The sequence below is a fragment of the Podarcis liolepis genome, assembly GCF_965112155.1.
Source record: "Podarcis liolepis genome assembly, chromosome: 10".
Lineage (NCBI taxonomy): Eukaryota > Metazoa > Chordata > Lepidosauria > Squamata > Lacertidae > Podarcis > Podarcis liolepis.
In genome coordinates this window covers 45,219,499-45,291,062 of record NC_139562.1, presented here as the reverse complement: position 1 = coordinate 45,291,062, position 71,564 = coordinate 45,219,499, and the positions used below count along the sequence as shown (strand labels likewise).

The 71,564-nt window shown below is 43.4% G+C and overlaps 2 protein-coding genes and 1 long non-coding RNA gene across 5 annotated transcripts in view; 1 reads left to right on the top strand and 2 right to left on the bottom strand.

Moving 5' to 3' along the window:
* Window positions 1-34,948: 34,948 nt before the first annotated feature.
* Window positions 34,949-39,155, bottom strand: IL22 (interleukin 22). Its single transcript, XM_083462462.1, has 5 exons — window positions 38,930-39,155; window positions 38,276-38,341; window positions 38,030-38,173; window positions 37,657-37,722; window positions 34,949-36,097 (listed from the first exon to the last, which is right to left on the bottom strand). The coding sequence occupies exons 1-5, from the start codon at window positions 39,122-39,124 to the stop codon at window positions 35,969-35,971; spliced, it is 600 nt and encodes a 199-aa protein (XP_083318588.1). The 5' UTR covers window positions 39,125-39,155; the 3' UTR covers window positions 34,949-35,968.
* A 13,011-nt stretch (window positions 39,156-52,166) lies between these two features.
* MDM1 (Mdm1 nuclear protein) overlaps window positions 52,167-71,564 on the bottom strand; it is a 20,455-nt gene continuing 1,057 nt past the window's right edge. The window contains exons 2-15 of one of the 3 annotated variants that reach the window (XM_083463458.1): window positions 71,480-71,564; window positions 70,476-70,837; window positions 69,954-70,088; window positions 68,970-69,149; window positions 67,824-67,945; window positions 66,787-66,886; window positions 64,988-65,026; window positions 64,455-64,630; window positions 62,966-63,229; window positions 61,527-61,669; window positions 61,241-61,374; window positions 59,443-59,692; window positions 57,080-57,148; window positions 52,167-53,954 (exon numbers count right to left, since the gene is read on the bottom strand). The exon at window positions 71,480-71,564 is cut by the window's right edge and continues 30 nt beyond it. In XM_083463458.1, the coding sequence (XP_083319584.1) occupies window positions 53,839-53,954; window positions 57,080-57,148; window positions 59,443-59,692; window positions 61,241-61,374; window positions 61,527-61,669; window positions 62,966-63,229; window positions 64,455-64,630; window positions 64,988-65,026; window positions 66,787-66,886; window positions 67,824-67,945; window positions 68,970-69,149; window positions 69,954-70,088; window positions 70,476-70,837; window positions 71,480-71,564 (2,175 nt within the window). In that variant the 3' untranslated portion in view covers window positions 52,167-53,838. The remainder of the gene's footprint in view (window positions 53,955-57,079; window positions 57,149-59,442; window positions 59,693-61,240; window positions 61,375-61,526; window positions 61,670-62,965; window positions 63,230-64,454; window positions 64,631-64,987; window positions 65,027-66,786; window positions 66,887-67,823; window positions 67,946-68,969; window positions 69,150-69,953; window positions 70,089-70,475; window positions 70,838-71,479) is intronic. The other 2 variants (XM_083463460.1, XM_083463459.1) reach the window with 2 other exon arrangements.
* On the top strand, window positions 57,155-59,399 carry LOC310687979. Its single transcript, XR_014516705.1, has 2 exons — window positions 57,155-57,787; window positions 58,595-59,399. It is a non-coding gene; the product is annotated as an uncharacterized lncRNA (long non-coding RNA).

The window sequence follows — 71,564 nt, the reverse complement described above, 5'->3', positions numbered from 1 at the left end:
TCCAATAATATATTAATATTTATGCACACTATCCCTTAATCCATGCATTTTTTTGTAAACTTGGGTTGGAGAACTGCATTGCAAAATTCGGATAAGTGTGAATTTCAAAGGCTGTCTCTGTTTTGGTTCATGTCTTAATGTGGAAAGAGGGAAGAGGGGATAACCTTTAAATGCAAACAGCCATATTTCTCTTCCATACCTACTATGAACGCATTACTTCTCACATGAATGAGCTGCGGGCTTGGGAACTGTTCTTGAAAGCACCAGTGGGATGATGGCAAAACATACTCTGTGATGGGAAGAACATGCTACACACATGGGGACCTTGGTGCCCCTTCTGAACTTTCTTCTCCTCTTTCCACTTAAACAAGCATGGGAGAAATAGCATCTTTTTTTAAAAAAAAGCATCTATTGCAGATGCATAGAATAGAAATGCCACATCCTGCTGAGTAGGTGTGTGTGTGTGTGTGTCTATGATTTCTTCATTATGACATTTGTGAAGTTATTAGGTCAACGCCACCGAGTGATTCCTCGTGTACGTTTTCCAACCAAGTTTATTTGTTTGAACATGGGATGGGATTGCTCCATAACACTCACACAACACAACTCCCCTTTGCTCTTCTTTCCCTGCACCCCAACTCCTCAAATCTGTTTGGGGGGGAATCTCCCAACTCTCCAGAGCAGAGATTTGGGGTACACAGGGGGGTTGAGGCTAAAGGGTAATCCAATCCGTTCCCTTCTTGCCAGGGAACTCTGGGAATTGTAGCTCTAGTTAAGGCTTAAGGGCTAGCGTTAGGGTTAGAGTTAGCGTCGGGTAGGGGTGGGGGTAGGGGTAGGGGTAGGGGTAGAGGTAGGGTTCCCTTCTTGGCAGGGAACGGGGCCCCCTAACAACTCTTGGCACCCTTTTCCAACTATAGCTCCCAGAGTCTTTGGGGGTTGTTTAAGCCATGAGTGTTTAAAGCGGCTTCATAGCGCATTCAATGGTGTGGATGTGGCCTTGACCTCCCTCACCCCACTGCCTCTTATTAATGAAGAATCGAAAGGATTTCCCAATTCAAATCTCTCGGAAACAGGAAACAGAAAGAAGGCTTTGTATCTCAAGCCATTTTGGAAGGTCTTAACTTGAAATGTCAATAAATGTATTTTTGTTGTATTGTGTTGTATAGTGTTGTGATTAACATGGGAAGTAGGGTGGTAAAATCTGCATGCGTTTATGGTAGGCATTTTGCACTCACCTGAACCCTTGCAGGGAAAGGGACAGGGCACAATGGGAAAGGGTGGGGCAACCGGGCTGCTTAAACCACACCCCTTTTCCAATGGAAGCACCATGGGGAGTGGGCCGTCCGAGAGAGAACAACAGAACACAGAACAAAGAAGACGGAAGTGGCGCACAGTTCCTTCTGTTCCCTCTCTTCCAAAGAATGGAACGTCAACACACAGAGTATGTGATCCAGTAGTCACACACACTCTGCAGCACGGGAGAGAATGAAACTCCGGACATCCAGCACCCGCTTCTCTGCTTCTCAGAACTCTTTGACTGTAACCCTGTCCAATCTTTTTCCAAAGAGGGCCAGATTTGATGAAGTGAAGGGCTGTGGGGGCCGCCGAAACAGCCAACTCAAGTTGTTAACCTTTTTTAGGGTTGAATTTGTTGAGGGTTTGTTTTTTTAGGATTTTACCCCAGGAAATAAACTGCCACAGGGGCCGGATTAAACTGACCGGTGGGCTGGATTAGGCCCCCAAAATGGACCTTGGACATGCCTGATAAGCACACGAACAAGATGTAGCGTGTGCACCATTTCATGTTTTACTGGAAAACTTAAGGTCACTGTTAGCTGGTAGGCTTGGCCTTGGGGGGAAATCCCCCCTTGAATCTGACTTAGGACTTCAGCACTGCCACTACAGAGTAATAGTGTCATCATAATTTCACCATGGCAACCAGCTGCTTCATTTTTTTTTAGTAATATTTTATTAGGTTTTATCCATAAAAAAGTTTAGAAAAATACAAAAAACGAAAAAGATACAAAATTACAAAATACAGAAATACAGACATTAAACACAAAAAAGAAAAGAAAAAAGCACATTAAAAAAAACAAAAATTCCTTCTTGTGCCCATTTTATCATTGCAGATTTTACCGTTTCTTCCTCAGTGTTCCATTTCAACAGCAGATTATACATTCTTGAAAGTATCTTAGAAAGTATCTGCTGTGTTTTTTTCCTGTAATTTAAAAAAAATATCAATAAATATCATTTTTAAAAAAAGAGAGAGAACTTGGAATGTTTTTGTTCCTTCCTCAGAAAGGGAGAAATGGCTACCAAATAAAAAAAAATTGGAAAAACCATACTCAAAGAAACTGCAAGTACATAGTTCAGGTAAGAGATGCAGGGGGAAAGTAAAATGACACAGTGCTGAAATGCACTTTCAAAATTTCTGATTTTGGAGTGCATTCTTTGACTTTCTGAAACTTGCAGCATTTCTTGGAGTGCTACATTAAAAGTATTCTCTTGGAAGTCTTCCTTTGTAACCTAAGAAAGCTGCCTGGATCAGGCCAGTGGCCCAAGTTCAGCATCCCATTCTCACAGATGCCTGTGCAAAAACTGCAAGCAGAATCTGACCCCAACAGCCCTCGTGATTCTCAGGAACTGATATGCAGAAATATGCCGCCTCTGAACCTGGAGGTACTACATAGCCATCACTTGACACATCGCTCATTTCACATGGCATCCACCTGGCTCCCCGCCCCCCAAGAATCTGGGAGCCATAGTTTGGGTCATTGGGTTTGGTGCTTTTGTAACTGGATTTGTAATGGCTTTTAGTCAAATACAATAAATGATTGATTAACTGATTGATGAAAAAGTGCTTTTTTCCTGAGATGCTAACTTTCTCTCTGCATGCCATTCCTTGAACAGCTTCCTGTGCAAAGATAAGGCTTGCTTTCATTGCTCTGTTCATCTGTGCATTTGACTAGTGTTGTGGGGAGGGAAATGCAACCACTGGGCCTAAAAATGTCCCCCTCCGGCCCACTTGGGTTTCCGGTGTGGCCTTCACAGATATTGGCACAACTTGTGTGTGTGTGTGTGTGTGTTTGTGAGTGTGTTTTGGCTGCTGAGCTGTGCTCACCATTGTGAGGGCTGAGGGAGTGGTGGTGATGCCTCCCCAGCTGCTGCCATTGTCCGTGGGTTGATTGTGATGTGACAAAAGCATTTGGTTGCTGAGTGGGTATAAATGTGGGCCAAGGCGCAAGCCTCAGCAGTTGCCCTCCCCAGAGAGAAATGGGCAGCTCGGTGGCACTCAGCCCAGGTGGTCTCCTGTCCCGTGGCAGCAAGCTGGCAAGCGGAAGGAGGCAATTGCCCAGTGCTGGGATGCTGTGGCCCTGGTGGTCTCCTGCCCCGTGGTGGCAAGCTGGCAAGCGGAAGGAGGCAATCACCCGGTGCTGGGATGCTGTGGAGCAAGGAGAAGGCAAGTACAAAGATTACTTGCTGGTGGGATCGCTACTTGAAGGTGACTGACACTCAGCTCTGAAGCTGGTTGAATGTCTGGCAATGGACCTGATGAGGTTGCAGCTGGTGGATGGTTGTCGGAAGAATTTGCATTCAGGCTAGTGGATGTTGCGCGGCTACGCTGGCTGAGATGGGTGCAAACTGGTTTGGAAGCCTTGTTTGTTAACAGGCAGCCAAACAGAGGAGGAATCTGGGGGGACGCTGTCGGGTGTTGGCCATCCCACTCACCTGCTTGCCTTTGCCTTACAGGGATGTCTGGAGCCGGTGAGGTTTTCCCCAAGTCCAGCCTTAAAAGTCATCAAGAGAACCACAGGACATCCCTATTTACATCGGAGAAGTGAACGTGAAATACTGGCAGTGAGGAATGGACAAGGCTGTGGCCATACTTGAGAGAAGGAGAAGGGAGACTGCAGGCGGACATCTGCTGCATTGCAAGTGATGGGGCAGTGGGGGGAGAGAAGAAAATGAGGGAGGGAACATTAGGCCACATTAGGTGCACCACTGAACTGCTATGAAGTCACTTTAAACAGGCATGGCTTCCCCTCAGGGATTCTGGGAACTGTAGATGGTTAAGGGGACAGAGACTTGTTACGGTGGTTAAGTATTAGGATAAGGATTAGGGGTAGGGTAGGGGTGGGGGTAGGGGTAGGGTTCCCTTCATGCCAGGGAACTCTGGGAATTGTAGCTGTAGTTAGGGGGCAGGGTAGGGTTCCCTTTTTGCCAGGGAACTCTGGGAATTGTAGCTGTAGTTAGGGGGCAGGGTTAGGGTTAGGGTTCCCTTTTTGCCAGGGAACTCTGGGAATTGTAGCTCTAGTTAAGCCTTAAGGGTTAGCATTAGGGTTAGAGTTAGCGTCCGGGGTAGGGGTGGGGGTAGGGGTAGGGGTAGAGGTAGGGTTCCCGTCTTGGCAGGGAACGGGGCCCCCTAACAACTCTTGGCACCCTTTTCCAACTATAGCTCCCAGAGTCTTTGGGGGTTGTTTAAGCCATGAGTGTTTAAAGCGGCTTCATAGCGCATTCAATGGTGTGGATGTGGCCATGGCCTCCCTCACCCCACTGCCTCTTATTAATGAAGAATCGAAAGGATTTCCCAATTCAAATCTCTCGGAAACAGGAAACAAAAATGGAATGGACAAGGCTGTGGCCATACTTGAGAGAAACTTTGAAGGGAGACTGCAGGCGGACATCTGCTGCATTGCAAGTGATGGGGCAGTGGGGAGAGAGAAGAAAATGAGGGAGGCAACATTAGGCCACATTAGGTGCACCACTGAACTGCTATGAAGTCACTTTAAACAGGCATGGCTTCCCCTCAGGGATTCTGGGAACTGTAGATGGTTAAGGGGACGGAGACTTGTTACGGTGGTTAAGTATTAGGATTAGGATTAGGGGTAGGGTAGGGGTGGGGGTAGGGGGAGGGGTAGGGTTCCCTTCATGCCAGGGAACTCTGGGAATTGTAGCTCTAGTTAAGGGTTAGAGTTAGGGTTAGCATCAGGGGCAGGGGTAGGGTTGGGGTTCCCTTGGCAGGGAACTCTGGGAATTGTAGCTGTAGTTAGGGGTTAGGGTTCCCTTTTTGCCAGGGAACTCTGGGAATTGTAGCTCTAGTTAGGGGGCAGGGTTAGGGTTCCCTTCTTGCCAGGGAACTCTGGGAATTGTAGCTCTAGTTAAGGCTTAAGGGCTAGCGTTAGGGTTAGAGTTAGCGTCGGGTAGGGGTGGGGGTAGGGGTAGGGGTAGGGGTAGAGGTAGGGTTCCCTTCTTGGCAGGGAACGGGGCCCCCTAACAACTCTTGGCACCCTTTTCCAACTATAGCTCCCAGAGTCTTTGGGGGTTGTTTAAGCCATGAGTGTTTAAAGCGGCTTCATAGCGCATTCAATGGTGTGGATGTGGCCTTGACCTCCCTCACCCCACTGCCTCTTATTAATGAAGAATCGAAAGGATTTCCCAATTCAAATCTCTCGGAAACAGGAAACAGAAAGAAGGCTTTGTATCTCAAGCCATTTTGGAAGGTCTTAACTTGAAATGTCAATAAATGTATTTTTGTTGTATTGTGTTGTATAGTGTTGTGATTAACATGGGAAGTAGGGTGGTAAAATCTGCATGCGTTTATGGTAGGCATTTTGCACTCACCTGAACCCTTGCAGGGAAAGGGACAGGGCACAATGGGAAAGGGTGGGGCAACCGGGCTGCTTAAACCACACCCCTTTTCCAATGGAAGCACCATGGGGAGTGGGCCGTCCGAGAGAGAACAACAGAACACAGAACAAAGAAGACGGAAGTGGCACACAGTTCCTTCTGTTCCCTCTCTTCCAAAGAATGGAACGTCAACACACAGAGTATGTGATCCAGTAGTCACACACACTCTGCAGCACCGGAGAGAATGAAACTCCGGACATCCAGCACCCGCTTCTCTGCTTCTCAGAACTCTTTGACTGTAACCCTGTCCAATCTTTTTCCAAAGAGGGCCAGATTTGATGAAGTGAAGGGCTGTGGGGGCCGCCGAAACAGCCAACTCAAGTTGTTAACCTTTTTTAGGGTTGAATTTGTTGAGGGTTTGTTTTTTTAGGATTTTACCCCAGGAAATAAACTGCCACAGGGGCCGGATTAAACTGACCGGTGGGCTGGATTAGGCCCCCAAAATGGACCATTGGACATGCCTGATAAGCACACGAACAAGATGTAGCGTGTGCACCATTTCATGTTTTACTGGAAAACTTAAGGTCACTGTTAGCTGGTAGGCTTGGCCTTGGGGGGAAATCCCCCCTTGAATCTGACTTAGGACTTCAGCACTGCCACTACAGAGTAATAGTGTCATCATAATTTCACCATGGCAACCAGCTGCTTCATTTTTTTTTTAGTAATATTTTATTAGGTTTTATCCATAAAAAAGTTTAGAAAAATACAAAAAACGAAAAAGATACAAAATTACAAAATACAGAAATACAGACATTAAACACAAAAAAGAAAAGAAAAAAGCACATTAAAAAAACCAAAAATTCCTTCTTGTGCCCATTTTATCATTGCAGATTTTACCGTTTCTTCCTCAGTGTTCCATTTCAACAGCAGATTATACATTCTTGAAAGTATCTTAGAAAGTATCTGCTGTGTTTTTTTCCTGTAATTTAAAAAAAATATCAATAAATATCATTTAAAAAAAGAGAGAGAGAACTTGGAATGTTTTTGTTCCTTCCTCAGAAAGGGAGAAATGGCTACCAAATAAAAATAAATTGGAAAAACCATACTCAAAGAAACTGCAAGTACATAGTTCAGGTAAGAGATGCAGGGGGAAAGTAAAATGACACAGTGCTGAAATGCACTTTCAAAATTTCTGATTTTGGAGTGCATTCTTTGACTTTCTGAAACTTGCAGCATTTCTTGGAGTGCTACATTAAAAGTATTCTCTTGGAAGTCTTCCTTTGTAACCTAAGAAAGCTGCCTGGATCAGGCCAGTGGCCCAAGTTCAGCATCCCATTCTCACAGATGCCTGTGCAAAAACTGCAAGCAGAATCTGACCTCAACAGCCCTCGTGATTCTCAGGAACCGATATGCAGAAATATGCCGCCTCTGAACCTGGAGGTACTACATAGCCATCACTTGACACATCGCTCATTTCACATGGCATCCACCTGGCTCCCCGCCCCCCAAGAATCTGGGAGCCATAGTTTGGGTCATTGGGTTTGGTGCTTTTGTAACTGGATTTGTAATGGCTTTTAGTCAAATACAATAAATGATTGATTAACTGATTGATGAAAAAGTGCTTTTTTCCTGAGATGCTAACTTTCTCTCTGCATGCCATTCCTTGAACAGCTTCCTGTGCAAAGATAAGGCTTGCTTTCATTGCTCTGTTCATCTGTGCATTTGACTAGTGTTGTGGGGAGGGAAATGCAACCACTGGGCCTAAAAATGTCCCCCTCCGGCCCACTTGGGTTTCCGGTGTGGCCTTCACAGATATTGGCACAACTTGTGTGTGTGTGTGTGTGTTTGTGAGTGTGTTTTGGCTGCTGAGCTGTGCTCACCATAGTGAAGGCTGAGGGAGTGGTGGTGATGCCTCCCCAGCTGCTGCCATTGTCCGTGGGTTGATTGTGATGTGACAAAAGCATTTGGTTGCTGAGTGGGTATAAATGTGGGCCAAGGCGCAAGCCTCAGCAGTTGCCCTCCCCAGAGAGAAATGGGCAGCTCGGTGGCACTCAGCCCAGGTGGTCTCCTGTCCCGTGGCAGCAAGCTGGCAAGCGGAAGGAGGCAATTGCCCGGTGCTGGGATGCTGTGGCCCTGGTGGTCTCCTGCCCCGTGGTGGCAAGCTGGCAAGCGGAAGGAGGCAATCACCCGGTGCTGGGATGCTGTGGAGCAAGGAGAAGGCAAGTACAAAGATTACTTGCTGGTGGGATCGCTACTTGAAGGTGACTGACACTCAGCTCTGAAGCTGGTTGAATGTCTGGCAATGGACCTGATGAGGTTGCAGCTGGTGGATGGTTGTCGGAAGAATTTGCATTCAGGCTAGTGGATGTTGCGCGGCTACGCTGGCTGAGATGGGTGCAAACTGGTTTGGAAGCCTTGTTTGTTAACAGGCAGCCAAACAGAGGAGGAATCTGGGGGGACGCTGTCGGGTGTTGGCCATCCCACTCACCTGCTTGCCTTTGCCTTACAGGGATGTCTGGAGCCGGTGAGGTTTTCCCCAAGTCCAGCCTTAAAAGTCATCAAGAGAACCACAGGACATCCCTATTTACATCGGAGAAGTGAACGTGAAATACTGGCAGTGAGGAATAGACAAGGCTGTGGCCATACCTGAGAGGAGCTTTGAAGGGAGACTGCAGGCGGACATCTGCTGCATTGCAAGTGATGGGGCAGTGGGGAGAGAGAAGAAAATGAGGGAGGGAACATTAGGCCACATTAGGTGCACCACTGAACTGCTATGAAGTCACTTTAAACAGGCATGGCTTCCCCTCAGGGATTCTGGGAACTGTAGATGGTTAAGGGGACAGAGACTTGTTACGGTGGTTAAGTATTAGGATTAGGATTAGGGGTAGGGTAGGGGTGGGGGTAGGGTTCCCTTCATGCCAGGGAACTCTGGGAATTGTAGCTGTAGTTAGGGGGCAGGGTAGGGTTCCCTTTTTGCCAGGGAACTCTGGGAATTGTAGCTGTAGTTAGGGGGCAGGGTTAGGGTTAGGGTTCCCTTTTTGCCAGGGAACTCTGGGAATTGTAGCTCTAGTTAAGCCTTAAGGGTTAGCATTAGGGTTAGAGTTAGCGTCAGGGGTAGGGGTGGGGGTAGGGGTAGAGGTAGGGTTCCCTTCTTGGCAGGGAACGGGGCCCCCTAACAACTCTTGGCACCCTTTTCCAACTATAGCTCCCAGAGTCTTTGGGGGTTGTTTAAGCCATGAGTGTTTAAAGCGGCTTCATAGCGCATTCAATGGTGTGGATGTGGCCATGGCCTCCCTCACCCCACTGCCTCTTATTAATGAAGAATCGAAAGGATTTCCCAATTCAAATCTCTCGGAAACAGGAAACAAAAATGGAATGGACAAGGCTGTGGCCATACTTGAGAGAAACTTTGAAGGGAGACTGCAGGCGGACATCTGCTGCATTGCAAGTGATGGGGCAGTGGGGAGAGAGAAGAAAATGAGGGAGGCAACATTAGGCCACATTAGGTGCACCACTGAACTGCTATGAAGTCACTTTAAACAGGCATGGCTTCCCCTCAGGGATTCTGGGAACTGTAGATGGTTAAGGGGACAGAGACTTGTTACGGTGGTTAAGTATTAGGATTAGGATTAGGGGTAGGGTAGGGGTGGGGGTAGGGGTAGGGGTAGGGGTAGGGTTCCCTTCATGCCAGGGAACTCTGGGAATTGTAGCTCTAGTTAAGGGTTAGAGTTAGGGTTAGCGTCAAGGGCAGGGGTAGGGTTGGGGTTCCCTTGGCAGGGAACTCTGGGAATTGTAGCTGTAGTTAGGGGTTAGGGTTAGGGTTCCCTTTTTGCCAGGGAACTCTGGGAATTGTAGCTCTAGTTAGGGGGCAGGGTTAGGGTTCCCTTCTTGCCAGGGAACTCTGGGAATTGTAGCTCTAGTTAAGGCTTAAGGGCTAGCGTTAGGGTTAGAGTTAGCGTCGGGTAGGGGTGGGGGTAGGGGTAGGGGTAGGGGTAGAGGTAGGGTTCCCTTCTTGGCAGGGAACGGGGCCCCCTAACAACTCTTGGCACCCTTTTCCAACTATAGCTCCCAGAGTCTTTGGGGGTTGTTTAAGCCATGAGTGTTTAAAGCGGCTTCATAGCGCATTCAATGGTGTGGATGTGGCCTTGACCTCCCTCACCCCACTGCCTCTTATTAATGAAGAATCGAAAGGATTTCCCAATTCAAATCTCTCGGAAACAGGAAACAGAAAGAAGGCTTTGTATCTCAAGCCATTTTGGAAGGTCTTAACTTGAAATGTCAATAAATGTATTTTTGTTGTATTGTGTTGTATAGTGTTGTGATTAACATGGGAAGTAGGGTGGTAAAATCTGCATGCGTTTATGGTAGGCATTTTGCACTCACCTGAACCCTTGCAGGGAAAGGGACAGGGCACAATGGGAAAGGGTGGGGCAACCGGGCTGCTTAAACCACACCCCTTTTCCAATGGAAGCACCATGGGGAGTGGGCCGTCCGAGAGAGAACAACAGAACACAGAACAAAGAAGACGGAAGTGGCGCACAGTTCCTTCTGTTCCCTCTCTTCCAAAGAATGGAACGTCAACACACAGAGTATGTGATCCAGTAGTCACACACACTCTGCAGCACGGGAGAGAATGAAACTCCGGACATCCAGCACTCTGCTTCTCAGAACTCTTTGACTGTAACCCTGTCCAATCTTTTTCCAAAGAGGGCCAGATTTGATGAAGTGAAGGGCTGTGGGGGCCGCCGAAACAGCCAACTCAAGTTGTTAACCTTTTTTAGGGTTGAATTTGTTGAGGGTTTGTTTTTTTAGGATTTTACCCCAGGAAATAAACTGCCACAGGGGCCGGATTAAACTGACCGGTGGGCTGGATTAGGCCCCCAAAATGGACCTTGGACATGCCTGATAAGCACACGAACAAGATGTAGCGTGTGCACCATTTCATGTTTTACTGGAAAACTTAAGGTCACTGTTAGCTGGTAGGCTTGGCCTTGGGGGGAAATCCCCCCTTGAATCTGACTTAGGACTTCAGCACTGCCACTACAGAGTAATAGTGTCATCATAATTTCACCATGGCAACCAGCTGCTTCATTTTTTTTTAGTAATATTTTATTAGGTTTTATCCATAAAAAAGTTTAGAAAAATACAAAAAACGAAAAAGATACAAAATTACAAAATACAGAAATACAGACATTAAACACAAAAAAGAAAAGAAAAAAGCACATTAAAAAAAACAAAAATTCCTTCTTGTGCCCATTTTATCATTGCAGATTTTACCGTTTCTTCCTCAGTGTTCCATTTCAACAGCAGATTATACATTCTTGAAAGTATCTTAGAAAGTATCTGCTGTGTTTTTTTCCTGTAATTTAAAAAAAATATCAATAAATATCATTTTTAAAAAAAGAGAGAGAACTTGGAATGTTTTTGTTCCTTCCTCAGAAAGGGAGAAATGGCTACCAAATAAAAAAAAATTGGAAAAACCATACTCAAAGAAACTGCAAGTACATAGTTCAGGTAAGAGATGCAGGGGGAAAGTAAAATGACACAGTGCTGAAATGCACTTTCAAAATTTCTGATTTTGGAGTGCATTCTTTGACTTTCTGAAACTTGCAGCATTTCTTGGAGTGCTACATTAAAAGTATTCTCTTGGAAGTCTTCCTTTGTAACCTAAGAAAGCTGCCTGGATCAGGCCAGTGGCCCAAGTTCAGCATCCCATTCTCACAGATGCCTGTGCAAAAACTGCAAGCAGAATCTGACCCCAACAGCCCTCGTGATTCTCAGGAACTGATATGCAGAAATATGCCGCCTCTGAACCTGGAGGTACTACATAGCCATCACTTGACACATCGCTCATTTCACATGGCATCCACCTGGCTCCCCGCCCCCCAAGAATCTGGGAGCCATAGTTTGGGTCATTGGGTTTGGTGCTTTTGTAACTGGATTTGTAATGGCTTTTAGTCAAATACAATAAATGATTGATTAACTGATTGATGAAAAAGTGCTTTTTTCCTGAGATGCTAACTTTCTCTCTGCATGCCATTCCTTGAACAGCTTCCTGTGCAAAGATAAGGCTTGCTTTCATTGCTCTGTTCATCTGTGCATTTGACTAGTGTTGTGGGGAGGGAAATGCAACCACTGGGCCTAAAAATGTCCCCCTCCGGCCCACTTGGGTTTCCGGTGTGGCCTTCACAGATATTGGCACAACTTGTGTGTGTGTGTGTGTGTGTGTGTTTGTGAGTGTGTTTTGGCTGCTGAGCTGTGCTCACCATTGTGAGGGCTGAGGGAGTGGTGGTGATGCCTCCCCAGCTGCTGCCATTGTCCGTGGGTTGATTGTGATGTGACAAAAGCATTTGGTTGCTGAGTGGGTATAAATGTGGGCCAAGGCGCAAGCCTCAGCAGTTGCCCTCCCCAGAGAGAAATGGGCAGCTCGGTGGCACTCAGCCCAGGTGGTCTCCTGTCCCGTGGCAGCAAGCTGGCAAGCGGAAGGAGGCAATTGCCCAGTGCTGGGATGCTGTGGCCCTGGTGGTCTCCTGCCCCGTGGTGGCAAGCTGGCAAGCGGAAGGAGGCAATCACCCGGTGCTGGGATGCTGTGGAGCAAGGAGAAGGCAAGTACAAAGATTACTTGCTGGTGGGATCGCTACTTGAAGGTGACTGACACTCAGCTCTGAAGCTGGTTGAATGTCTGGCAATGGACCTGATGAGGTTGCAGCTGGTGGATGGTTGTCGGAAGAATTTGCATTCAGGCTAGTGGATGTTGCGCGGCTACGCTGGCTGAGATGGGTGCAAACTGGTTTGGAAGCCTTGTTTGTTAACAGGCAGCCAAACAGAGGAGGAATCTGGGGGGACGCTGTCGGGTGTTGGCCATCCCACTCACCTGCTTGCCTTTGCCTTACAGGGATGTCTGGAGCCGGTGAGGTTTTCCCCAAGTCCAGCCTTAAAAGTCATCAAGAGAACCACAGGACATCCCTATTTACATCGGAGAAGTGAACGTGAAATACTGGCAGTGAGGAATGGACAAGGCTGTGGCCATACTTGAGAGAAGGAGAAGGGAGACTGCAGGCGGACATCTGCTGCATTGCAAGTGATGGGGCAGTGGGGGGAGAGAAGAAAATGAGGGAGGGAACATTAGGCCACATTAGGTGCACCACTGAACTGCTATGAAGTCACTTTAAACAGGCATGGCTTCCCCTCAGGGATTCTGGGAACTGTAGATGGTTAAGGGGACAGAGACTTGTTACGGTGGTTAAGTATTAGGATAAGGATTAGGGGTAGGGTAGGGGTGGGGGTAGGGGTAGGGTTCCCTTCATGCCAGGGAACTCTGGGAATTGTAGCTGTAGTTAGGGGGCAGGGTAGGGTTCCCTTTTTGCCAGGGAACTCTGGGAATTGTAGCTGTAGTTAGGGGGCAGGGTTAGGGTTAGGGTTCCCTTTTTGCCAGGGAACTCTGGGAATTGTAGCTCTAGTTAAGCCTTAAGGGTTAGCATTAGGGTTAGAGTTAGCGTCCGGGGTAGGGGTGGGGGTAGGGGTAGGGGTAGAGGTAGGGTTCCCGTCTTGGCAGGGAACGGGGCCCCCTAACAACTCTTGGCACCCTTTTCCAACTATAGCTCCCAGAGTCTTTGGGGGTTGTTTAAGCCATGAGTGTTTAAAGCGGCTTCATAGCGCATTCAATGGTGTGGATGTGGCCATGGCCTCCCTCACCCCACTGCCTCTTATTAATGAAGAATCGAAAGGATTTCCCAATTCAAATCTCTCGGAAACAGGAAACAAAAATGGAATGGACAAGGCTGTGGCCATACTTGAGAGAAACTTTGAAGGGAGACTGCAGGCGGACATCTGCTGCATTGCAAGTGATGGGGCAGTGGGGAGAGAGAAGAAAATGAGGGAGGCAACATTAGGCCACATTAGGTGCACCACTGAACTGCTATGAAGTCACTTTAAACAGGCATGGCTTCCCCTCAGGGATTCTGGGAACTGTAGATGGTTAAGGGGACGGAGACTTGTTACGGTGGTTAAGTATTAGGATTAGGATTAGGGGTAGGGTAGGGGTGGGGGTAGGGGGAGGGGTAGGGTTCCCTTCATGCCAGGGAACTCTGGGAATTGTAGCTCTAGTTAAGGGTTAGAGTTAGGGTTAGCGTCAGGGGCAGGGGTAGGGTTGGGGTTCCCTTGGCAGGGAACTCTGGGAATTGTAGCTGTAGTTAGGGGTTAGGGTTCCCTTTTTGCCAGGGAACTCTGGGAATTGTAGCTCTAGTTAGGGGGCAGGGTTAGGGTTCCCTTCTTGCCAGGGAACTCTGGGAATTGTAGCTCTAGTTAAGGCTTAAGGGCTAGCGTTAGGGTTAGAGTTAGCGTCGGGTAGGGGTGGGGGTAGGGGTAGGGGTAGGGGTAGAGGTAGGGTTCCCTTCTTGGCAGGGAACGGGGCCCCCTAACAACTCTTGGCACCCTTTTCCAACTATAGCTCCCAGAGTCTTTGGGGGTTGTTTAAGCCATGAGTGTTTAAAGCGGCTTCATAGCGCATTCAATGGTGTGGATGTGGCCTTGACCTCCCTCACCCCACTGCCTCTTATTAATGAAGAATCGAAAGGATTTCCCAATTCAAATCTCTCGGAAACAGGAAACAGAAAGAAGGCTTTGTATCTCAAGCCATTTTGGAAGGTCTTAACTTGAAATGTCAATAAATGTATTTTTGTTGTATTGTGTTGTATAGTGTTGTGATTAACATGGGAAGTAGGGTGGTAAAATCTGCATGCGTTTATGGTAGGCATTTTGCACTCACCTGAACCCTTGCAGGGAAAGGGACAGGGCACAATGGGAAAGGGTGGGGCAACCGGGCTGCTTAAACCACACCCCTTTTCCAATGGAAGCACCATGGGGAGTGGGCCGTCCGAGAGAGAACAACAGAACACAGAACAAAGAAGACGGAAGTGGCACACAGTTCCTTCTGTTCCCTCTCTTCCAAAGAATGGAACGTCAACACACAGAGTATGTGATCCAGTAGTCACACACACTCTGCAGCACGGGAGAGAATGAAACTCCGGACATCCAGCACCCGCTTCTCTGCTTCTCAGAACTCTTTGACTGTAACCCTGTCCAATCTTTTTCCAAAGAGGGCCAGATTTGATGAAGTGAAGGGCTGTGGGGGCCGCCGAAACAGCCAACTCAAGTTGTTAACCTTTTTTAGGGTTGAATTTGTTGAGGGTTTGTTTTTTTAGGATTTTACCCCAGGAAATAAACTGCCACAGGGGCTGGATTAAACTGACCGGTGGGCTGGATTAGGCCCCCAAAATGGACCTTGGACATGCCTGATAAGCACACGAACAAGATGTAGCGTGTGCACCATTTCATGTTTTACTGGAAAACTTAAGGTCACTGTTAGCTGGTAGGCTTGGCCTTGGGGGGAAATCCCCCCTTGAATCTGACTTAGGACTTCAGCACTGCCACTACAGAGTAATAGTGTCATCATAATTTCACCATGGCAACCAGCTGCTTCATTTTTTTTTTAGTAATATTTTATTAGGTTTTATCCATAAAAAAGTTTAGAAAAATACAAAAAACGAAAAAGATACAAAATTACAAAATACAGAAATACAGACATTAAACACAAAAAAGAAAAGAAAAAAGCACATTAAAAAAACCAAAAATTCCTTCTTGTGCCCATTTTATCATTGCAGATTTTACCGTTTCTTCCTCAGTGTTCCATTTCAACAGCAGATTATACATTCTTGAAAGTATCTTAGAAAGTATCTGCTGTGTTTTTTTCCTGTAATTTAAAAAAAATATCAATAAATATAATTTTAAAAAAAAGAGAGAGAACTTGGAATGTTTTTGTTCCTTCCTCAGAAAGGGAGAAATGGCTACCAAATAAAAAAAAATTGGAAAAACCATACTCAAAGAAACTGCAAGTACATAGTTCAGGTAAGAGATGCAGGGGGAAAGTAAAATGACACAGTGCTGAAATGCACTTTCAAAATTTCTGATTTTGGAGTGCATTCTTTGACTTTCTGAAACTTGCAGCATTTCTTGGAGTGCTACATTAAAAGTATTCTCTTGGAAGTCTTCCTTTGTAACCTAAGAAAGCTGCCTGGATCAGGCCAGTGGCCCAAGTTCAGCATCCCATTCTCACAGATGCCTGTGCAAAAACTGCAAGCAGAATCTGACCCCAACAGCCCTCGTGATTCTCAGGAACTGATATGCAGAAATATGCCGCCTCTGAACCTGGAGGTACTACATAGCCATCACTTGACACATCGCTCATTTCACATGGCATCCACCTGGCTCCCCGCCCCCCAAGAATCTGGGAGCCATAGTTTGGGTCATTGGGTTTGGTGCTTTTGTAACTGGATTTGTAATGGCTTTTAGTCAAATACAATAAATGATTGATTAACTGATTGATGAAAAAGTGCTTTTTTCCTGAGATGCTAACTTTCTCTCTGCATGCCATTTCTTGAACAGCTTCCTGTGCAAAGATAAGGCTTGCTTTCATTGCTCTGTTCATCTGTGCATTTGACTAGTGTTGTGGGGAGGGAAATGCAACCACTGGGCCTAAAAATGTCCCCCTCCGGCCCACTTGGGTTTCCGGTGTGGCCTTCACAGATATTGGCACAACTTGTGTGTGTGTGTGTGTGTGTGTGTTTGTGAGTGTGTTTTGGCTGCTGAGCTGTGCTCACCATTGTGAGGGCTGAGGGAGTGGTGGTGATGCCTCCCCAGCTGCTGCCATTGTCCGTGGGTTGATTGTGATGTGACAAAAGCATTTGGTTGCTGAGCGGGTATAAATGTGGGCCAAGGCGCAAGCCTCAGCAGTTGCACTCCCCAGAGAGAAATGGGCAGCTCGGTGGCACTCAGCCCAGGTGGTCTCCTGTCCCGTGGCAGCAAGCTGGCAAGCGGAAGGAGGCAATTGCCCGGTGCTGGGATGCTGTGGCCCTGGTGGTCTCCTGCCCCGTGGTGGCAAGCTGGCAAGCGGAAGGAGGCAATCACCCGGTGCTGGGATGCTGTGGAGCAAGGAGAAGGCAAGTACAAAGATTACTTGCTGGTGGGATCGCTACTTGAAGGTGACTGACACTCAGCTCTGAAGCTGGTTGATGTCTGGCAATGGACCTGATGAGGTTGCAGCTGGTGGATGGTTGTCGGAAGAATTTGCATTCAGGCTAGTGGATGTTGCGCGGCTACGCTGGCTGAGATGGGTGCAAACTGGTTTGGAAGCCTTGTTTGTTAACAGGCAGCCAAACAGAGGAGGAATCTGGGGGGACGCTGTCGGGTGTTGGCCATCCCACTCACCTGTTTGCCTTTGCCTTACAGGGATGTCTGGAGCCGGTGAGGTTTTCCCCAAGTCCAGCCTTAAAAGTCATCAAGAGAACCACAGGACATCCCTATTTACATCGGAGAAGTGAACGTGAAATACTGGCAGTGAGGAATGGACAAGGCTGTGGCCATACTTGAGAGAAGGAGAAGGGAGACTGCAGGCGGACATCTGCTGCATTGCAAGTGATGGGGCAGTGGGGAGAGAGAAGAAAATGAGGGAGGCAACATTAGGCCACATTAGGTGCACCACTGAACTGCTATGAAGTCACTTTAAACAGGCATGGCTTCCCCTCAGGGATTCTGGGAACTGTAGATGGTTAAGGGGACAGAGACTTGTTACGGTGGTTAAGTATTAGGATTAGGATTAGGGGTAGGGTAGGGGTGGGGGTAGGGGTAGGGTTCCCTTCATGCCAGGGAACTCTGGGAATTGTAGCTGTAGTTAGGGGGCAGGGTAGGGTTCCCTTTTTGCCAGGGAACTCTGGGAATTGTAGCTGTAGTTAGGGGGCAGGGTTAGGGTTAGGGTTCCCTTTTTGCCAGGGAACTCTGGGAATTGTAGCTCTAGTTAAGCCTTAAGGGTTAGCATTAGGGTTAGAGTTAGCGTCCGGGGTAGGGGTGGGGGTAGGTGTAGGGGTAGTGGTAGGGTTCCCTTCTTGGCAGGGAATGGGGCCCCCTAACAACTCTTGGCACCCTTTTCCAACTATAGCTCCCAGAGTCTTTGGGGGTTGTTTAAGCCATGAGTGTTTAAAGCGGCTTCATAGCGCATTCAATGGTGTGGATGTGGCCATGGCCTCCCTCACCCCACTGCCTCTTATTAATGAAGAATCGAAAGGATTTCCCAATTCAAATCTCTCGGAAACAGGAAACAAAAATGGAATGGACAAGGCTGTGGCCATACTTGAGAGAAACTTTGAAGGGAGACTGCAGGCGGACATCTGCTGCATTGCAAGTGATGGGGCAGTGGGGAGAGAGAAGAAAATGAGGGAGGCAACATTAGGCCACATTAGGTGCACCACTGAACTGCTATGAAGTCACTTTAAACAGGCATGGCTTCCCCTCAGGGATTCTGGGAACTGTAGATGGTTAAGGGGACGGAGACTTGTTACGGTGGTTAAGTATTAGGATTAGGATTAGGGGTAGGGTAGGGGTGGGGGTAGGGGGAGGGGTAGGGTTCCCTTCATGCCAGGGAACTCTGGGAATTGTAGCTCTAGTTAAGGGTTAGAGTTAGGGTTAGCGTCAGGGGCAGGGGTAGGGTTGGGGTTCCCTTGGCAGGGAACTCTGGGAATTGTAGCTGTAGTTAGGGGTTAGGGTTCCCTTTTTGCCAGGGAACTCTGGGAATTGTAGCTCTAGTTAGGGGGCAGGGTTAGGGTTCCCTTCTTGCCAGGGAACTCTGGGAATTGTAGCTCTAGTTAAAGCTTAAGGGCTAGCGTTAGGGTTAGAGTTAGCGTCGGGTAGGGGTGGGGGTAGGGGTAGGGGTAGGGGTAGAGGTAGAGTTCCCTTCTTGGCAGGGAACGGGGCCCCCTAACAACTCTTGGCACCCTTTTCCAACTATAGCTCCCAGAGTCTTTGGGGGTTGTTTAAGCCATGAGTGTTTAAAGCGGCTTCATAGCGCATTCAATGGTGTGGATGTGGCCTTGACCTCCCTCACCCCACTGCCTCTTATTAATGAAGAATCGAAAGGATTTCCCAATTCAAATCTCTCGGAAACAGGAAACAGAAAGAAGGCTTTGTATCTCAAGCCATTTTGGAAGGTCTTAACTTGAAATGTCAATAAATGTATTTTTGTTGTATTGTGTTGTATAGTGTTGTGATTAACATGGGAAGTAGGGTGGTAAAATCTGCATGCGTTTATGGTAGGCATTTTGCACTCACCTGAACCCTTGCAGGGAAAGGGACAGGGCACAATGGGAAAGGGTGGGGCAACCGGGCTGCTTAAACCACACCCCTTTTCCAAGGGAAGCACCATGGGGGGGTGGGCCGTCCGAGAGAGAACAACAGAACACAGAACAAAGAAGACGGAAGTGGCACACAGTTCCTTCTGTTCCCTCTCTTCCAAAGAATGGAACGTCAACACACAGAGTATGTGATCCAGTAGTCACACACACTCTGCAGCACGGGAGAGAATGAAACTCCGGACATCCAGCACCCTCTTCTCTGCTTCTCTTGAACTCTTTGACTTTAACCCTTCAGTGGTGTCCAGATTTTTTTCAAAGAGGGCCAGATTTGATGAAGTGAAGGGCCGTGAGGGCCGGCCAAAGTTGTTAACCTTATTTTAGGATTGAAGTTGTTGAGATTTTTTAGGATTTTTACCCCAGGAAATAAACTGCCACATGGGCCAGATTAAACCGACTGGGCGGGCCAAATTAGGCCCTAGCTGCTTGTGGCAGTTCACATCTGATGGCTTTTACAAATCACTCTTGAATTCCTATACCAATAATTTCGGGATTTTCACCACTTTGTAACTAGTTCAGGTTTTACTGCCTGCACAACTATTTTTGATGAATCTTACCTTTGGAGAGTTTGTAAGTAACACAAACACATGCTCATTTTCTAAACAAGGTGTTGTTAAAATGAATCTCTTCTAGCCAAGCCAAGCATGATGGTGGTTAAAGATTCAGAAATCACTTTGCTTCAGTTGAAGATTTATGAGCATAGAAAGCCTTTTCTGCATTTCGTTATGATTTGACCCTGACCTCTTTCTTCTTGGATGCAAAACACAAAGTGAGTTATGCTGTGACATCAGCTCACTGGAAACCTATAAAAGCTACTCTTGTGTTTAAGTGATTCATATTCTTGCTGTGTAAACCTTGAGTTTCATGAAGATGGATAGGAAATATGTTGGTTGCAGGAAGTATACAGGAGCAGACTTAAAAATGGAAATAAGTAGCCAAGATACTCAACTTTCCACTTTGCATTTAGGCTGTTCAATGAGCTTTCTTGCAGTGGGCTCCTGGGTCTTGTCTCATTCCGCTCAGGTGAATTGCCATCTTGAAAAGATGCAGAATTTTTTTGGGGGAAGCCTAGCTATATTGAGTGATTCTTGGGAATAAGGAGGAAAAATTGATAAAAACATATTCTTACAAGTTAGGCAGTGATCCTTAGCCTTCCAGATGTGGGCATCTATTCTTTTCAGTGCTTCTCCACCCTCAACATAACTTTTCATTTTCATATATTTATTTTATTTTTTATTATTAAACTTATAACCTGCCCTTCCTTCCCAGGGAGTCCCAAGCGACATACAGCAAGTGATGAAACATATTAAAACAATCCCACTACAGAATACTAATAGCTAAAAATTAGAGCGGGGACATTGTTCCCTCAATATTGGAGTGGCAAATCTAGCTTAGTGAGTTTATAGAGTTGGCCAAACTGACAGCAGACTTCAATCAAATCAGAAATTGAGGAAAGAATGGGAATGTGTGGCAGAGTATATGACAAAACGTTCCAAAACAAATTTATTGACATGTATTGACGGAGTTTGTAAAGTTAAGGGTAAAGATAGAAAGAAATTAGTTAATAATACTTATAACACAATATAAAAGTTTTGAAAAACAAAAGAAGCCAAACTTTGGGGAAGGGAAGACACAATGCTAGAAATAAGGAAAATATATATTTACACATAGATCTATATACAGTGAGGATTATACTGTAAAGCATGATGAATTGTGTGATTGTATTCAGTTCAGTTGTATTGTAATTGTATAACATTGCAAAATAAAATAAAGTAAGATGGATTTTTTTAAAAAAATTAAAAAATAAAACAATCCACTGCAGATGTAGACTGGGAAGGATCTCAACTAAAAAGTCTGGTTGAAAGAGGAAGGCCTTCAGTAGGTACCAAAAAGAACAAAGACAGCACCCTTCTAATATTTATTTTAGGAGGAACTGATCTGCAAAAATGTGTATATTGGGCAAAATTGCATACAAAAAATAGAAATATTAGGAGAAATTTGACCTAAATGCTGATGAATTTTCTTAAGGACTTTTTTAAAAGCTGTGGGAAATGCAGAGACATGAAATTAAGATTGTAATACAGTAGACGCTCGGGTTGCAAATGTGATCCGTGCGGGAGGCATGTTCACAACCCACAGTGTTCGCAACCTGCAGCGGCACGTCTGCGCACAGGCGGGTTGCGATTCAGTGCTTCTGTGCATCCGCAAAGTGCCATTTAGCGTTTCTGTGCATGCGCAACAGCCGAAACCCAGAAGAAACCCATTCAGGTACTTTCAGGTTTCGGCAGTCCGTAACCCAAAAATACGCAGCCTGAAGCGTCTGTAACCCGAGCTATAACTGTAATGAAAAACTGACATGAACTGAAACAGACAGATTAGTCCAGAAATTAACAAACCAGAGTCAAGGGAGTTGGGAGGAAAAGCAAGGAGGGAAGGCAGCTAAAAATGGAGGAAAAGAGAAGTCTGCTTCTGCCACGTTTAACGAGGTTAGAGCATCTTAAACAGAGAAATAGCCTTCTGGATGTGTGTCCCCCAAAATTTGAACAACTTGGGGGTGCAAAAGGGAATTAGGTACAAGGAAGGGGTTTGTATCAATTGGTGTTATCCTAAATTTGCAGAGTAATCTTGTTAACTTCTGGGAGGAGAATGAGTGACACTAAATAACAAAGGACACAGGCAGTGAGCTGTCATGGGCCATCATGTAAAAGATAAAGGGACCCCTGACCATTAGGTCCAGGCGTGGCCGACTCTGGGGTGGTGGCGCCCATCTCACTTTATTGGCCGAGGGAGCCGGCATACAGCTTCCGGGTCATGTGGCCAGCATGACTAAGCCGCTTCTGGCGAACCAGAGCAGCGCACGGAAACGCTGTTTACCATCCCACCGGAGCGGTACCTATTTATCTACTTGCACTTTGACGTGCTTTCGAACTGCTAAGTTGGCAGGAGCAGGGGCCGAGCAACGGGAGCTTACCCTGCCACAGGGATTCAAACCGCCAACCTTCTGATTGGCAAATTCTAGGCACTGTGGTTTAACCCACAGCACCACCTGCGTCATCATGAGTTAAAAGCAATTCCTACCATGTTTTAAGAGGAATCCTTGTGCTCACAGCAGGGATTGAGCTTGAATTTCCCAGGAAATGCAAACAAGAATGCTTACAATTAGGCTGGAAAAAGCTTGCTGGAGAGAAGCCATTCCTAGTAAAGGATAATTAACGGCCAACCTTGATGCATTTCCTACGTTAAATGTGGTTCCAGGTGCTTATTTAGGCTTATAAAGACCTGTTCATGTCTGTGGCTTACCATCCTTCTGTTAGGAGCTATTGCTCAGAACAAATCTAAACAAGACACACCTCACACAGCATGTGCAGAGTTCCCATTAAACCACATTTTTCAAGAATGAAAGGTCAGACTCAGCCTAAAGCAGATACCTGTATATTCCTGGCCATCTTCCTGTGAACATGTGTGTATAGCCACAGGAGTGGATTGTGCCTCTGATACAAAGGTTGACAATCTTATGGGGCCAGTGTGCACATTTGCAGTTTTTAAGATAGTGCCATGAGTAACAGTCAGGAATGGACCTCATAAGATTGATGCATAACACAAAATGGCTGCCATGGGGATCTGTCAGGCTTAGGCAGTGCAAACAGGAACTGAGAAGGAAGAGTAAACAGTCTCTCATGCAATGTGGATTTTTGAGGGGATGTGTACCCTTTTTCAGGGGCCAGGGGCCATCTTCAGCTGTGTTTGTGGCCCCTGCTCTAATATTTAAACCAATGTATTTCAAAATAGCTAAAAAATATGTTTGCGTGCCATCCCAATCTCCAGGCAGTGCAAGATTCCAGGGGTACCAGGAGTTTATCAGGGGTTCATGCTTCCTTTTGGGAATGAGGAACAGTGAGACTGTGGTGTCTTTATGATATATGGTTTATTTGCCCATATTTACAACCTAAGCCCATGATGGAGGGGTTCACAGCATCAACACCCCAAGAAGGTCCTACTTCTCCCATAATTGCAACCTTGGATTCAAGCAGAAAGCCGGCGTGGCTCTTTTTCCTCTCTGCTTTTCCATCCTGTTGCTTTTTCCTCTAGGTCACAGCACACACCTTTCAACTCTAAACTCCAGCTTCGGTCATTCTCACTATCTAAGAGCTGGAGGAGGGCCCCCACCCATTTGCTACCTGGCACAGACCCCCTTTTCCATTGCTCCCGCCCATCACTTTTCTTTTGTTCACTTAATGGCCAATCACCCAGGTGATCACCTGAACCTGGGGTACTAGCCGGGCTTATTTAGCTTTTAACACTTGCTGGATCCAGAGATTAAAGGGGCCTGGCACCCACCAACTCATAACAATATTCTGCAGAACCCTGTTGGGATTTCCGCAAGAAACCTCCCCTCCTGGCTAATGCCATGGGAAGGCCAGGCCAGCCTTGGCCCGCAAATTAAAGCAAGACACATTCAGAATGCTAAGGAAGAGGAGACCGAGTGCCTTCCTGCAAAGGGTTGCCAAAGAGACTGCTGTTGCTTCTGCTATATCTAATCAAATTTTGCCTGCACAATATCTTTAAGAAAAGTGGGGCATCCTGTTTCCAGTTCCTATCCCGGAACTCTCTGTATCTTTCTCTGTTCGACTCTTTCGGGCCCCTTTCCTCTAGGCTGTGCTGTAGATGGAATCTCGGTGCGATTACATGATTTTTGAGAACAAACTTTCTGGGAGCTGAAAGGCGTATGCTTGTGCAAACCCACCCACAGATAAATGATAGTCTTGTAGATTGTTGGAAGTAGGACCCTGATCTAACTTTAACTATTTTTCGCCCTGTAAGACGCACATTTTCCCCTCCAAAAATTAAGGGGAAATGTGTGTGCATCTTATGGAGTGAATGCAGGCTCCTTGGCTTCAGCAATATCAACACGAAGCCTCCGAAGCGCAGTGAAAGTGCTCCCGCCACGCTCCGGAGGCTTCGGGTCGCCTTCACGGAAGCCTGGAGAGCGGGAGGGGTCGGTGCGCTCTCCAGGCTTCAAGGATAACTTCCTGAAGCCTCCGGAGCACAGCGGGAGCTCCTGCTGTGCTCCGGTGGCTTCGGGTTCCTTTTTCTGAAGGGTAGGTGCCCCTTCAACTAAGGCACAGCGCCCCTTCAGCCAAGTGGAAGGGGAAATGGAAGGGGCCCCGTTTCTCCTGCCGCTTCGCTGAAGGGGCACTGAGCAGAGAGGCGGGGTTTTCTTGTTCTCCCCCTCTAAAACAAGGTGCATCCTATGGTCGGGTGTGTCCTATAGAGCGAAAAATACAGTAAATAAGCAGAAGCCCAAATTGGAAGTTTTGAGCATGGCCGCCTATGGTAGCAAATGGAGCAGTTTAAGCTACCAACTCGAGCTGGGGATAAATTTGTTCAGTTCGCCATTTTATATGATCTTTCCAAATCCACAGATTCTGATGCACAAACTCAAGTACATCACTTATTTGAAATTTGCTCTTCTACCGCTTCCAGCAACTCCAATTTGTCAGGATCGATTTTCAGTTTACAGTGGTGCCTCGCAAGACGAAAAGAATCCATTCTGTGATTCTCTTCGTCTAGCGGTTTTTTCGTCTTGCGAAACAAGCCCATTGACGGATTAGCGGATTAGCGCTATTAGCGCTATTAGTGGCTTTTAGCGGCTTATCGGCTTATCGGATCAGCTGATAAGCGGCTTAGCGGCTTAGAAAAGGGGGGGAGGGGAAAAACCTGCAGGAACTCGCAAGACATTTTCGTCTTGCGAAGCAAGCCCATAGGAGATTCGTTTTGTGAAGCACCTCCAAAACGGAAAATTCTTTCATCTAGCGAGTTTTCCGTCTTGCGAGGCATTCGTCTTGCGGGGCACCACTGTATTGGCCCTCCATTACACTTTAGCACTTCCACTGCCTCCCCTGAATCAGATGAAAAGGAGAAAGAGATCCAGGTATCATTAGCATACTGATGAGGGCACCTCATCATGAACTCATTCAGCAGTTTCATCATGTAGGTGTTTAGAAGCATGGGAGAAAAGATTAATCCCTCTGGGACCCATGTCATAAATAGCTGGAGACTGAGAAGCAGTCCTCCAGCACCACCTGCTGGAAATGGCATTCAGGTAGGAAGAGAAGCACTGAAACACACCGCCCTCACTCCCTAGCTCACGGTCAAACAAGGCATGGCGCAGAATGTGCCAGTGTCAGCAGCTTTTCAATTTAATGCTAAGCACAGAAGGTCCTTACAGTAAGTACACTGTCCTTTATCCAGAGATCACAGGGCAGTTCACAATATTAAAATCAAAGTGTTGGTGCTGACCTTTAAAGCTCTAAATGGTCTCAGCCCAGTATACTTGGAGGAGCATCTCCACCCCCATCATTCAGCCCAGACACTAAGGTCCAGCTCTGAGGGCCTTCTGGTGGTTCCCTCACTACAAGAAGTGAGGTTACAGGGCCTTCTCAGTTGTGGCGCCCACCTTGTGGAACACCCTCCCTACAGATGTCAAGGAGATGAGTAACTGGAAAACCTTTGGAAGACATCTGAAGGCAGTCCTGTATAGGGAAGCTTTTTAATGTTGAATGTTTTACTATGTTTATATATGTTGGAAGCTACTCAGAGTGGCTGCAGCAACCCAGTCAGATGGGCAGGGTACTGTTGTTGTTGTGATGATGATGATGATGATGATGATGATGATGATGATGATGATTGACCAAAAAAGAGAGCACCAATATGTAATAAAACAAAAATAAACCAATAGGCCTATACGCTCAGAAGCAAATCCTGTTCGGTTCTGTGCAGCTTACATCAAGGTTGGGACAGATGAATCCAGCAGTTTCTCTCTTTAAGCTTCTGGCATTTCCAAGCTTCTTTTCAGTTCAGCACATTTCCACATCAATTTGTAATTTTATTATGTCAGCATTTTAGTTGACATTTCTTCCAGTATACACATTTTTGTATGCTGTTCTGCCTGATTTACAGATTTCGGCACACAATTTCTCCTAACGCAATGCATCTTGGTATATTATTTTCTTTCATTAATATTTGTGCCCATTTGTAAATATGGGCAATTTTGTACCCATATTTTGCTTGGACAACTGCACTGCAAAATTTGGAGAAGTGTGAATTTCAAAGGATAGGTGTGCTCTGGTTTGCATCTATGTTTTGGGAAGTGCAAATAAGGGAGGTCCACATTAAAATATGAAGTGAACCAATTTGCTTTCCCCTCCCAACTCCCAGGTATGGACTGCAGCCAAAGGGTGAAATTCAACATTGTGCTACAGTGATAATTCAACAAACTCAAGCACAGTGGCATAGCGTGGGTTGTCAGCACCCGGGGCAAGGCAAGTAATTTGCGCCCCCTAACCTGTGGATTTGCGCCCCCTAACCCGTGGATTTGTGCCCCCTAACCCGTGGATTTGCGCCCCCTAACCCTAACCCCCAGATGTTGCGCCCAGTGCAGCCGGCCCCCCCTGCACCCCCCACGCTACGCCACTGCTCAAGCATTTCTGCTTTCCAGACAGAACAATGTCTCAGAACAATGCCCCGAAATGTCTCAGAAGATCCTTTGTTGAGCTCTTTCTTTTTCACCCCATCCAATAGCTGGAAATTTTAAACCTGTGGAGTATATTAGAAGAAATTCCCCCCACATGTTCGCAACCTGCACGTAGAATGGATAATCTCATAAAACACTTTAAGGTAGGTCCAGTCGTAGCCGACTCTGGGGTTGCAGCACTCATCTCACTTTATTGGCCGAGGGAGCTGGCGTACAGCTTCCAGGTCATGTGGCCAGCATGACTAAGCTGCTTCTGGCGAACCAGAGCAGTGCACGGAAACGCCGTTTACCTTCCCGCTGGAGCGGTACCTATTTATCTACTCGCACTTTGACATGCCTTCGAACTGCTAGGTTGGCAGGAGCAGGGATCGAGCAACGGGAGCTCACCCCATCGCTGGGATTCGAACCGCTGACCTTCTGATCGGCAAGTCCTAGGCTCTGTGGTTTAACCCACAGCACCACCCGCGTCCCTTTAAAGCACTTTAAGCTAACCAAAAGAAGAGAGAGATCTTGATTGAGGATCTCCCTATCTCCTGTGGCCAGAAGATACCTTTTGCTGAAGTTTAAAAACAAACCCACAATGACTTTACAAGGTTGCCATCTAGTGGAAAGAAAGAAAAAATGGTTTTGTTGTTTCAATTCCCTTCCAGTTGAGGTCTGACAAGACCTCTCCTTGCTGAACTTCCAGGTGTTTGTTGAAGACTTTTATTATTATGATCATTCCAGCAGGGTTTTTAATTGAACTCTGACTTTACAGTTTTAACTCATTTTTTTTTTTTTAGTTTTATTGTATTGAGTCTCCTGTAATTACACAGCAAATGATTTGTAGAAATAAAAAAAAATAAAATGAACAGTATCCACAGGTTCCATTTCCTTGACATAAAGCTATCCAGACATTGTTTATCTTGAACGTACATGCAGAATTGAAATTGGTTTCCCTACTGTGTGTTTTCTATGTACATCCCATTATGTTCCATCCGTATTGTCCGTGTGGCAGAGCCATGTGGGCGGAAAAAGGAATGGAACAATTTACCAGAATGGTCATTTGCTTAAAAAAATATATATATATATTTTTATCAATCCTTTTTTATAAATAATAACCACAATTATTTATTTTGTGCCATTGTGCTTATTTTTTTATATATATAATATTTATTCAAAGTTTAAGGTTTCAAAAAGAAAAAAGAACAATACAGAATATTAAAAAAATACAACAGTAACAGAGAAAAAAGAAGAAAAAGGTATAAAAATACATTCGATTAAAAAAAATAAAAAAGAACAGATTAAACCTTTACATAACTTTCTTCCTTTACTTATTTCCTTGACCTCCTCACACCTCCCAATTTTGTATTCTAGTTCAGTTCGTTTTTTCAGCAAATCCTTCCAACCTTATTTTCATTTAAGTAATTTAGTTTAAAATAATATAATTTAACGTCCTCTCTTTCATCACCTTACTCAACTCATTTTTACTTAATCCTTTATCTCATATCTGCCAAAACGACCTAATTTTCTATTTTGTGCCATTGTGCTTAAACCCCATTTAACTCAGTAGAACCCCCCCTTTTTTTTAGAAGACGTGCACAGATGATCCGAGCAGCTTAGTAGACATATGCAGGATTATTGGTGTCAGATTGCAAACATATTTATCTCTGCTTCCCTCTATGTGAGCCTGTGCCAACTTTCCTCTGTTCTTAGCCGGCATTTTCATTTCATTCAACTGAGCCGTGCAAATCTACATCGCATCGAGCTGGGAAATTATCCTTATTGTTATAGCTAGGGAATAAAATCTATTTTCTCTCCTTTTGTCAAAACATTCTATTCAATCAATGTCATTTCTTCAAGAGCAGTAGCTCTTGCAATTAGAGTTTAAGTTACATAATCTTTCCCCTCCTGAGTAGGATAAAAGCCTCTGCTAATTGTATGCAGAGTCACCACGCGGAGGTGACAAGTTAATGTTGTGACAGTTTGCCATTTGTGGTGGGTCCTTCACCATTTAATCCACTATAAATAAACATGAACGGGTGGGTTTTCTTCTTTGTATAACAAACAGCACCATTTGTTTAGTGTTGATGTCTTGATCAACCCTTGCATTGAAAATAAGATGCTGAGGTGAATGCAATTTATATAGCCCTCTTGGAAATAAGACGCTGCCTTGCAACATGTTAGGCTTTGGGTCTATCCAGTGCTGTGTTGTCTATGTTGAGCGGCATCGCTTGCCTTTCAGCTCTCTGGGCTTTCAGATGAGTGTCTTCCCTCACCTTCACTGGAAATACGAAGGATCATATGGGAGCTTTTGAATGTAACGCATGCTATGCCCCTCCATGCCATTCATATAAGCCAAAAGGAACCCCTTCTTGGAGCGATTGCTTGCATTCAATCTAGTTTCTGAACATCCCAAATATTTTGTGAAGATGTTGTTGTTTAGTCGTTTAGTCATGTCCGACTCTTCGTGACCCCATGGACCAGAGCACGCCAGGCACTCCTGTCTTCCACTGTCTCCCACAGTCTGGTCAGACTCATGCTGGTAGCTTCGAGAACACTGGCCAACCATCTCGTCCTCTGTCATCCCCTTCTCTTTGTGCCTTCAATCTTTCCCAGCATCAGGGTCTTTTCCAGGGAGTCTTCTCTTCTCATGAGGTGGCAAAAGTATTGGAGCTTCAGCTTCAGGATCAGTCCTTCCACTGAGCACTCAGGGCTGATTTCCTTAAGAATGGATAGGTTTGATCTACTTGCAGTCCATGGGACTCTCAAGAGTCTCCTCCAGCACCATCATTCAAAAGCATCAATTCTTCGGCAATCAGCCTTCTTTATGGTCCAGCTCTCACTTCCATACATCACTACTGGGAAAACCATAGCTGAAGATGTTAGTCCGTTACAATCCTTCAACTTTATACTGGGCTTGTAATCTGTTCCTCTCTAATCACTTTCACATTGCTGAGCTGTCGAATCAGCAGGGAATCACACCCAAGTCCCCTTCCAAATTCTTCAAAATAATTGGGTAGATGAAGAGATGGGATAGGCATTGGAAGCAGACAAAGTCTCTCGAAAGACAAGTGGTGTTAAAATTCAACAGGGTGGCATTTATGAGCATAAAGCTCTAGTTTTCTTTCTAGAACATTCCCCTGAGAACATCATCCATATAGGCTTTGCTTTTATTCACAGAAGATCAGTGAGAGGGTTGCCAGATTGCCATCCTAGTATCTTCCAGATGTTATGGCTATGTCTTCGATCAGGTCCAGACAACCCAGACTGGTGAAGGCTGCTGTAGGTCACCAACAGCTGACCTAGAAAGGGGTTGTGCCTTTAATGCATCTTATGTGGGCTTTGAGGCACAGAAGAGTAGAATGTCACGAAGCAGGAATCCAGACAGGAAGATGGTACTGTCTGAGATGACAAATTATGAGAGGATTGCTGAATGATAAGGAAACCACAGAGAAGCTAAATGAGTGTGTGTGTGTGTGTGTGTGTGTGTGTGTGTGTGTGTGTGTGTGTGTGTGTTGCTCCTCACCAGAGCTGATTTCAGAAGATGCTGAACTGATAGCCAGACCTGGATAACTGGGAGGGGACCAGCGTCTGAAGAACAAAGAACTGAAATGGCAATACATTAAGTTCTAGGGCTATTTGACACACCAAAGATTAGAAAGTTATTAGGGTGAAAAGGTGAGAGCACTTCCGTAACATTTATGCTATGTCAGTATCCTTACCTTTGCTGTTTGTCTTAATGCTATCTATCAAACAAAATTAGAAACTCATTCATTCTCAATGCTTAGGGATATTGTTGTAGGTTTTGAAAGACAGAATGTCAGGGCTGCAGTTCACTGCAGGTCAACAATTAAGGAAGCAGATCTCCATTGTCAGTGAAGTATTTCTTTCTTCAAGGAAAAAAACATACAAGTCAGCCTAGTGGCCTCAGCAACGCTTCCCAGTAGGACTTGTCCCTATGGAGCAGTTGCCAGGAGTGAAGGTCCCTACCTTCCTCTCCTCTCTAAGGCTCCTTCTCTGCCACATGTTTCCCCTAGCAGTCTCAAACTGTGTCTGCACACCTCTGGTCCCTGTTCTGCCCTCCTTATTATCATGCACTTTCTTGAACACCAGCGGGGAGGGGAACTTGTCACAGCAGAAGAGGGAGACTCCCTGGATTCTTCAGCAGCCTCTTGCCCCCACTTTTCTGCTTCAGCCTTGGAGTCACAGGCTCTTCCTGCTCACTAAACCCTGTTCCCCCTTCAGCATCCAGGCCCTCCTCCCAATCCTCTCCCACTGACCTCTCCTTGGTGTCCCACCACTAATCCCCGGGCTCTGAGCCTTTATCCTCTGGGATTTCACTTGGGGATTCCCCAGCTGGTACCTCCTACCACCTCTTCATCCAGCCAGTCCATGACTTATAAAATCAGCGATCCAATCTTCAATGCCCTAAGCAACATCTGTGATTTTAAATATGAATCTTCAATTATCGATGTTTTCTCAGACCTATCCCCAGAGACCTTGGCCTGTCACAGATCATTCTAATGCTACAGTGCTGTGCTAGCAGCTACAGGCATTCCTTATTGGTGAGGCTTCCCATTTAAGCTACTAGTGCAAGCGAATTGTACGTACCTTGCAGCCCAGCAAATAGAAAATGTATCTTTCTCTCTCTTCTTCTATTAAACAAACAAACACTATATGAACAAAAAAAAATCTATTTAGACTTCTGCTTTATGTATTTAATCCATAAGGGTTGGCTAGAAATAGCACAGGAGACTGCAGTGTTATTGGGTTATTGAGACAGCTTTAATTAAGTAAAAGGTCAAGGGAATTATAATAATGAAATGTGAAAATGCAGAGGATTAGACTGATAAAATAGTACCAATGTACATTTTTATTATAGAGACATGCTGTGGTTCTCATAAAGATGAAGCCTCATTTCCATTTCTTTAGGCAGAGAAATTTTACTAGAATAAAACTGTGGGGGAAACCCAACCAAGCCCATCTGCTAGTAGAACAGACACTGGGGGTGAAATGGATTACCCTTTACCCTCAACCCCCCTGTGTACCCCAAATCTCTGCTCTGGAGAGTTGGGAGATTTCCCCCAACAGATTTGAGGAGCTGGGGTGCAGGGAAAGAAGAGCAAAGGGGAGTTGTGCTGTGTGAGTGTTATGGAGCAATCCCATCCCATGTTCATACAAATGAGCTTGGTCAGAAAACGTACACGAGGAATCACTTGGTGGCGTTGACCTAATAGCTTCACAAATGTCATAATGAAGAAATCACACACACACACACACACACACACACACACACACACACAAAACCACCTACTCAGCAGGATGTGGCATTTCTATTCTATGTATCTGCAATAGATGCTTTAAAAAAAAAAGATGCTATTTGCCCCATGCTTGTTTAAGTGGAAAGAGGAGAAGAAAGTTCAGAAGGGGCGCCAAGGTCCCCATGTGCGTAGCATGTTCTTCCCATCACAGAGTATGTTTTGCCATCATCCCACCGGTGCTTTCAAGAACAGTTCCCTGTTATAAACCAAGCCTGCAGCTCATTCATGTGAGAAATAATGTGTTCATAGTAGGTATGGAAGAGAAATATGGCTGTTTGCATTTACAGCGGTACCTCAGGTTACATACATTTCAGGTTACATACACTTCAGGTTACAGACTCCGCTAACCCAGAAATAGTGTTTCAGGTTAAGAACTTTGCTTCAGGATGAGAACAGAAATCGTGCTCTGGTGGCGTGGCAGCAGCAGGAGGCCCCATTAGTGGTGCTTCAGGTTAAGAACAGTTTCAGGTTAAGTATGGACCTCCAGAACGAATTAAGTACTTAACCTGAGGTACCACTGTAAAGGTTATCCCCTCTTCCCACTTTCCGCAATAAGACATGAACCAAAACAGAGACAGCCTTTGAAATTCACACATATCCGAATTTTGCAATGCAGTTCTCCAACCCAAGTTTACAAAAAATGCATGGATTAAGGGATAGTGTGCACAAATATTAATATATTATTGGAAAATAACACACAAAAGTGCATTATTTTAGGCAAAGTAACTCTGCCACAATGTGTCAAAATTGCATATAAGCTTGTTTTAGGATAAATTCAAACTAAAATGTTGGTGAATTTTCATGAGGACGTTTCTTTTTTTTAAAAAAAAAAAAGCAGACTGATGTGGAAGTGTGGTGAACTGAACTTAAGATTGGAAAGAATGAGAAACCAAAATTGATAGATCCATCCATCCCTCCTTAATGGGCAAGGCATGTGTAAATGCATCATAAATCAGAACCCAAAAGTATTCTTGGCATTACATTTCTTTCCCAAACTTGACAATGGAGCCCTAGCTAAGTCTTCTCAGAACAAGGCAAGTGTGGAAATAATAATAATTATTATTATTGTTATTGTTATTGTTATTATTATTTATACCCCGCCCATCTTGCTGGGTTTCCGCAGGCACTCTGGGCGGCTCCCAATAGAATATTAAAAACACAATATTAAAAACACAATGAAACATTAAAACATGAAACATTAAAAACTTCCCTAGACAGGGCTGCTTTCAGATGTCTTTTAAAAGTCAGATAGTTGCTTATTTCCTTGACAATTGATGGGAGGGCGTTCCACAGGGCGGGCGCCACTACCAAAAAGACCCTCTGCCTGGTTCCCTGTAACCTCACTTCTTGCAGGGAGGGAACCACCAGAAGGCCCTCGGAGCTGGACCTGAATGATGGGGCTGAGGCTGTTTAGGGAGAACCTGTGACCATCCATCTGTTGCTGAACAACAACAGCAGATAAGAGCTGTAGTTCATTGGCATCTAGAGGGTCAAAGATTCCCCAACTCTGACAGGTGGGATTTAGTCACTGCTACATGTTCACAGACTTTTAGCTAGGATATTGGCGTGAGCAATGGAATGGCAGTGACAGTATAAGAAGGAAGATCGGGGTGGATGCTGCCTATGACACACACCTATCCCTTAAATATAGCTCTGTTGTCGCAGGTGATGAATGAATGACTTCAGGCATTTTCAAACACATCTATTCTCATGACCACAGTAACTTCAACTTTGCAGCCATTCATGCCCCACCACACACCATCCCAAATTCCTTCAGCTGCATGTATTTCAGAATGTGCATAGCAATAGCGCAAAACTTTTCCCAGACTCATGCTAAGTGTTGTAACAGTGCTGGGATACCAGCTCCTTAGCCCTACTGCAATTGAGAAGTGTGCTGTTGACGCTGAACTGATTTCATCAGTGGCAATGGGGAAAGACAAGTGATTCTGTTAGCCATGGAGAAATATTTAGCAGAGCCACAGTTAACTGAGGGTAAGGTTGCTCTCTGGGGTTTTTTTAATTCAGTACTGGAACTGTACTTTTGAATTTATTTTTAAGTTTATTTTGATGTAAGCTATTATGGGAGCTCTAATAGAAGAACAGCTAGTACCATATCTGAGGAAACAGGGCACAGAACTCATGCAAAGAGGGCTGGAAGCTGGGAGTGCTGGGATGGTGTAATGCAAAGTCGTTCCCCATGTGAAAAGTTCCCTCCTCCTCTGTACCTCCACCACTTCCCTGAAAGTAATCCAAGAGTTCTGCACTCCCACAGTTCCCCTAAGCTACTGACCCTGCACCTGACTTCAGGCAAAGAGTAAGGATTGTTCTCTCTTACTGGCAAAGCCCACTCCTCTCCAGCAGGAGTGTGGAGCCTTTTGTGAACTACAACATCCATCATCCCAATCAAGCATGGCCAATGTGGTTCATCAAGATCTGGAGAACCAACGGTTCCTCACATCTGCTTTCCAAACTTTCCTGCAACACATCACCAACTCTGGCATTGCGTACTAAAAGTGAGTGGATAAAGACTAACAATCCAGTGTAAATACCTAGTGTAGAAGTACCCTAGAAAAACGTGGGTCTATATCACACACCAAGTCAGGCCACAGGTCCATCAAGTTCAGTATTGTCTTATGTGGTTGGCTGTGGATCTTCAGGGTTTCAGACAGGAGACATTCCCAGCCCTCCTAGGAGATGTGAGGGATTGGAACCTGGGACCACTGAGCTAGGTTCTTTCTCAAACCTCTAATGAAAAGACACAGGAAAGTTGTGATTCAGGAGTAATTGGGTCATGGAACATCGTTCTAGAGTTCTTCAGCAACCTTCAGCTAACATACCACTAGCATAACATATTGTCCCATGCTGATTTTACACATCAGGCTGGAAAAAAAATTTATTGATTTCTTGTCCATGTCATTTTCTGAAGCAAAACAAATTTTTCACTGAGCTTGGTTTTTATTTCTTTTTAATGAATAACCACATGTGTGGAACTCTTTTTTTTTTAAGTCAATGCATATTTTCATAATAAATAAAATGGACATGATCAACTTTGACAGGGCATCATTATGACATAAAAGCTGCCATTAAGCTTAACTCATAAACATTTCCTAGATTGGTACAGAATATTAAATCATATAAATAAATCTCCACTCATATAAATTATGCGATACAATTTTAAATAAATTATAATTAAATAGTGCTATCTGCTAAAATGGTTTTTAAATAAGGCAATACACTTTGTCCTCTGGTGAGAAGTAAACAGAAAAGGGAAAGATTCTTCAGATACCTGTTAACTAGATGTAATTAAGCAAGTTTGCTATCAGAAGATCCAATTTTATGTGTTAAAAAGGAACTTAACTTTCAGTCAGAGAGCTTGGCACGTTTTCCCTAGATTTCATTTGACTTGAAAATGAATTCCATTGAACCCCTTGGGCTTTTTCAAGAAAAGATCCCAAAGCAAGCATATCAATGGATGCAGGGCCACCAGGCTCATAAAGAGGTCCAGGTTGAAGAGATGCTTCCATGTGGCTTGTCTGTATCAGACTTCCCTTACCTGGTACCTGCTGGATGTTTTGAAATGCAACTCCCACCAGATCCAGCCAGCATGGTCAATGTCTGCTATGATACGAGTTGTAGACCAAAGCATCTGAAGGGTTCTGGGTTGTGGGAAGGCTGATCTAAACATTAACACCCTAATTCCCATGATGGTGGTGGTTCAATAAGTTCTTCTGCTAGCACCAAAACTGGGGTCTTTGTTACAGAGGCACCAAGTAACAAAATAAATGCTCCATCTGAGCCCAGCAGAGTCACAAGTTGAGTAACTGCCTCATTTTTAAAGGCCTTCTTAATCTCCCAACCCTCCCTCAATACCCTCCCTTAATCAAGACTAAATCCCTCCATTTCACAATACTTCTAAACTCTGACTGGCGTGAGTTGTATTTTATGGACAGGTCCAGAGGAGTTTCCAATCACATGTCTGAGGTGGCCCTTCCTTTCAAGTAAATTTGTTTTGCATTAGGCTAACTTGCCGGCCCTCGATTCACTCTGTAGAGATGTTCTGTCAAAGTTTGCCACTAATCCAGATAAAGCAGTTTGAGAACTGCTGGATCGATACTTTAAAATGGGTCTCATGAAAGCATACATCCGTTGAGTTCTGTATGGGTAACAACATTTGTGTCTGCTGCCTTTAAAAGCGAACCATTGCATTTGTCCTTGTTCCACAGAGGCCACCACCGAAGGAAGCTGCAGTGATCCTGATTGCCCACTCAGTTGTTCTTCTTCTTGCCTTTGTGGCTCTTGCTGGGGGCTTTGAGCGCTGCAGTGCAGGCATCCTCCAGGTAGTCAAACAGCAAATCCAGCTCACCAACTGCTTTGTTTTTCCCATTTTCTCCCAACTGTAAAATCAAAGCAAAAACAATTTCTTCATCAGAATGGACAATATAGATTATAAAAGATGTTGTGTCAATTTGGGGGGGGGCACACAGGGGGAAATGGGGGTACTCTAAGAATTAGAGCACAACTCCTCGAGAGGTTTTTCTACATAAGTCTCACTCAATTAACCAAGATCTGCAGAAGGATACAGCAGTGTGAGAAACAGAGTAGAACAGGTTCTGTGCAATAGGCAACGGAGTTCTTGTATAAGAGTTAAACAGGAAAGATTCACAATGGAGGGTTCCACAGGTATTTTCCTCTTTTGTGCAGGATTCAGTGAATGGAGGAACACAAAGGCATGAGATCAGCTTCTGCTCAGGTATGTCTTTCTTAGAGTTGCCTTCTGTGAGTCACAGTGGCCAAATGGGAATTAATATGACAATTCACCTTAGCAGAATGAGACAAGACCCAGGAGCCTACTGCAAGAATGTTCATTGAACAGCCTGAACATTTTCTCTCTATAGTACTATTGATCCAATTTGGGTCATTTTGGATCTTCCATTTAGTTCTGTTAGATTCTGATAAGAATGAATTACTTCATTTATATTTTGCATAATTATTTATTTAAAGGGATTGGGTGAAGGGGATAGTAGACAATACCTCAATTTAGCACACATTTAAAGGCAAATCTGCCTAAAAGCAAATCTACTTAATTTGCACTGTATTTGCAAACAATATGTGAACCAAAACACAGCCATCCTTTACCAAGATGAAGCATGGGTATAAATGCATATATTGGTGAAAATAGCATACATTATATTAGGGGAAATATGAATATAAGGGGAATATGCTTTACAAAAATGCATATATGAGACAGAATTGCATCCAATTGTATGCATTTTTGATGAAATTGACACTAAACTGTTGGTTAATTTTCAGGAGCACTTTTTAAAAGTGGAAAAAATAGAATCTGTGAGAAACCAAAACTGACAGATTTCTCCTTATCAAACCTCAAGGGATTCAATACTGGATTAAACAGACAACAACAACAACTACAATTCCACCCCTGAATGAAATGCAAAAGGCTTGCCCTTTTTTTTTTATTCCACCTTCAGGCAGCAAAACATTTTGTACTGGATAGAAGTTCAAAGGGGACAGATATGAATGTGAGCTAAGCAAATGCAGCTACAATGCAAGGCTGGCTGACCTGGAGGGGTTTCTAACCATTGGCCTTGCTGGCTAGAGCTGATGAGATTTGCCATCCAACAACATCTGGGGGTCCACAGATAGACCATCCCTCCACTATATGCTACAGCTCTCCTTACAATGCAGCTTTCATTTAACATGGATCATATTCAAACCTTATTCCCCTGAGCGTATTCTGAGGGACTACAGTCTGTGAAGACTGTATAAAACATGCCATTTCTAAACATTTGAACTAGCACTCAACTAAGGGGGGGGGGGGAGGGAGATTAATATTTTTTTAAAAAAATCTTTTTCATGAACTGCTTTGAGGGTTGTTGTTGTTTTTCATTCAAGTGGTACATAAATAAAATAGAACAAATTTTACAAAGCAACATACCTGTTGTAATTTGTCTTTCATTTGCAGCAGGTTCCTTTCAATGTGTTCTTTATTTCCCAGTGGTTTCTGAAAAGGAAGGAATGCAGCTAAGTCACAATGTGGTTTTTCATTTCACACCTTTCGCTTGTCTTGCACTTGACGGCAGAAAGATTGGATGTTTTGATTTGAGGTTTCCTCCTTTACCTTCGGCGCTGGTGATTTGCTACCTTGCCTTGTCTAGAATTATATTGCCAACTACCAGCCACAGACGCAAGTTGAATACCCTGCTCCCCCACCTCCCTAGAGGAAAAGCATCCAAGCAGGTGAAATATCAAGGAAGCAGAGGACCAGGGGTGGAAAACAGAGATAGACTACAGCTATAGATGACACTTACACAGCCATTCAGTTTCCTATTCAAATCGGCCAAGAAACTTGCAACTTCCTGGGCGCTGGGATATTTGTCCCCAGAAAGGGTCATGAGGACGTCTGTCACCACAATATCAGTTAATCTCTTCATTAGGTAGCAGCGATCATTCGCCTGCAAAGACAAGATAATGAAATTATATACCTCAAACAACAAGAGAATAGGAAGGTACAAAGAGAGAATAAAAACATTGTTTAATGCACATGGGAATCTCACCTTGATGTTGGTGTACAGATGCTGCCCAACAAATCTGTTATCTGTGTCCTTATCAAAGTGTCTTCCCTATTTAAAAAAGAGAGAGAGAGAGAATGAGAGTGTGGCAGAAAGATGAGGCTCTACTTTTTTAAAAGCTCTGCACTGTGGCACACCAGCTCCCTGAGTCTATATAGCTCTCCAGTTCCACAACTGAGTTGGAGGAGATTGCTGCCCATGACATGGAACTATAGAAAAGGATGCCAAGGTATCATAGTGTTAGTGTTGACCTGGTGAGTGTGAAAGCTGCAAAAGGTAAGCAGGCCCAATGAGCTACCTAACAGATCGGAAGCGAAAAGCAGAACTAACTGAGAGCATCAACAAAACGTTAAAAGCCAGTCCCATAGGTAGAAGATAACCATTAGTGGGTTGTGTGGCTAATTGTTTATAAAACGAGCTCTGGAAGGTTACACTTCATAGGCAGCTGAATATAATCCTGTGGGTTGTGGTTTCCCAAAGCGGCATACATACTTAAAGTATGCACATACCTGAAGGCAGGTTAGCATCCTTTCAGGATGGAAGGATGTCAAGGAGCAAAAGTGGGGAAATCACAAGACAGTACAAAGCATATGAGAGCTGTGCAGATAAAACTGCAGCACGCAGACCAATTGGCTTTACCTGGCTGGCTAAAGTATATGTACGATTCCTGAAGTAGGTTTTCTGGAAGTTGTTTCTCGTGAGTTCGCAGGAGTGGTTAGTATGAATAACTGCGTCCTTCAAGGGCACGGGGCTTGCCAAGAAGATGAGAGGGAGGCAAGCGCAGCAGAACACCCAGACAAGGAAGCACCTGGTCCCATTCTCAAGTGGATTCATGGCTCTCCAAGAAAGGTGGCAAGTTCAGCCAAGTCGCAGCTGCAGTCTTTGAACCTTCTAGAGACACACAGAAGGAGAATTTCCCAATGAAGATAGACAAAGATCTATTAACGTTATAGTGAAAAATAATAATTTTGCTTTATAAATTATGCATCTAACTTACATATCAACGTGCAGCAATATAATTATATAAGCACTTGGAATTATTACTTACTTGTGATGTTTTTGCTGTGCTGTGAAGGAGTTGAGGGTTCCCCTATATATACCCATTGCCACCTTGTTCGAGAGATAGGTAGCGATGAGTTAAAATGACATCATCGAGTCTCTTACTTTCCACCATCGCTTCTGAGAATTTACTAACCACGACACCCAAAAAAAAAAAGCCACAAGACACAACCTCACTGGTTTTTTACTGTGTAATTTTTATGAGGTGCCCCTGTTGATGAGGCTGGGGGGCAGAAAGATGGGTTTGTTCCCGACACAGCTGCAAGTTAGGGTCAAACTAAATGTGACAGCATTCACACAATTGGCCAGTGTGCGACTGGCGTGTAAAAAGTAGACATTGGTGGTGTGTGTCTGTGTGTTGATATGGGTCATCATGACCATGGCAAGAATAAAGTCCTTCCTCCTCCTCCACCAGGGTCCCAATCCGTACAGCTATCCCCACACCAGCTATTTGCCATTAAGAATCCTGTGATGGCCTGGGACTCGGGCTCAGACTCGGAACCAGAGGAGTCTCAGTCTGCACCGGATCCTTTGCCTCAGGCATCATCTGAACCAAGTCTGGGCCTTGATCCTGAAGAGTCCCAGTCTGCACAGGTTCCCCTGCAACAAACACCAGCTGGGCCAAGTCAGGGGCCTGAGCCTGCCCTGGCTCCAGATGCGGGGATTACCTCATTGCCTTCAGCTGGGCCATCACTTACAGCTGCTCCACTACCAGTAGGGTCAGAGGAGGCTGAGGTAGCCCCTGGGTCTAGTAACCCACCGACATCTCCTGAGCTGCAGAGACTCAGGTCTGAGAGAAGGAGAGACCTGAGTACTCGCAGGAGGAGTGCTCGCCTTCAGGCAAAACAGGCAGGTGAGTCACCGAGGGGATCAGGACCGGCTGCTACCCCAACAAAGATAAAAGGCTGTCGGATCCCGCCCCAGGTTGCGGGAGCAACACTGCTGTATGCTGGATCCTGCCTGAGATCCTGTACCTGTCCTTGCCTGGTTTCCTGCCTCATGTCCTGCCTTGGCCCTGTTGGACTGACTCTTAGCGGAACCTTCAGATTCTGGACCGGTCCTGGACCGTGTTTCACGGGTTACCCCTGGGCCCAGCACAAATCTATTCATTGAGTTTGATGCATCAATGAAACTTTAAAATTGTGAAATGTAACACTGCAACAACTAAATGTTGTGATTGGCATAGGGCATGGAGTGGGGGGACTTAAGATCAGAGAATTGGAGGGGACTAACCTGGCAGAAGACCCAGCAGGATGTAGGATGAGAATGCAGGATGCCAGGAGGAGACTAACCTAAGGGGAACCCTAGCAGCTTGGGAGATGGAGATCTGGATCCAAGCGAAGGCCTGAGCAGATTGTGTGGAGAATATACCACCTCTGTTTTATTGGATACCACTGGTGTAACCGTCATGGCCCATTAAGGAGTCTCATGCACCTTCCTCCGTCAGTGAAGAGTCTTTCTCTTTTGAGGAGGCACCTGGGGATAAGTTCAATGGTGAACCAGCTCCGTCAACTCCATCTCTGTTTCCAAGGGCATGGATGTGGCAGTGCTACATGAACGAACCTTACGTGCCCAGTCTCTATGGAGGAGCACCCATTTGCTTGTCCAGGTTCAAGCCTTAGGATGTCAACCGCGTGAATAGCTTGCCCCACTCTTCCTAAGGAGAGTGTAAGGGACATGTAAATCATTGGAACAACATCTTAAGTGATGCCGAGCTGTGTAGCATGCATTTGTAACCTGTAGACCCATGTTGGGATTCTGTACTGACTTCCTAAACAAAACCTTTGAAAAATTGTGGTGACATTTAACTGTCAGTAGTCTTGCTAAGATGTATAAGACTGAATCAGATAAGTGCTGGAGATGCAAAGAGGTTGAGGAAACCTTCTTTCATATGTGGTGGACTTGTAAAGGGGTAAAAGAGTATTGGGAAATGATCCATAATGAATTCAAAAAAAATGTTTTAAAAGTACTTTCCCCAAAAAATCCAAAGTCCTTTCTGTTGGGGATAATTCAGACTGAAATTCCAGGTGTCAAAAAAAAGGTTATTTATGTATGCCACTACTGTGGCCCATGTTTTGTTAGCCCAAAAATGGAAAACAAGTGAGGTCCCAACCAAATGGCAACTTAAGTTGACAGAATATGCACAGCTTGCAGACTTAACATATAGAATAAGAGAAGAAGAGGAGCATATGTTTAGAGAAGATTGGAAATTGTTTATTGAATATATGGGAAATAACTGAAAATGCTGGCAGCATTAAGATAAATTCAGCAGTGTAAATAAGTTTTGTTGGATGTAATAATGGAATACTGAATGGTATAGTTTTTGTAAAATATGCAGGGATTTTTAATATGTAAAATGAACCATAGAAAGAGAATCTGAAGAAGTGTGCATGCACACGAAAGCTCATACCAAGAACTAACTTAGTTGGTCTTTAAGGTGCTACTGGAAGGAATTTTTTTATTTTGACATAGAAAGAGAAGTAGGGAAGTCATTGATATCTTAAGGGTGTAAAAATGAGTTCTTTAAATTGTAAAACAGAAATTATATATATATGGCAATTGTAGTGACAGTTCAAGAGTCAGATAATAACAGCCAGGGCATGTGCTCTTACTTGTCTGTATATCAATATGGGAAAATGTTGCACACCACCATGGCATGGTCATGATCCACAAGAGTACAAAGGTGGCCTGTTGCTCTGGATGTCCATATTCTGCAGTCTCAATCCATTTCAACTTCAAGGTTCTTGACTGTGCCCTCAGGGCCATAGAGATCATGGTGCATGGAGCATGTTTTATTTAAATTATTCGCTTTGTTAAAAGCTCAAATGTTCCTGGTACAGCTCTTGATAGACTTACCCTTCATGAATTTGCCTAACCCTCTTTCAAAGCCATCCAAGATGGTGGCAATCACTGCCTTTTGTGGGAGCAAATTCTATCGTTCAACTATGCCACATGTGACAAAGTACTTTCTTTCGTCTCTGCCGAATCTACCAACATTCTGCTTCACTGCATGTCCACAAGTTATAGTTTTATGAGAGGGGGGGGGGACTTTTCTCTATCCACTTTTTCTATTCTGTGACCATTTAAGTGGTATAATGCTGCTTTAAATGTAAGGGGCAGATGTGGTCCTAGACAAAGATGAGTGACATCCTCTATTAGCCCCTTGTAGACCAACTTTCTATTATGATTATATTTTCATTTCTATACCACTTCATATTTTAAAGGGGGGGCTCAGAGTGGTTTATAACACGTTAAAATATCAAATAAAACAATCCAGAATAAAACTGATGCAAGCTTCAAGGAAAATATTTCAGAACCTTCTCTAAGTGACATTTTGCTTTCCCCATATTTATTTACCTACTTAATTTATAGAGCTGCCCCATAGTAGGACTATAGGAAGCCCTGGTGGTGTAGTGGTTAGGGTGTCAGACTGGGACCTGGGAGATCAGGGTTCAAATCCCCACACAGTCATGAAGCTCACTTGTTGACCTTGGAGTCAGTCACAGCCCCTTAACCTACTTCACAGGGTTGGTGTAGGGATTAACTGATTCCATGTGCTGCTGATATAGTAGATTCAAATTCAGTTGATTCTGACAAGATGCTCTGAGAAGACAATTCAGCGATGTCTACTCCAGATTAGGATACAGTCCTCAGCATTTACCCATACAGTGGTACCTCAGGTTCCATACGCTTCAGGTTACAGACTCCGCTAACCCAGAAATAGTGCTTCAGGTTAAGAACTTTGCTTCAGGATGAGAACAGAAATCGTGCTCCGGTGGCGCGGCAGCAGCAGGAGGCCCCATTAGCTAAAGTGGTGCTTCAGGTTAAGAACAGTTTCAGGTTAAGTACGGACCTCCGGAACGAATTAAGTACTTAACCTGAGGTACCACTGTACTGTATATTATCCATTTGATTTCAGTGAATTTATAGATCTATGTGTTTGTGACTAAGCTCTAGGTCTATGGCAGGTTCACTAGAACCTCCAAGTGCTTAACCAAAGAAGAGGCTTTCTGTTAAATCTGATATTTTTTTGCTTAATCCCAAATTTTTAAAAACTCTACAATAAAATGTAGAGTTCATCAGTGAAGAAATAATATTGATTTCTCCTTGTTTTTTTGTTTTTTTTACAAAGAGAGAGAGAGAGCACACACAGCACAGTAGTAAAATTCACGTAAGCAGCAAAGTGGTACTCAACCCCATTTAGGGTTTTCCTTTCCCCGTTTTTCTTTCCAGTAATGTCTCAGAAATCACCCTTTTCCCACTCACAGGCTCTGGGGTAATGCTTCGAACCACAATTACACACTGAGTTTCCCTAGGTGACTAGTAAGTCAGAGTGGTTTGATATTCTCAAGCGACTGACCCATATAAAACACAGAGGATTCAAAGCAGAGGAATAGCATGTGCACCAGAAGCCACAAACACTTCCTCCTTGATTTCAACCTTCTGTCGTCATGTAGACTAATCTTTGATTTCATCCTCCTAGGACTTGCACAGACAAGTCTGTGCTTAACAACTTGCAGTGCTCTCTTTTTTCTAAAAAAAATGTTTAGGGGTACTCTCATTTTGACTCAAGAAAATCACCATTTTATAGTTCAAATAAATACAGTAAATGGACAAAAGTACAAAGATTCACAAAATGTTAGGGGTATGTGTATTCCTGCATCCCCCCAGGGGAAAAAAGGCACTGACAACTTGATTTGTGTTTTTAGTTGTTACCTGGTTATAGTAGCATGAATTTGACACATTTTAAATTCTTGGATGAGATTTCCCAAAAGTAAGCCCGCAACGTACGCAGGGGTTACTTTCCAGAAATCACACCTGAAGGCAAAATCACGTACTGTATAATCTAAACACACTGGGTGCAATTGCAAGTGGGATTACCAAAGTCTTTATTTCCTGGACACCTGCCCCCTTTTTGTTTTTTGGGGTTTTTTGGTGTGTGTTTTTTAAGCCAAGCACTTTAAAGATGAATGCACACAACTGAAATGTGTCTAAGTTGCAGGCTTCCTGTATTCACAAACTATAGACAAAATACAGGTAATCAGATGCATTACCAATATTTGAGCACCTCCATGTTCAAAGCGCTGCAGTAGGCAATCTCCCACTACTGCTATAGCTAAATAGAGTTGCAACATTTTTATTATTTTTGGGGAAAAAATTGTGATCTTCCGGTTTATACATTTCAGTAATTTTACAGTTATTTTAACATTTCAAATCTTGACTTCCTTACCCCTTTTCCTGTGGCTCCTTAAATTTATTCTTAATATCTTCTGCATATACAAATTAACTTTATTTGCTCAATTATTCATCTACTTTAAATATATACGCTTATGAAACTGCAGCTAATTACAACAATCCTAATATTTATCTGTATATATTCAATAAACATTTCCATTCTTTTATATATAAAGAAATTGTTATCTTGATTTTTTATTTTTCCAGAAAGTTTTGCCATTTCTGCATATTCCATGAGTTTTTGTGTCCATTCTACCTTTGCTGGGACTTCTACTTTTTTCCATTTTGGGGCAAGGAACATTCTTGTCACTGTAGTAGCATACATGACTAAGTTTCTATACAGTTTAAGTAGTTCTGTCGCTATAATTCCCAAAAGAAAAGCTTCTGGGTTGTTGTTTTTTACAAACGTTTTCCATTCATTATATATCATTTCCTAGTAAGCTTTAACCTTACTACAAGACCTTACTGCATATGATAAAAAGAACCTTCTTTCTCTTTACATTTCCAACACTGATTAGATTTAGATTTATACATTTTTGCCAATTTACTCGGTGTTAGATACCATTGATAGAGAGAGTTGCAACATTTAGACAGCAGTTAGACTGCACACACTTACTTGAAAGCAAGTCTAATTGGATCCCGTGAGATTTACTTATGAGTAGATATGCAGTGCATTGTTAGTTAATGCATTCTATTAATTGATGAAAATATGTTTGATAGATCAAAACGATGCACCTGATGAATTAGGCAGCAAAATTTCAGAATACTTTTTAAAAAAATTTAAAACAAACCCTTCGGAAAATCATGGGTGGTGGGTGACAACTTAGAAAAGATATCCCCCCCCCCATTGAGGTGGAAATGAATGTCAGAGTCCAATCCTAAGACTGGCCACCACCCAGTGGGGATTGGCAGAGCACCACCAACACACCCATAGAGCTGTAGCCCAGGGCGGAAGGTGAGGAGCACAATTATGAGGCCCACATTGAGCCATATGGCACCACGCTGGACTCTGTCACTCTTATTCTGCACCCACAGTGCTTGCCACTGGCTGCCTCTGCAAATGGAGGGAACAGGGCTCAGTAGTGGGACACCTCTACCCAGTATACCTGAAGGAGCGTCTCCACCCCCATCGTTCTACCCGGACACTGAGGTCCAGTTCCGAGGGCCTTCTGGCGGTTCCCTCACTGCGAGAAGTGAGATTACAGGGAACCAGGCTGAGGGCCTTCTCGGTAGTGGCGTCTGCCCTGTGGAACGCCCTCCCACCAGATGTCAAAGAGAACAACAACTACCTGACTTTTAGAAGACATCTGAAGGCAGCCCTGTTTAGAGAAGTTTTAAATGTGTGATGTTTTATCAAGTTTTTAATAATCTGTTGGGAGCCCAGAGTGGCTGGGGAAATCCAGTTGGATGGGGAGTAGATATAAATAATAAATTATTATTATTATTATTTCTATTACCCAATCCACCAGTGCAAATGGATTTTAGGTTGCTCTGTAAGATGGTATATAAAATATCCTGTAATTTATTCCCAGAGAGGTAGACACTCCCATTCACCCACCTGGGAGCTTACTTCTTCTCCCAGTCTCTCACCCTGGGAGACCCTTTCTACCCTGCCTTTCATGCAGTGATTGCCCCCCCCCCCCGATTGTCTCCTTCCTGTTTGTGTCCTCCTCGGCCCAAGGTTAAGGACTTCTCCCACCCACCCCAAGTTTTTATATATGTTTCCAATACAAAATAGTAAACATACACAGAGAAAACAAGAGAAAGAGAAAATAGAGAAAGAAAACAAAGAGAACACTGGTTAAGAAGATAAAAGGCGGTGGAAAAACAAATAACACAAGGAGATAACACTGTTTTCTTTGAAATGTTCATTTACTCGCACACAAATATGTAATCAATTTGATCATTCGTCAGTAAAAACTAAAATTCGTTTAATCAGATGACAGTCATAGGACTAAGATACTTTGATGCTGGTATGTTGATTTCTTCTTCTGCACAATATTTCATTTATTATTATTATTATTATTATTATTATTATTATTATTATTATTATTATTATTATTATTTGCCATCAGTCCTGGGCACTGAAATGTCATGCATTCACCCTGCTTGCATGATCAGCCAGGAGCAAAGGCTTCCAAGTCCAGGTGTGCCAAATGCAGAAGCTCAATACAGCAGGATATTGACTCCCCTTTGCCACAGAGCACATGCCCAAAATATGCTCCTGGCTAAGGCCAAGTTGAGGAGTGCAGGTCAATATGAACATATAATAAATCAAGTATAATGGCTGCTGGGCTCTGGGAAGGGACTTCTTCTTTGCCCAGGGCAGCAGATCAAACCTAGGCAGCAGCTTCTTCCATAGTTCTGAGTACAAGGGAAGTGGCGCTGGCTTCCCTTAGCCCTGCACAAAACATGCACTCCTTTGCAAACCGCAGCAGCACTCCTAGGCAGCAGGCTTTTTCAGTTTCAGCCACAAGGGAGGCATTGCTGCTCAGCTGGTCTCACTCAGTATGAGACCAAAAAAATCATAACTTATAGGGATGTACAGGGTGGATTTGTATGCAAGACCACATTCACACTATGCATTTAAAGCACTACGATGGCAATTTAAGCAGTGATGTCTTTCTCCAAAGAATTCTGGGAGCTGTTGTTTGTCGAAGGTGCTGAGAGTTGTTGGTAGATACACACACACCCCAATTCTGTGAAGGAAGATGGACTGTGGGTTGCTGTATTTTGAAGAGAGAGAAAGAGGATGCCATGACAGCCATTCAAAGCAAATAAATGCGATTTGCCTCAAATTTTCTACCTGAAGAAGAGGACATGTCCTGGAAAAAGAGGCAAACCAGTTTAAACCAATCTCTGACAGGCACACTGCCAGCATGCTGGTGTCCTCAAAGTATCATGTAAGTGGAAGCAAACAGTAGTACCCTCATACAGGCAGAAGAAACCTTGTACCCACAAAGGCCCTCTAACCATCTGCTACTTCACAACACTCCCCCTCCACTTCTTCCATCTGTTCCTAATTGCTCCTTCTGCATCTACACACACACACACACACACACACACACACCACACCACCCTCTCCTTATCCAAGTGCAGGTATGAGTTGTTAGCTTTTGCAAGTTCTGTGGGCTTCCCCATAATCCATTCAATACCCAGAAATTGGGGACGTGGGTGGCGCTGTGGGTTAAACCACAGAGCCTAGGACTTGCCGATCAGAAGGTCGGCGGTTTGAATCCTGGCGACGGGGTGAGCTCCTGTTGCTCGGTCCCTGCTCCTGCCAACCTAGCAGTTCAAAAGCACGTCAAAGTGCAAGTAGATAAATAGGTACCGCTCCAGCAGGAAGGTAAACGGCGTTTCCGTGCGCTGCTCTGGTTCGCCAGAAGCGGCTTAGTCATGCTGGCCACATGACCCGGAAGCTGTATGCCGGCTCCCTCGGCCAATAAAGCGAGATGAGCGCCGCCACCCCAGAGTCGGCCACGACTGGACCTAATGGTCAGGGGTCCCTTTACCTTTACCCAGAAATTGCCGGTTTTCTTCCTATCAGAAACTGCTGGGGCTGGAAGTTAGAACCTATCTCTGCATGTTGAGCTATCAGAACTGCTGGCTAGAGCATCGTCCTGGCAGTGAAACAGTCTCATTCCCCACCCAGACTGGAAATTACAAAAGCCCTTTCCTAACTTGGAAGGCCGCAGTGTAGTGCAACCGGTCACACTGCCCAATTCCGCCTCTGCTTAAGTGTCTTTCTAGAGCCCATGTTTCTGCTCAGCTGGGGTTCTCTTGCCCTCCTTCTTCCTTGGAAAGGGACCGCCTGCTACTCCTGCCTCCCTCCTTTATTCCCTCCTCCCAGTACACAGGGAGAAGCTTCCCCATGGGAACAAAGAATCAGAATGTAATAGGATTTTGTGTATTTGATATCCTTCCACTTTGTTGTGGGAATGAGCCATAGTTCAAGGTAAAGGAAGTTCTAAGTAGTGCTACAAAAAAAACCCTCCCATCTGAAACCCTGGGAAGTCACTGCCAATCAGTATAGACCAGATGACAGACATGGTGGCTCTAGAAGTTGGTCTCAAACCTCCCAGCACTCTGACCCAGAATGGCCAATGGTCATGGATGATGGGAGTTGTAGTCCAACATGTGGACAATATTACATCAGCTGTCCCGGTTCAGACAATACCAAGGTAGATGACCAACGGATAATCTGTGACACGTTTAGAAACCTGTAAAAATAAATTTTCATGTAGAAGCAAGTACCAACGGGAAGAAGAGAGTAAATGTTAATATTTGAAGTGTTCTCATTTTTACCGGGGTGATTCATGGACCACATTGCTGCAGTGGTCGTATCAAAGTCTATTCTATACTTCATGCAATGCATTTATGACAATCAAGCAGATTTCATGTTGTTGTACCATGCCATTTAATGACCTACTTATTCAACTATTGAGAAAAGCCACTTCAGTTGTAGTGACATTTCTGTACTTCCTGCTTTATTTTGGCATCTTATTCACTGAACTTGGTCCACATAATGAAGCTGAACACACAGTAGCACACAACAAAACAAAGCAAGTTAAACTTCAGAGATCTTGTCCTCTTGGGTGCTATAAATCTGTGAAGAAATAGGCTTCGTTGTTTGGAGGCAGTGAAGCCAAGTCCCCAAAAGACAAAGGTGTTGTGTGCTATTTATTCAAATGTATTTAATCACCCACTAATTGCAAAAAGTCACTTAAATGAACCAAGACCACACACACACACACACAGACCATCTGTTAGGAAGAAACACTCTATATAGCCTGTTTTATGAGAGTCTTTTAATTTCAAATGCTTCTATATACAGGTGGGCAATCTCTAGGGGACTACAGTAGCCTCCGTGGATACTCCTTTCAAGAAAGAGAAATAGTTCTTCCATAATGGAATCTCTGCAAAGATAAAGTGAAACATTTGGATAGATTCCAATTTTCTTATTTTCCCAAGGAAGTGGTTTCATGTGCATAGTGTCAGGGCTGGAGTCCTGCAATAAAGGAAGCAGCTCTCCGTTGTTAGCAAAGTTAACTCTTTATTCAAGAAAACAAGCATACAACTCAGCCTAGTGGTGTCAGCAGCTCTTCCTGGTAGGTCTTGCCCAGTTGCAAGGCGGAAGATCCCAGCCTAAGGCTCTTCCTCTCCCAGATGTTTCCCAAGCAGTCTCAAACTGCTTTTTATGTGCAGTAATGTGCTAACTCAGTTGTTGTTGTTGTTTAGTCGTTTAGTCGTGTCCGACTCTTCGTGACCCCATGGATCAGAGCACGCCAGGCACTCCGGTCTTCTGTCTTCTGACAGGAGTGCTAACTCAGAGGCCCCAGTAATAAGTTTTCACTCTAGTAAAATTTGAAACCTATTCTAAATCATAGTTGCAACATCCCTTATGGCAACCCCAAAGCTCCGCACCCAGTGTGACCAAACCAGTCACACTCCCCTAAATATGCCTCTACTATTGGCCCTGGCTATAGAGTTCTAGGTTCCTCTTGCTAATACTATATACATGGATGTATAAATGTGCTTGTGAGTCGAGGACCCTAACCCGCGTAGTGGAGAAAAAATGGACACAGACACAAGTATTTTAGGTTAATGGGCTGAAAAAGGCCACATCTTTTATTGGTTACAGCATGTGAGCGGTATTGGCTTAGGCATTGGATCAAACAACCTATATCCGACCCCACCTGCGCAGCAGGGGGTCATTTGAAGGTTAACATTTGAAGGAGCTTGTTGATGCAAATACAACTGGAATCTTCCCCTGATGTAACCGGGGGTCATGCCATGGCCCTAGCCACCAGCAGGGCATCGAACAGGATCCATGACCGCCGGATTCCTTTAACGGAATACCCAAAATGGGGCGGGATAGGTGATGGCCACACCCTGTCCCCCAACACACAACACATATTCCAATGCCTAGCCGCCAAAACAGGAAAAGTTGTGCCGAACTGCTACGAGGTAGGCGAAAAACCAAGAAGCTGGTGCCAATTTAACGAAATGGACAAAAACTCCTACCAGGCTCCCTGGGCAACTAGGGTGACCAACCAAGGTCCATAGCAAGGTCAAGAGCACAAACCTAGCCTAAAGGGCGGGCGGGCAGGTGATCCGACATCTTCCAGGAAGCAGAATGAGGCGCGGAGGCTACCGCGGCCACTTAAATGCGGCTAAACCCCACCCCCAGGCCAACCCTATTGGCTGGCCCACTGCAGGGAGGGGCAGCAGCTAGGGAGATGATGCTGGGGGCCAAACGCACCCCCCTGCTGACGGGGGAACATTTCCCACTCACAACACCTCCCCTCTGGGAAGAGGAGAGGCTTGGCCACAACCAAGCACTTTTCGTTTTGTTTGATACTCTCCACATTCCTCAGAAGGACATTTTACAAACATCTCTATATCTCAGTGAAAGGTGTGGAAGAAATCTCCCCATTCTTGTTCCAAGCCAGGGTCATGGTGGATGGGAATCAGACTCACCATGAACTATAAGATTGCTGTTTTGTAAACCTTTCCATTCTTCAGTGTTTGCCGTATCCTCATCCTTAGCTCAAAGGAAGAGGTTAGCATGAATCACACATTTGGGCAGGTCATCAGGGCTGGGCTAAATTTGCCTCCTCCCAAAACTGAGTTTGGGTCCTGGCCAAATATCAGCAACTTTAGTTAACCAGATTCATCACACACACCCCTGTTATTTATTTCTTTTTAAACGATCATTTGCCACTAGTTTCAAAGACTAGATTAATGGTTTCAGCAGTTTGATTTCTGTTTAATTGAACATATTTTAAACAATAATTTTTATATGTTCGGTGAGTCTTTTCTGAATTACAATCAGGGATTAAATAATTGCAAATTCCTGTATGAAATTGCCTGATTCACATCTTGACAAATGTGCAGATAAGAATTTAGATAACCACTGGATTTTGTACTCTTTGAATTTGTAAAAAGTTATCAGTCATTTAAAAGTCTCGAAGTGTGCATGTAAGTAGCGGCAGCAAGACATGAACACCTACAGTCAATTAAAAGTTGATTTTATTCCAGAAAAAACATGCCACTTGTCCGGAGCTCTCTGCCCCCGTGACTTATGGCTACCCTGATGATGACTCAACTAAATCCTCAACGTTGTTCCTCTTCCTCCGGAAACAACACATGAAAACGAATCTCTGCCGTCACTTCTGTGATGTAAATTTCCCCTTTTCTTGTACCCTTCCCCTCCTGCGTTCTTGCACACTGAGAGGCTTGGAAACTGGCTCAGACAAGCTATTGTCTGATAACTCCTGTGTTTCTCTGGGCTATGAAGTCCCCCCTGTACTTCCCTATGGTCATCCCCTAACAATTCTCCCTTCATGCCCTGGGCTGCTGTCCAAGTCTGGCAGCTGCTGTTGCTCACTTGCTGGCTCCAGCCTGACAATGTAGCTATTTTTAGAGAAAATACTAATTTGAATATTATGGCATGGATTTTGAGAGGTACCTTTCACAATTAGTGTGGAAATAAAACAGAATTATGGGTAAAAGCATGCAAAAGTGAAATCTCCAGTTATAAAAGGGTTATTTCTAATTAAGGATCTGACGTACACAAATATACAACTTGATTTTTATTTTAAAACACATAAAAAGCGATTTTTTTAATCATAAAAATCTAACATTAAAAAATAATAATGAAAGTTCCATCACTTCTTTATAAACAGTGCTGTTGAATGTTAAAATGCTGTGGGCTAATCTGGGAAAGAATAAACCCATTTTAGCTTTAAAAATCTTTCTACGGTGCTAATAATTCTGAAACAGCACAGCAAGACAGCATTGCATTGTCATCAAGTTCAGTTCTTTCCAATTCCCTGAGTCTTGAGAAGAATCCGCTGTGGTGATCTAAATACAACATTTAAAACTCAATATGGCTAACAGTGATCACGTGTACAAACCTGAAAATTATCATGACAGAGAAACACAACTGTGATTTAAATACAACTAGGGCCAAACTAGGCATTATTCTATTCACACAATTAGCAATGCTATGAATCATTTTAAAAAGTAAGTTGCAGGTGTGGAAGCCCCGATCCGGACTGGGACATTGGTTTGGGGCAGCACAGCTTTAACTCTTTGTCCCCAATGACAGTCCCAATCCACGTGAGAGGACTGTTTAAAATTTACTTTCAAAGAACCACTAGTTGAATGGGTGGCAACAAGTCTTTGTCTGGCTCATAGACTGCCAATAACCTTTCCTTTTGTGAAATGTTGAAGAACGCTTCGGTTCAGATACTGCTCATGGGCTTCATTACCTGGAGTATTATGGACTGAGATTTAGCTTCGTCTTTATGATAAAACTGCTAACAGGTGAAGGGGAGTGACACTGGAATGTATATTGAGGACAGAACCAAAGTAACAGGATGCTGTGGTGTCGGGTCTTGAGAGTAACTTTTGTGGTTGTCTCTTACTTGGTACTCTCATAATGAAAACTGACTCAGGTTGGTATTGCCAAGGCAGCCACAGGAGCTACATTGATTCCTGCTGGAACCTGCACAGACATGACCAAGTCAAAAATTATGTTAGGTCCATAATAGCTTTGGGTAAATGCCAAGACTGCATTGGAGCATAAAGATCAGTGCTGATGAATCTGACACGAGGAATCTGAATTATTTATATGAATATGCTGGGTGGGATTAAAGGATTTTGGGGCTCAGTGAGTGCCAGAAGAGATGAAGAAATGCTGAGGTCAGGAATCAATGAAGGTTGCTGGCAACCTACACCTGGGTTCATCCTTCATGTTATTTACTCTTACTTCACTGGGAATACTTGACAATCTCCTCTTTGTGATGGATGATGAAGATGAACACATTGTAGCATGGCAACACTTCTCTGCTATAATGCCATTTGAACAAGACTGACACTGCTCTAGCTAAAAACATTTGTGACCAAATGAGGTAGAGCTCAAATCTAAGACAGGTTGTGCATTCCCAGAACCCATGCCAGCAGGAACCTTGCCTGTGACCTCTAGATGTTGCTGGACTCTAAGCTCTCTTCAGTCCCAGCCAGTGCGGCCAATGACCAGAGTGGAGCTGTCATGCAAAAACTCCCAAAGGATCACAGGTCATCTATCCCTGTCCTATCCAAGATAAAGGGATGTGAATAGCCAGCATTTCCTATATGGGACCCTTTTACCAAAGTGGTAAGTGCAAACAACCAGAATTCAGCCTCAAATAATTTCCGCAAATTGGTATTAAAATACCAAAACAATTCAGGAGTATAGCTGAACACAATCACATTTTGCCCCAGAAGTTCTCCTTTCTCCTCTGCGCTCGTTCTAGAACCTGAGATGCCAGTGAACTAGAAGCAGCAGATCGAGCAGATAGCTGGGACAATCGGTCATCATCATCTGTAAACATAACAAAGGGGGGGGGGAACCAATCAGATCCATGGTAACAAGATAAGCAAAATATGCTTAGGGGCTTGCTAAAATGGACATTGTCCTCTTTAGGAGCTGTAAGGTTAACACAAACTTACCAACAAACATGTATTTATTTTCTACACTGGGGAATTAGGAGTATATATGGATAGTGAAGCCAGATTTAGATTGGTTTTTAAAATTATGACACAAGGCACACCTTCAAAGCTTCCTGAACTGTATGGTACTTTAAAAAAAACAACACAATTGTACTTTTTAAGAGCAACCTATTAATATTGAAACTAGAGGTGCTGTATTTTATTTCTGAAAGGACCAAACACATAAATGAACACATGTGATTCCAAAGTATGCTTTCTTGTACTGGTGCAAACTCAGTCCAATTGAAATACCATTTTACTTTCATTGACAGTTAACATGGGCCACACTTTTGACCATACTGCGTGGGGTGAACTTAGCTGTAAGAAGATACAGATGTAGCAACAGCACACACAAGGGGATTGAAGCTACAGAAAACTCTACGGTGGAAAATATTGCTTGCACCCCAGTTCCAGGAAATCAAAGCATGAGCCAAGAGGCATGCCACAACATCTTCTTCAACACTGCAAAGAATTCTGAGGTACACTCTTGATTCATGCATCGCTTCCAATGTGCACTCTGAGTAGCCTCTGGCTACCATGTAACTTATGCGCTGCACATAAGGAGAGCAAAGCAATCCTGCTGCATGGAGCATGAACTGATAGTTGGACATACTTACCCATGAACCATACATTGCTCAAATCCACACAAAATTAAGAGTTTCTACCAAGTCACTATTTTTGTAATACAACATCGTCAAGAGTTTTGCCTGCCATAATCGCAAGAGACCAAACTGGAAAGCTGTTGAAAGAGCAGCTGCCTGGTTTGTCTTTGTATGCTAGTTTTGTGGTACTAAGTTTCTGAAAGCGCTTGCCTGCGGAATGTTCAAAAACACTGTATGCAAGAAAAATTACAGACTACCTCCATCACTATAGTTCCTTTCCTGAAACTACCATTAAAGAGGTGCCAAGACTCAGCACCTAAGCATTGCACAGTAAATGCGTGCATTTATAATTAGATAAAATTTCAGATACTAGTTTTTCTGCTGCTAATCATTTGTTTTCAGTAGCAGAGCAACTGTTTGGCAACGATCTGTCATCTCAAGAAGAGTGATGAGACGGCAGGGCATTGCTGAAGACCTGGTTGACTTTAGAGGCTTTCTGTAAACATTTAAAGTTGCTTTGCTGAGCAATCTGCACAGCCCACACACTTTTCAGTCTTAGCTATTACTGAAAGCTGCTAAAAGAGCCAAGTATCAGGTGGACCTTACTCAGAAGGTGCAACAGTTTCTATGATATTTGCATATGCAGCCATTAATCTGAGCAAGTACTTCCAAGCATCTCCCGTCTCAATCTGTGCAATGGGGCATTGCAAGCTAAACAATTCCTCTTTAATGGCAAGTGTTAGGGATGATTCACACATTAATTCAGAGGTGCAAAAACCAATGAACACAGATTTTTTCCGCCTCGGGGTTGTTGTTTTTTTGTGTGTGTGCAAGTCATGACCCTACCTCAAAAGCTGCCAAGCTACAGAGGTGGAAAGAAAACTGTGAGTATTTCTTTTTATGTGGTTGCGCGGGCCATTTCTCACCAACAGTTCCCCATTTGAAACCTATGTAGCATCGTTATTTTGTAGAGGTTTCACTGTCTCAGAAATAATTGTGTGATTTAGCCTGTGGTCTCCTCTATTTATCCACTTTTTGTTTGCCTGGGATTGATATATAATGAACCTTAAGAAATTCAGTGGAGACCTGAATGACCCTACTCTCTCCTTGTCCTAGGCCCTAGATGGTAATTAGCATTATAATTCCAGTCAAACACTCCCTTAATCTTATTTGCAGTTCAAATCTAAAAGGTGCATTTAGGGAGGTCATAGAGTTTGAAAATATTTGATCAAATATGTGCTTTGTCGTCCCAAGAGAACAATGCAATGAAGAAGAATGGTAAGAGGCAAAACAGAAACCAAATCTAAGATGCTATGCACAGACAAGGGATGGTAAGCCTGCTAAGGGACTACTACAGGTAGCAGACATGGTGTTAAGTTTTGTAGTCTTCAAGTTCCAATGGAGTTAATAAATCAGGGCATACTAAAATTCTTTCCCCACGTACTTATGATCTTGAAATGGTATAGCTACAGAGGTCTACACAACAGCTTTATTCAGATTTAACACTTAATTGTGGTGAATACTGAATACTGTGCATTGAAACATGCCAACTTCAAACCATACTTTATGAAGCTGGCTTGTTTCTACTGACCATGATTAAGGTTAACCACAATTCAGGGTCTGCATGGCATGTTTTTGACCTCCTCCACCATGGCTTGAGGAGAGAGTGCACAAAGCCAAGGCTCACTCAGGACTGCTCTTGTAGCATTCAACCACAGCTAACACTACATCCAAACATAATCAGTGGGATGACATACAGTGGAACCTTGGTTGTTGAACGCTTCGGAAGTCGAATGTTTCAGCTTTCGAACGCCAACAACCCAGAAGTGAATTCTTCCGTTTTCAAACGTGCCTCAGAAGTCAAACAGCTTCTGAGGCGTGTTTCTCCAATTTTTCAATGGATTTTGCCTACCAGCAATTGCACGTCAGTTGTTGAACATTTCGGAAGTCGAATGGTCTTCTGGAACAGATTATGTTCAACAACCAAGGTTCCACTGAACTAAAATCAAGCCATGGGATTCTATATTCGTCACAAACAGAACAGTTCACTGCATAACACATGCATATACATTCTCATATTCATACACGTGTGTGTGTGTGTGAGAGAGAGAGAGAGAGAGAGAGAGAGGGAGGTTATATATTTATACACACTTTTAAAGTTTCCATTAGCATGAATTAGTATGAAATATCTATTTTTACAACAGCTTTCATAGTTCCTACGGGGGGGGAAGGAGGGGAAACTGAAATACTGTACAGAATTATGTGTTGTTATTATTAATGACTACATTAATAATAAATGCCTAAAAATTATTAACGGCTCTAGTTATATTTAACATGGATAAAAGAGGAGAAATACCTTCATCATTATAGTTTCTCTCCTGAAGTGGTAATTGCATCCAGCTCCTTTTAGGGCTTGCAACACCGCCTAAAAAGAAACAGCACACAACATTGCATTTCTCCAGTCCACAAATACTTTACCTCCTCATGGGAAAGCCAATATACTATATTTTTCCGTGTATAAGACGACGCTTTCTGCTAAAAAAAACAGGCACAAATTGGGTGTCGTCTTATACATGGATCGTGAATGCAGAGGGGGAACGTGCGATTAACGCCAGCAGCAGGCAAGAGATTAGCAGCAGCGATTGGGCGGATGATTGGTGGCTGTGGCAAGGCCTGCTGGTGACTGGCTGTGGCTGCAGCAACTGGGCAGGCAACTGGTGGCTGTTGAGAGGCGGGCAAGCGATGGCGGCTGCGGCAAGCGGGTGGGTGGGCTGTTGGTGGCGGCGAGCAGGCAGACAATTGGCGGCTGTGGAGAGGTATGCAATCAGAAGTGGCTGTGGCAAGTGATTGGCAGTGGCAGGCAGGCAGGTGAGCAGTTGGTGGAAGTGACCTCCCCATCCCCCCAAAAAGCTAAACAACTTAATTTCGTAATTTTGGGTTTAAAAAAATAGGGGTCGTCTTATACATGGGGGCGTCTTATACACAGAAAAATACAGCACTAATGTACAGTCAACGTTCTTCAACAATGTTGGTCAACAAAGCATTCCCCCAAAATATTAACTCCGTCAGATTAGTGTTGAGATGTAAAGAAAAATATTGTACATAGAATCATAGACATATGGCGTTGGTAGGGGTTATGTAGTCCAACTGTATTCTCTCAGTGTGAACTGTTTGAAAAGAAAGCTGCTACAACAGTCTACTCATAATCTATCTTCATCCATGATTTGTCACTGCCTCCATTTCAATCCTATTTGTTTTAGTTAGCAGGTATCCCTGTAGCTACCCTTCCAACATCTCTTGAAGACTCTTTTTTTACGCCAACGGGCCTATTTGGTTGTCTCAAAAGTTTTTCAAGATGACCCAGTCATTTTTATGATTATTTTGCATTGTTTTATTGTATTTGTATAGGTCGAGGTGGTGCAAATCGAGTGGTTAGTGTGCATAACAGCCAGCCATCATCTGGATTCATCAGACTTCATGGAGAATATGCACATAAATCTGTGCATGAAGAATCAACTGTACACATTTCCAAGTAAATATACATAATCTCCAACAGGCCTTGGGGAATGTGGGTCTCTCAACCAAATCTTTTACACTTCCCGCGCAATATGCACATTCTCCACTTAGCATAAATAGTCTTCAAGAAACATGCCTTTTTCTTTCTGTCTCTAGTTCAGAAGTGTGACATCTGCACCCCCTCAGACTGCTTCTGGGCCACTGCCTAATCCTTTGTGGGCCCCCAACATACCCTCCCACTGATCAGTCAAGCAGAAGAGGAAGGGGCAGACCTCCAGATAAAGATCAACTTTTTTTCTGCAGCTCAGCCTCCTTTCACTTCTCAGCTGTTCCCTAGTCAAATGAGCAGCAAAAGCAGGGATTGCAGGAAGAGCAAAGCTGTAAGCTACCCCTGTTCTTTCCACACTCCTGAATATAATAGCAACCATGGGGTCAATCATCATCAGAACTGCACACGAGGGAAGAGTTAACCAGCTGAGGAAGGGTTACCCAGCAGGGAAAAGAGGGCTGGAACAGAAAGAGCGTGAACTATCTGTGGTCCCACCCCACTGCTGGCAGATCTCCTCCAAGAGAATTCAGGTCCTGCTGGGGAAAAGGATGCATGCTCCTGCTTCCATTGATATAGCCTTTTCAAGGCTCTAGGAACAGATACTGCCAAGTCAGAAACACAGGCTTTATGCGTAATACAAACCCTACCAGGGGGCATCACAGTCTAACAGAACAGTAGGGCCAGGGATGCATTTGCAGCCCCGCTGCTCAAACCAAATGGGGCAAGAGGTGTGAGGGGCCAGGCAAATCCCTGCGCCAGGCTTGAGCCCAAATTGGGTCCAATGCCATCAAGTGGCCTGATGAGTATGCATGACAGCCAGTTGTTATGCACATTAGCCATTCAGCTTGCATTACTCTCAACATATACATTGCTTTAATATTTTCTATCAGTGGATGATATATAAATATGTTGAGAAACATATTTAATAGAAAGTTTCTGCATGCTTAAGGGAGCTGTCTACTTCTGGCTGTTTCAGTTTTTCAGTGTGGGGGTCACATTGCATGGTAATAGGAGACACTTGGGTATTTTTCAATGTACAGATTCACAGAAATGAAGAGTTTCTATTGCTGCTCCTGCCAAGACCCAGAAGCTCTTATTTAAAGCCATTCTACCTATCTAAAAAAGGTGCAAAATTGTGTAGAAAGTAAGCCAACCGTTATGCTGAAACTCAGGATCCCTAAGCATTCCTTGAATGCGGCACGATGGACTCCAATAGGGCAAAGAAGCATCCTTGGCTGATTTTAAGCCAGGAACTTTTGTTGTCTGCCCTGAATATGCTGAAGCTGGAGAGCTTCTTGCACCTGACGATTCTCGGCTGCACCATTGATCTTTCCTCAGAGGCAAAGGATCCACAGTTTTCAGCCCAGCAGTTGGGGAAGGACTCAGTGGCGTATCCTCATCATCCTGAAAAGACAGAGTTGAAAAAAGACCCTGTCACGTTGTGAAAAACTATGCCAATGCTGTTCACAGGAAATGAACAAGACTGTCCTTTTCCACTTACTTAGCTATGTCTGGCTGCAGACATTGAAGTTACTTTAAATGAATGTCACATTTAACTGATCACTTCTGCACACACGAGTCCCTCAAACTAGATTCATGAGTGCATAAATGCAGGTTAATAGCTGTGTATGGAGGAATTTTGGGCCAGTGAAAATAGAGAGGGGAAAGAGCTGAAGGGACTGCTTTCGAGATCATCTAGTTAGTCATTTTTAGAGGGATGCGGGTGGCGCTGTGGGTTAAACCACAGTGCCTAGGACTTGCCGATCAGAAGGTCGGCGGTTCGAATCCCCGCGATGGGGTGAGCTCCCGTTGCTCGGTCCCTGCTCCTGCCAACCTAGCAGTTCGAAAGCACATCAAAGGGCAAGTAGATAAATAGGTACCGCTCCGGCGGGAAGGTAAACGGCGTTTCCGTGTGCCGCTCTGGTTCATCAGAAGCGGCCTAGTCATGCTGGCCACATGACCCAGAAGCTGTACGCTGGCTCCCTTGGCCAATAAAGCGAGATGAGCACCACAACCCCAGAGTCGGTCACGACTGGACCTAATGGTCAGGGGTCCCATTAACTTTACCTTTAGTTAGTCATTTTAGAAATGATCGAAGATTGAATCGCATAAGTGGAGGTAGGAGCCTCATTCCGAGCATCCATCTCCAACCATCAAATGATAGGGATGGTTTACTATGACTTAATTTCACCAGAGGGAGGCACCAGTGGTGAATTAGTTTCAGATAGGCTTGCTTCACTGAGACTGAGTTTGTCCTGTTTAGCACATAAACTTTGGAAACTGCATTCAATAGCATCTAATACAAATCTCAGACCGGCCCATTCCTGCAGATAATGTATCACTGGCACTCATTTTCAAAGGCTGTCAAATGGAAGGCCATTTGCTTTGCATAGCTACAGGCCTATAGCACTGTTAGTCAATGTTTTTTTAGGATCAGGAACAGCGTCATAAGCTGATTTGGGGGCCTCGGGGGCTCCCTCTCAAATAGATCCCCCTCTCTTGAGTTACCAGCCTCCTTCCACATATGAAATTGGTTATAAAAAATGTCCCAGGCAGGTAGACCCTGGGTGATCCAGGAAAGGGTGTAGTAGAGACGGCCGGGAAGCCAGGTACCCCCGACTCCTCTTCCACACCTCAAGCATAGTGGAAAGAAAAGGGTTCTCCAAATCTCAGAGCCTCTGAGGAGGGGCTGATAGGGAGTGCTTTCAGTCTAAACCATGCATTAAAACACTCCATCAGGGGTTAGTGCATGTCTGTGCAATGTTTAGCAATAGGAATACATAGACTGTTATTTCCCCAGTTACTTCCATGACATTTGTCTGATAAAACTATAACTGCTTCACAGTCTTCAACAGATAACACTAGATAATTTGTCATTTTTATTCAGTAGACGTGAAAACAAAGAAAGTGAAAACAAATGGTAATTCTAAGCAAATTTTAAGCAAAACGTACCACCCTGTTAGATTTTCTTTTCAAGTCTTCCCTTGAGATTTGACTTGCCAGGGCATGCTTTTCTGAAGACCCCTGCCTCACATGCAGCGAGGATGAAGGCTTCACTTTTGGAGGAGATACTAAAACAGCACCTCCTACAGGAATAAAAGAACACACTATTGTTACTGCTGAATTTCCAGAAATAAATTGCTTTGTGTTCTTTTTATATTTAAGGGGTGTGGGTGGGTGGGTCTATATGTCTCTGTCTTTATACTGTATCTATATCTATGAATCATTAAATTGTTACCAGCAGCTGGTGTTGTAAGGTCATGATGTGTTCTTCGGGCTCCACCAAGTGCCCTTAGCTGTGGAGTAGGAAGCCTGCCACCCTCTTGTGAGGATACCAAAGAAGACTCTGCCATATCACCTGGAGAATTCATGTTTTCTTCCCTGAAAAATATGACAAAACATACAAATATACACATGGTAAAAAGTGTATTCTCTAATTTATTGGTGGCCATAATTAATAAATTGAAGAATCTTATTTTGTTTGCTCTCCCAGGGAAAGTTCTACATATTTTATAGGCCATGAGCAAGAGAGAATGAAAACCACAAGAGAGCCTTCAAAATATACCATTATATCTTCATTTCTGTGGGTTTGGTTGGTTCCCACAAATATTCTAGGTAGACCGCTTAGGAATTTTACACATTCGGTCCAATAGACAGAATCATTCTTTTTATCCAATCTAAATTATTAATGGCTGTCTTACACCCATTATTCATTGGCCTCACAGATTTCCAAAAAGCCTCCTCCCTTTCACCATTATGGCCCCCATAGTGTTATCTTTAATGCAACTTCGACCCCCAGTAATACTGGTTTTCTACCTGGTTTTCCTGTTCTTCTCTATCTTAAGAATGTGTCCTGTCTTAGTATCACTACAAAACAGTCATTATGCTCCTAGTTATATTTGCACACCAAAACTGGTCTGGGACCGTAATAAATTTCATTTCATATTTGTGCACCAGCAAATGAAGTTGGATCTACCTTGTCAACTTTTCCCATTTGTGATCTTTATCAATATCAAAGAGTGAGCACATACTTTTTTAAAAAAAATGATGCTTTCATATTTAATATGCTTTGAAGAATGTCATCAGCTGTATCTCTAAACCATTATCTCATGATTCTCATGTTACCAAGTCATGTGTTGTCAGCCATTTTCCAGCTGCTTCCCATAAGGAGGAAAAAAACTAACATGGAAAGTAACTTTCAGCATGGTTTTTAGAGCAATTCCCAATTTGCAATATGAGTAAAATAATCCATGTGTGTATGGCAGCAGGAGGTTAATCATCCTTTCTTGATACAACTTCAAAACATGGTATGGCATTACATGAACAAGCCTTGTACTCATGAGCTCCCACCACAACATCCCCTGGCATACTATGCTTAATTAGCTCATCACTGCATCCAAACAGGAAAACCATGGTTTATTGCAAGTCGTGCAATTCAGGATTAGCAACAAGTGGCAACCAACAGTTTCTGAATGAAATGTCTCCTGTGGCTAATTAGTAAGAACAAAAAAAAAAACCCCAGTTCAAACTGAAATAGTAATTTCTAACCTCATTCATGTACACCGATTTGATTTCTCCATTACCTAGTGAAACTGTCATTGCCCTACTTACAATTACATTGCGTGTAATTGTCATAACTGAATGACGTTGGTTTGAAACATAATTTTAGATGCTTACACTTGCTGGGCGTCTGTATTGGCATCCTTATCGTTTTCTTCCAGTTCTTCGATCTCTTCCGGTTCCGGCTTACGTTTCACCCCCTCTTCTTCCTCTAATGCTGGTGACTGATTTTCCAGTTGCTCATCATTGCCTGGTTTGTCCCAAACCAAACGCTGTTTGACTGGAACAGTGGCAGCGTCTGACATGCCTAATTTCCCAGTGTTGTTCAGCTGGAACTGTTTTGGCAATTCAGGATGTGGCAAGAGCTTTCTCTCACGGACCCTGTATAAAGAGGAAGAAAGCAGTGCAGTGAATTCAGGATGTTCCCTTATGTATTCAGAAATATACTGATCAGACTCAAACATATGATTAAAAGCAAAACTATCCTATAAACTCTGATAAGTTTTATACTTCATACCAACATACACATAGTTCAGCTTGTAGGGAATCCACTAGGGTTTTAAACTTGTAAACTAAAGCCTTTGCAGCCAGTATTCAAAAAAATTGCATAACCAGTTTTGTAAGATCAAAGGTGCTCTGGGTGGCTTCAGGTCACACGAAAAACGCTTGAAACTGAGATAACTTTCAAGGCAAGTTTGCAAAATGGCACTGAGGATTATTGGTTAAATAAAAAAGCCAAAAGCTCATCGGACATGCCTCAGCCTAAAGTAACTCTTTGAATTCCAACTCCTGTATATATACTGTAATGCAGAATTTTAAACTTAGATATAGAAGAGTCGGATATGACTGCTGCTTCCTACTAAACCTCCTACTGAATAGGGCCAGAAGGGCAGTCTTCCCCAACCTGGTGCCTTTTCAGATGTTCTCAGCTAGAATTCCCATAATACCTGAATATTAACCATGCTGGATTGGGTTAATAGGAGCTGACACCCAACAACAAAAACTGAAGGGCACTATAGGAGCACTCAGTTACTGGATTCATTTCCCCTCTTACCCCCATGTAGCATGTTCTTGTGTGGAAGCACAGATGTGCTGCCTGCAAAAAACGGTCTTCACACACATACTTCCAATATGATCTAGAGATGCTGAGCGCTTGAAATCAATTTTACATAGGCTACAGTCACGTATCATATTTTCATGGAAGTATTTGTCATTAAAATCAAAGGGTTCTACTTCTGAATAAATATGTTTAAGGTTGTGCTGCTAATAAAATAGCTATGAAATAAACCCCACTGAACTTGATTTCACTTCTTGGTTTAAAAAGTTTTCTGCCACAAAAATATATATTAATACGCACACACAAACATTCATATGTTTCATTACTAACATTGTGGAGATGAAAAAAGGGAGAATTTCATGCCAAGAATGGCCATTTTAGCACGCTTTTTCTAGAGCCGTCCTAAATGAATTCAAGATCACTGCATGAAGCGATATGATTGGAATATTAGAGGCTGTAACCACAAATTGCACTCATTTAGTGAAATGAATATTCCATTTCTTAAACTATCGTATTCCGGGTCGGCTTATTCCACACAGAATCCCTTACCCTGCAAGATCTAGAGCTCTGACATTGTTGCTAATGATTTCTTCAGCACTGGAATTCGAGGACAAATCCCAAAGCCTGTTGTTATCTGACAGAATCTGATTTAAATGGTCTCTGGAAAAGTGGGTTCCCTGGACCCTTCGCCTGTAGGCCTCTGCTTTCTCCCGAAGTTCTTTCACCTGGGTATGAAGATTTCACAAAGTTGGATTTTTTTATTGTGGTCTGTAAGATTTGTTTAAAACTATTAATTCATTTAATAGTCACAACTGACAGCACAGAGCAGCGTGTCACAGAATACATGTACATGACCAGCGGCAGCACCAACAAGGAGCAGCATATGTAAGAGTGCAGATACAGTTTTTAAAGTAAGCAAGAGCTACAAGCGGCCAAGCCCAAGCACAGCTGTTAAATAAATTATGCAGCAAGCACAAAAAGCCTACCAGCTATACATTTGCTTAATGCCACATTGTATTTCATTTTGAAGGTTCAGAAATGTTATAATTGCTCCAAGCAGGAAGAACTTAGATGCAACCAACCTCCATATACCACATGGTATTTAGGGTGTTTTGAGAACCCTAAAGAAAGTAACACAGAAATAAAATAGCATTTATTTACTTATTTGATTATGTTACAGTAAATGAGATTCAATCTCACATGAAAAACGATCCCTTTCCATCTGTTGGGATTGTGGTGTTATCCTGCCTCCTACAGTTCACTTTACAAAGAATGTGATCTACTCTCCTTATGACTTGTTTTGAATGGCATTCTTAATAAACATCCCTATTTAAAACTATGCGTTATCAGTAACCAATCTGACACTTGCAGGATTAAATATTTGCACATGTATTTCATGTAGTTAATGTTAGCCATGAATATACAGAACTATACAGAGCCCTAATTTTTACTGGTGTATCATAATTTCTGCAACAACACCTCTACAATATCAAAGCATTCAAATTGTTAGCATTATGTTAATAGTTAGAACAGTACAAACATAAGGTCTTATGTTTTATGAGAGAAAACCCACTGATATTAACGGCTAACTTAGGTCTATTAATTATTATGGGTCTACTCCAAGTAGAATTTAGTTGGCTACAACCCATAGCTTTTACTTCCAGGCACTGTGCAGTCATGTTTATTATTATAAACCACTTCACAAAATCCAAGGAACGGAAAATCTTAGTATATTAACATATTCACCAAGCTAAGCAAGCTTTAAAATGCTTTTACAATTACCTTTATATATTTCAGGGAATAGGATTGCTGGTATTTGCAGCACAATCTGACTAGATAGCAAAGATCAATGAGAAAGTCACTCTGTGCTTAAATTAACACACACTGAGATCTCCAAATATCAAAAAATTTGAGAGCTTTCTGACATCTGTCTGTAAAGTTTCAGTACCCTTTTACTAAACACAGATTTGGGAATTTGCTATTTTAAAGATCCATTTTTCTGCATGCAAAATTTGATTGAAAAGCAAAAAACTAGCAGAAGAGATGCATGCATGGTCAGAGCAACTGGGCACCTTGGGAGGAGATGGGAATGGATATAGAGAATGCCTGTGGTGAATTATGAAGAAACACAAAGAACACCTCAGTTTCACTATCCCAGCAGGTCATAGGCTCCGGAAATCCCTACTGTGATTATGAATTGCCCTGTATTAATATTTCAGAAGTCTAATTTGAGGTGAATTTATGCCAAAAGTAAACATACACTTTACAAAACACATAAGCAATTGCCTTCAGGCAACAGCTCCCTTGGAAAGGCTTTATAACTATACTTTCACACTGTCACTCAGCAATTTGCAAAGAGTCTCTTTGGGGCCTGAAGACCGGTGTTAGAGGGTGGAGAAAATTAAACAATGAAGCCCCACCTGAACTATTCATCTAAAGCAATACTGTACCACTTTAAACAAAAGGACACTATACCTGGAGAGTGCAAAATGATAGTCAGGAACCTATGTATCCAAGCAAGTCACTGTGCAAGCAAAACAACTTCCATGAGTGCAACAGGATTCCCCTTTCTCTCCTCCCCCACCCACCCCAAATATGCTGTGGGGTCACTCCCAAGCCTCTCGAGCAGTTTTGGGAGTAGGGCAGGGGATGCATGGGGAGAGGAGAGGGAGGGGAAGTTCCACTGAACTTGTGGAAGCAGCTTCCCTTGCGAAATGATTTAGTTGGATTCAGCCCTAAACCACTGCCACAGGTAATGAAGAACCCCACCTCACTGATGCTGTTGCATAACTTCTCCTGGAGAAATTCAGTGAAATGGTTCCCACCACCACCAATTTCTCTGCTTACAAATAAGATGGAAATACTCAAAGTGATGACTGACCTGATCAGGTTTGTTTCCCCTGATACGTAACCAGGCTCCATCTTTGTACATATACTGTGCTGGAGACAAGAAATTTGATCTGTATTCTGTGTTCATTTTCCTGGGAAAAGCAAGTTCACAGGGTGGGGAGAGAGATTTATTATTTTGCAATTATCTGATAAACTTTGTCATTGCTTCCTGCCCCCCTTTAAATCTTTCATCCTAATACTAAAGAGAGAAAATGTTGTATGATATAGGTCCAGGCAAAACACTGGGAAATAAACATTACCTGTAGGAGAAGTGAGCTATTAGCAGCAATTCATTTGTAAAAAGAGGCACACTCTATCTCAAGTCCACCTTGAAGATATGGGGTGATTGGCTTCGATCAGCATAACAAAAACCACTCAGCACATTCTAAGATGCACTGCTTTTTTATTACAGTGGTACCTCGGGTTAAGTACTTAATTCGTTCCGGAGGTCCGTACTTAACCTGAAACTGTTCTTAACCTGAAGCACCACTTTAGCTAATGGGCCTCCTGCTGCTGCCACGCCGCCAGAGCCCAATTTCTGTTCTTATCCTGAAGCAAAGTTCTTAACCTGCAGCGCTATTTCTGGGTTAGCGGAGTGTGTAACCTGAAGCGTATGTAACCCAAGGTACCACTGTATATTGTTTCATGTATTGAATAGAGGTTCCTAGGATGAGCTTTTGTTACTTCTGGCTTAGTTCAGCCATGACCAAGATGGTTCAAGGCATAGTCAGCCACTAATGTCCTCTGTGCATCTGCAAATCTCTCACTTAGTTTAGATAGAGCTATTGCACTGCACCCTATTAAAATTATGATATCCTATTTAGCCACAATTTGGAGATAAATCTTTAGCTTCCTCCTACAAGATGCTAGATTAAATAAATTGGACAAAAGATTCCTGCACTGCAGGGATTTTGACTAGATGACCCTCATGATCCCTTCCAACTCCACAATTCTGATTTTAAAAGGTGCCACAAGACGCTGCACCAGACTAATGTGGCTCCCCCTCTAAAACTGTCATGTGATACTTACTTAATATTTCTATGTAAGCCAAGTAACCTATGTTTTTGTTTTTGTTGTTTCAGCTTTGTTTCCGATTTGCTTAGCTTTGATTGATCTTCTGCAGTCTTCAAAAATGTTTCCTTTTCCTTTTTCTGAAGCAAAAATTTCAGAAACACATTATTAATTTTTCCAGAGGCCTCTACAAACTACATTTCTATCAGACATTATCTTAAGTCTGGACACTTCTCAATGTACCAGCAGTTTCGGGAAAATTTGAAATGTGAAAATGTTCAGATATCTTTAATTGAGGAATAATGTTTAGTTGACATATTTTATAAACAGTAGTATCTCTCCGGGGTTTCAGATGGGGATATTTCCCAGCGTGACTTGAAGACGCCAGAGATTGGACCTGGGACCATCAACACGCAAAGCAGTTGCTTTTACTACTGAACTCTGGCCCATTACCATATGGGAAGCATCAAAATGAAATGAAATAAGAAGTAATATCAACCCCAGTGTTTTGTTTTGTTTTGTTTTAATGAAGTTCAGTTTTAGAGACTTACTTTTTTAAAAAAATATTTTTTTACTATGGAATTAAATTTAAAAATACAAGCAGCAAAAAGGAAGAACACACATAACAATACATGATAACTAATTAGGAAGAAAGTGAAAGTCACTTTAGGATATCATGGGTAAACCTTTCGAATAATTAGAAGAATACAGCCTAAGGGGGGGCTTATTAGGAGACTCTGCATGTGTAAGTTGTGCAGCCAAAACACAGGGGGGGGGGACAGTATGTATTTGTACTTTACTGGAGCATGATTAGAAGCTTGAACAGCTTCCACACAGTAGATAAATGAAAATCATAGTGCCATTACATCCTTCTTAACATTGGGGTCCCATGCTTCTTGTACTCACTCAGTAACTTTGCACAGAAACATGGCATCCCAAATGTTATCAATCCACTGCTAAAGGTTCGATGAAAAGATAAAATGCAACACTTTATAATTAAAAAATCCTCATAATTACTTTTTTTAGAAACACTTCTTTCCCCATATAATCAGAGTCACCAGCTGAGAATCTAATGTGATCCTGATAATCTTCATATATACAAAGTATTAACTTCAAAAGTTATTTGAAATCATTTAAAATTACTTAAATATGAATCTGCAATACCTTTTCTCCATACGAAATTTCTACAGGTTCAGATACAGGACATTCTTTCTCCTCCAAACTGCATCTCTGTTTCCGTTCTTTCACAGGGGGTGAAGCTTTGAAACTCCTTTCATATTCAGTTTCAGGAATAATGACAGGAGACTTATATGGAGGGATGGATTTACTTGAACTGTGAATAAACTTTGGTTCAGAAAAGATGTTAATTTGTTGATTTCTAAAGCTAAATTAACAGTGCAATCCTAACCACCATTACTCAGAAGCAAGTTCCACTGAGTTAAAGAGGGCTTATATCCAGGTAAGGGGACTAGGACTGCAGCCTAGATCTTGCACTGAAACCAGTGAGATTTAATAGTGCTTAAGTCTCCTAGATCACTCAACAAGGTTATAATGAATTGAGAGGTCTATACTTCTCAGTTATTATGTCACTGATCCAGCTAAGTGAACACAAGTCATGCTCCCCAATGATAACTGCTTATCTGTGGTTTTCTACCTAGTAAAATACTGTACATAAGAATGGTGCTGCAATAAAACTGCTAGCACATTTGCAAAGATAAGCAGGGTCCAGCATGGTTTCAAACTTGATGGGGGATTACTTGTTGAGATTCCTGCATTGCAAAGGGTGAACTAGATGACTCTTGGGGTTCCTTCCAACTCTACAATTCTATGATTCTATAAAACAGATTCCTCATATACTACTCATGTAACATTTTATGCACCATGCTTTGGTGTATCAAGGCAGCAATCCTATGCAGGTTTAACTGGGAGCAAGCTCAACTGAATACAGTGGAACTTATTTCCAAATACACCTGAATATAATTGCAATGAAAGTACGTCAATATTAATTTATGTAAACCTAACTCCTATACAAACCTAAGTTTGGAGAAATCCCCAGTGAATTCAGTGAGGCTTACATTTAAGAAAACTTCCTGGTACAGGATGATACTTTACAATAAGAACCCTACTTTTTATATGCTTGAAAGTTACCTGGTCTGCTGCAAGCACTGGAGATATCTTTTGAGGAGTTTTCCAAATAAATTGCCGTTGATACTCAGAGCTTCTAGGGAAGCTACTTGACCATGGAATATTCAGGCCTGCTTTCCTCTGCAAAACTCTGTTAAACTGTCAACAAGTATTGGCAGTGAACTTGGGGAAAATATAACTTCCTTTCCTCTAACAGTATTTGAACCTTAAATGAACTGTTTAAAATTAGTGTAAATATTTTCTTGGATAAAGCTGATGAAGGCAATGTCATACCATCATATTGTATAAACATCTCTGAAACATATACATTTCAAAGACAAATCTTGCTTCCATTCATATCAATGACAAAATGTGCTTCAACAGTACCATAACCAAACCCCTTAATGTGTTATAATTATGACAGACCTACAATTTTTAAAAGAGCAATTTTTAAACATTTCGCACAGAAATTCACTTCAACTGCTGCTCTTGTGTCTTAGCTTCTGCTTCCAACATCAAAGCAAAAAGAAATTTCAGTAGTCTCACCTCACCGTCTTTTTCTCCCAATTCCTTTTTGGTAGGTAGTGGTTTTTTGTTTATATGCCCTATTGTTTTGGGTGGTGACACCTTGCTTTCTGCAAGAGCTACAGTTGATTCAGATCTAGAACTTGCAGGGCTGGAATGCACCTTTTCAGGAAGCCTGGGTGCATCAGGTGTTTTAATATTTTCCTGATTTACATCATCTTTGCTGTCTTTTGTGCCCAACTCCAATGGCCGGTGGGTTTCATATTCTGATGACGTATCTTTCTCCGAATTATTGTCCCCAATCCATTCAAAGGACTTTGAAATCTGTGTGTTGTGATAAGGCACTCTTCTCTTAGAAATGAAACTGGGTTCCCTTGCAATTCCTGCAAAACAGGAAATGTCAAATCTGTGCATTTTGAAAATCCTACACAGATATCCACTTCTCAAAGCATTATATTATTTCTAGCAGCAGTTAGAAAAAGGAGAGATAGGGGAATGAAAATGGATGTCATAAATAAGTGCTAGTTTTATTTAGAAGATCCTGAAAAAACACCTATGTGATTTTTTGTAGTGGTTGAAACCATATGGCACATAACTGGTGGTGACAGGATCAAAGCCAAAAGTAAGCAGGGCATCCATTTCCCTCCCTCTGCTACGCACTTCCGACCCCCCCCCTTGCTACCCACATAAAACTGGGCTCAAGGCAACAGGTTGCCCAGCCTTGCAATGCATAAAGAGGTGCATCCAACCATGTCTCCCTGCTACAGAAGGTATCATCATTTATGTCCATTCTCCCATAGTCACTGAATTTAAACATGCAACTTTGTGTCCATATTTTCTGGAAAAAAGTTTTTTTGTGTTGTTGTTGTTTTTGTTGTTCTCTTCTTAGAAAATAATACTGCTGTCATGCAGGATGTCGGGGGGGGGGTAATTTATCTCTATACTATGGTAAACTTTATAAAATTAACACACACAAAGTAGTAATTATACAGCCATAGAAGGACAGAAGGCCTAATTTGGCTTACCGAGCTCATCCGATCGAAGTCCAGCCCATCGGCATTTTTGCTCAGGTGCAGAGCTACAAAGCCTAGACTGAGCTGATTTCCTCCA

Bases quoted from the DNA above. Each gene is read 5' to 3' on its own strand.
- IL22 (XM_083462462.1), bottom strand. From the start codon at position 39,124: ATGAATCCACTTGAGAATGGGACCAGGTGCTTCCTTGTCTGGGTGTTC. The intron at 38,342-38,929 runs GTAAAGCCAATT...TTTTTTAAATAG, and splicing joins CATATACTTTAGCCAGCCAG to GGAAGACACTTTGATAAGGA. The intron at 36,098-37,656 runs GTATGTTGCTTT...TTGATTTTACAG, and splicing joins TGAAAGACAAATTACAACAG to TTGGGAGAAAATGGGAAAAA.